Here is a 72,089-nt window from a genome sequence, read left to right on the forward strand (position 1 = left end):
AAGCGTTTCAAGAACCGCTATACTTCACCCCAAAACATTGAAGTAGACAGCGACAATGAATCCGACATCACCCCAGAGGAGGAACAAGAAGAGCCGGAACAAGAAGAGGTTACTGCTGCGGATGACCTGTCAATGCTTGACCGATTACGTCAAGGTGGCCTTGCACATGTTGATGCCAATGAACCCTATGAGCCCATCATTGATTATAGTGATGATGATGATTATGCATTTATTGATGATATACTGATCGAGATTATTAGTAGTGTCAGGTATTCAATTTTTTTATGTTGTACTTGATGATGATACACTTAAGTGATATACATATTATTATTCATGTTGTTACTTTTTTTATGTTGTACTAATTTCGTTTATTCTTTGTCATGGCAGGTGTTGAAAGATGGTGGGCGCTGGTCAGGAGCGCGCTGAGGCCCCTTCTTCGTCGGCGCGTGGTGCGAGGTCTTCCATTCCACACGCACCTCTCCGCCGAGCGTTGCTGGACAGTATGGCGACACCGCCGGGCCCTTCTTCGTTGACCGCGGTGCCCAGCAGGGGACGAGGTAAGAAGAAGAGAGGAGGTGGAGCACGTGGTCGCGGGAGAGGAGGTAGGGTGACTCTTACGGCGCCTTCCTCGCCACCACCCCCAGCTGTTTCACCTGAGCACGTGACTGCTAGGGTGGACTCGTCTGAGGAGGAGGCTGCACGGACTCCGGTCCACGAGCCTCCGGTCCACGAGTCTTCGGCCCACGAGCCTCGGGTCGACGGGCCTTCGGCCCACGAGACTTGGGCCCACGAGACCCCGGAGGAGCACACGTCTGGATGGGGTACCTGGTCGGGTCAACCTGAGGATGGCGGGGAGCCGAGTGGCCATGCTGATGATGGCGGGGAGCCGACTGATGAGGAGGGGGAGGAGGGGGGCAACGTCTACCAGCGTGGTGCTACACGGCTCCCGTCTGTGCCGGCAACCCGCGAGCAGAGGTGGTTGATTTTCCCTGATGGGGAGAGGTAAGTGCATTTAATCTTTTTGTACCTTCTGCATTCACGTTTCTTCAAATAACTGATGTGTTGGCCTTGTCATGCTGCAGGGGTTGGGACCACCATGAAAGTGTCCGCCGGCCCAACTCCGTCCTTGGAGTTCTGATTCGGCAAAACTTCCCGGGGTTTGTCACGTTGCCTGGTGAGGGTCGGCTTCCAGAGGTTGGATTGACTTGGGAGCACTACTTGGCTGCCCCGGCCACGCCGGGTCAGATTATCGATGGTGTCCTGTGCAAGACAAGGGCAGACGTCGTGATCAGAAAGTTCTGGGTAATTGCTCCTTTACACAATTAAAAATCTTCAACTAGCTAGTTATTAATTGTACTAATCAATATTGTCTCATTTGATTGCAGACATTCTACAGGTGTGAGGAGGGATACGAGGAGGAGGCGGATCATGTTATCCACAAGGAGTGCAAGCGCCTACTTCAGAACTTACGGCATGAGGTTCGGGTGCAGGCTGTTCGAGACTACTACGCCGGGCGTGGTATCAAGAAGCCCAAGAAGGAGTACCGCGATAAGTTCTTGAGTAAGGAGAAGTACATGAAGGTAATTCTTAAGGCCTTGTACTTACTTCCTTCATTTAGTAATTCATAGCCTTAGCGCTCAAGTTTCTATTTGCTAACTTAGGCCCCTCTGAGATGGTGTGCGGATCGGATGGATTGTTGGGAGGTGTTGTTCAATGCGTGGTGCTCAGAAGAATGGTTGGCCACCCACAAAGAGGCCAAGGACAAACGTGCCCAAATGGAAGGTGTGCCACACCACCAAGGCAGCTCCAACTTATTTCAGTACGGGCGGAACTGGGTATGTGGTTTGGTTCATGATTCATGCAATTCATTCATCATGCTAGATTTAGCCCTTTAATTACTAATTTACTTTGTTTCTCTCTTTCAGGCACGCTACAATAAGGCGGATAAGGTGCCAGAGGTGTACGACCTGTATGCCATGGCCCACACTGGCCCTTACAAGAAAGTCAAGGCATTCTCTGCGTCTGACCTCGATGATCCAAAGAACTTCACCAACATCTCCGCCCACGACAAGCTCGTGAAATATAGAGATCAGGGGAAGGCGAGGAAAGGGGAGGACTTTAACCCGAGCCAGGGTCCCATTGATACAGAGCTGCTGATGATATCTGGTGGCGGGAGGTCCCATGGCTCCATAGCCATGGGAGATGGACTTATCCGTTGTCCTAGCACTCTCCCGGAGATCAAGGCGCGCCAGTCGAGCTCCGCTCCTGAGATAAGGCCTCGTGAACGGCCAGTCCAACTCGCCTTCAAGGTTAGTTATACGTACTCAGCTATCTTTCTCCATTACATTGTGTGCGCTTCCATCAATGATTACAAATGGTCATGTGAGTGGTGTTGCAGGCTGCTATACAGAGTGAGAGAGATAGAACGGAGAAACTTCTGGCGGAGGCGGCGGAGAGGCAGCGGGAGTTGGAGGAGAAGACGACAAAGATGTTGGAGGAGGAGAGGGAACGGAATGACATGCAGGCAAGGGCCATGTACGAGCTCCTTGTGGTAAGTTTCTTCTGCAGATTACTTGCTAGTCTTAACATTTGAGTCTCATTACTAACTAGTATGACTCTGTTGTGAAAACCAAATGTGCAGTCTGTGTGCGAGAAGTCCGGTCAGACCGCTCCGCCGATGCCAGTGATTGCTCCTGGGAGCACGGTGAGTTTAATTTGAATGGACATTACTTGCTAGTCTTAACATTTGAGTGTCATAATGCTAACGAGACATTGGAAATGATCTTTGGTGCAGCTTAACTCCAGAAACGCATCACACGATCCTTCTTCAGCTACCGGCGCGAGCAAGCCCGCTCCTTCTCCAGCTACCGGCGCGAGCCAGCCCGCTCCTACACCTCCGTGATCACGGTAAGTTTCTCTAGTGTTTTGCTTAACAAATTCATAAAGACCTAGACTTAGCTTTATTTCCTCCAATATGCTTACCATAATGACCTAGAGTTAGCTTCTTTTCCTCCAAAATAACTTAATAAGCTTACTGACCTCATAAACCATCCATTCTACCTAAGTTAGCTTTAAAACGATATGTACTTAGCTTACTTATGTCAAAAATTGCATAATTAACTTAGTTAGCTCATAAACGATCCATTATACCTAAGTTAGCTCTAAAATGACTCATTTTACCTTAGTTAGCTTATAAGTGATCCAATTTATCCAAGTTAGCTCTAAAATGACCCATTTTACGTAGATTAGCTCCTAAATGATCCATTTTACCTACGTTAGCTTTAAAATGACCCATTTCACCTAGGTTAGCTCCAAAATGACCCATTTCACCTAGGTTAGCTCCAAAATGACCCATCTTACCTAGGTTAGCTTATAAATGATCCAGTTTATCCAAGTTAGCTCTAAAATGACCCAATTTACCTAGAGTAGCTCCTAAACGATCCATTTCACCTAAGTTAGCTAAAAACGATCCATTTCACCTAAATTAGCTCTTAAATGATCCATTTCACCTAAGTTTGCTCAAAAACGATCCATTTCACCTTAGTTAGCTCAAAAATGATCCATTTCACCTTAGTTAGTTCAAAAACGTGGCATTTCACCTTAGTTAGCTCATAAACGACCCATTTCAACTAAGTTAGCTCAAAAACGATCCATTTTACCTTAGTTAGCTCAAAAACGATCCATTTCACCTTAGTTAGCTCAAAAACGATCCATTTCACCATAGTTAGCTCAAAAATGATGCCCTTCACCTTAGTTAGCTCATAAACGACTCATTTCAACTAAGTTAGCTCATAAACAACCCATTTCAACTTAGTTAGCTCATAAATGATCCATTCCACCTAAGTTAGCTCATAAATGATCCATTCCACCTAAGTTAGGTCATAAATGACATATACTTCTTGTTATAGTCTTCTTCTTGTTCTATTCACCTATTTCTAACTTCATATTTACCATTTTGCAGATTTCACTCACTTCATGGAAGCTAGCTTGCTAGGATGGAGTGCTTGCTTTTTCTTTGCTAAAACTTTGCATTGTATCTAGCTTGCTATGATAGAACTTGCTATGTTGATGAAACTTTGCTATGTAATATGTATATGGAACAATGTGTATGGATCGAACTTGCTATATATGTTGATGAAACTTTGCTATGTCATATATATGTATATGGAATTATGTGCTGGATATGTGATATGTGTGCTGAATATGTTTGCTGTTAAATATGTGATATATTTGCTGTGAAAATTGTTGGATTAAGAAAAAACAGAAAAAAGAGACAATATACAGGCTCTTTGCCGTCAGCCACCGACGGCAAAGGGCTCTTTGCCATCAGCAGCGGACGGCAAAGAGGCCACGTGGCAGGCAGCTGTGCTTCCTGGGAGGCTGACCAATTTGGTCAGTTTGCCTACAGCGGCGGACGGCAAAGGCCTGCCATGCAGTGACGTCAGCTGACATCACACGGCGGACGGCAAAGGCCTTCCGAAGTTTGCCGTCAGCGGCGGATGGCAAAGGCCTGCCGTTAGCCACCTAATGGAGTAACAGCGCACTTATTGCCGTCTGCACTCTTTGCCGTCCGCTGCTGATGGCAAAGGCTTCTTTGCCGTCAGCCGCCCGAAGCAGACGGCAAAGTACCTCTTTGCCGAACCTTACTTTGCCGTCACCTTTTGCCGTCCGCGGCGGACGGCAAAGACCTTTGCCGTCAGCCATCCATGCCTTTGCCGTCCACCATGGCTGACGGCAAAGTAGCTGATTCCTGTAGTGAATTATGCTGACCAATGTGACATAGATTTTATTTATGTAGGAGGTAATTGAACCGGAAATTCCAACCGACCCTATTGTCGAGAGGTTAAATTTAGTTGAAGAAGAAAACAATTACTTGAAGGAAAAAATAAAAAAATTGAGGAGGAGAAGATGATATTGGAGTTGCATGTTGCGGATGTCGTCGATGATCACATGATCAAGATGGATGCAATGCGGTTGAAGATTAGAAAATATGCCATTCGTACTTAGGCTTGGTATCATTGTGCCGTTGGATCAATTTTTACCTTGGTTGTGATTATGATCGCATTTGTTGTTGCATTGAAAGGTTTTACATAGTTTTAATGTATGGTTTAACTAGACGCTCTGGAGAGCTATATGTTGTTCAATGAGAACTATGTATGTACTTTGTTTTTAATGTGATGATGAACTTCTAGTAATTTGGTCACTTATCTATTCATGAGAGCTATATGTACTAAATTGATGATGTGGCTTTGAATGGTGCATTTTGAACACAGAAAAACTATGAAGTTCAAACAAGTTAAAAAAATGAAATCCCTTTGTAACAGACGAGTTTCCGTATGAAACCCTCATACTTCGAAAGAGATTGTACGTTTTGTACACGAAGTGCATCCAGTTTTTGCCATAACCCTCTCTACTTTCTTGCACATGCTATGTGGGTGAAATGATGATACCATGCCAACTTTCAACCTTTTCAGAGTTCATTTGAAATGCTTTTCAATTTCAGGGTCTTATAGCTCAAAATAATTAGTAAATGCATGAAAAATAACAAATGAAGTCAGAAAGGATTGAAAATTGATGATGTGGCTTTGAATGGTGCATTTTGAACACAGAAAAAGTCTGGAGTTCAAATAAGTTCAAAAAAATGAAATCCCTTTGTAACGGACGAGTATCCGCATGAAACCCTCATACTTCGAAAGAGATTATCCGTTTTCTACACGAAGTGTATCTAGTTTTTGCCGTAACCCTCTCTACTTTCTTACACATGCTATGTGGGTGAAATGATGATACCATGCCAACTTTTAACCTTTTCAGAGTTCACTTGAAATGCTTTTCAATTTCAGGGTCATTTAGCTCACAAAAATCAGTAAATGCATGAAAAATAACAAATGAAGTCAGAAAGGGTTGAAAATTGATGATGTGGCTTTGAATGGTGCATTTTGAACACAGAAAAAGTCCAGAGTTCAAATAAGTTCAAAAAAAAATTGAAATCCCTTTGTAACAGACGAGTTTCCGTATGAAACCCTCATACTTCAAAAGAGATTGTCCATTTTGTACACGAAGTGCATCCAGTGTTGCCGCAGCCCTCCCTACTTTCTTGCACATGCTATGTGGATGAAATGATGATACCATGCCAACTTTCAACCTTTTCAGAGTTCATTTGAAATGCTTTTCAATTTCAGGGTCATTTAGCTCACAAAAATCAGTAGATGTATGAAAAATAACAAATGAAGTCAGAAAGGGTTGAAAATTGATGATGTGGCTTTGAATGGTGCATTTTGAACAGAGAAAAACTTTGGAGTTCAAATAAGTTCAAAATAATGACATCCCTTTGTAACAGACGAGTTTCCATATGAAACCCTGATACTTCGAAAGAGATTGTCCGTTTTGTATACGAAGTGCATCCAGTTTTTGTCGTAACCCTCTCTACTTTCTTGCACATGCTATGTGGATGAAATGATGATACCATGCAAAAAGAAAATTAACGAAAAACATTTATAAAACTCTAGTAGCAAAAGGAATGAACTAAAAAGCTTTCATAAACCTCTAGTATTTTTTGAACTAAAATTATTTTAAATTTATGCCACTGAAATTGTCAAAGTATTTTCTGTTCAAAACATGAAAAGCGGAAAGAAACAAAATAAAATTTAATAAATAAGTAGGAACAATATTAAATAAATTAAATTTAATAAAATAAATAAGTAGAAACAAAAGAAAAGAAAATAAACTTTAATAAAATGAATAAGTAGAAACAAAATAAATTAAATTAAAATTTAATAAAATAAATAAGTAGAAATAAAATAAAATAAACTTTTATAAAATAAAAAAGTAGAAACAAAATAAACTTTATAAAAGTAAAATAAATAAAAATAGGAATAGTAAGTTTTTTGTTGTAAGTAGAAACAAAATAAAATAAATAAAGCAACAAAAAAAAGAAAAAATGCCACCTACTGGGCCACCACGGCCTGAATACGACTAGAAACCCAACCATGGGCTAGGATTCAGGCCCGCAGGAGGCCCAGTAAGCCCACAAGCACATCGTGACAAATTAGGCCCGAAAGCCTGCAGTTGAGAGGAGTTCGAGTGGGTTGGCGCAACAACGCTTATAAGCCACTCTCGAGCTCTCTCAACTAGCGAAGTGGTACTAAAGTTTTGGCTGCGACGCGGGCAGCACAGGGCCTCTGGTCCCGGTTGGTGCAATAAATCGGGACAAAAGGGGTGCATTGGTACCGGTTCGTGACACCAACCCGGACCAATGCCCCCCCTTTAGTCCCGGTTGGTGCCACCTACTGGGACCAAAGGCCGCCGCTTCTCGTCCTTTGGGCTGCCGAAAACTGACCTTTGGTCACGGTTGGTGGCACCAACCGAGACTAAAGGTGGCATTGGTCCCGGTTGGTGCCACGAACCGGAACCAATGCTCTGTGTATATAAGCTGGACTTGTGAAAATTTCACAATTTCATCGTCAGTCCGTGCCCGACGCCCCAGTGCTACTCGTCGCTGTCGCCGTCATCACCCCTGCCTCCGACGCCATCGCCGCGCCGTGCGCCCCTGCCTCTGACGCTGTCACCGCGCCGCCCCTGCCCCTGACCACGCCGTCGCCGCGCCGGCCCCTGCTCCGCACTCTAGCCCCTTCGCGCGACCCGCCCCGCGCGCCGGCACCCTCGCCTCCCCCGCCGTCACCATCGCCAGACGCCCCGGCCCGCTGTGAGCCGCCGCGCCGGTCTGGCTCTGTTTTTTATTTTGTATTAGATTATTTTTTTGTTCACATATATATAATGTATATTTGTATGTATGTGGCTATGTGTAAGTTCAGAGCATGTTTTTTATTAGATTAATTTCTTATTAGATTTATTAGATTTTTTTTTGTTCAGAGCATGTTTTTGTTCATATATGTATTTTTTTGTTCATATGTGTATTAATGTTTTTGTTGCATATGTGTAATTTTTTTCAATGTATATATGTATGTGGTAGCTATATATGCATGATGAGGGGGTGGGGGTCGATATACCCCCTCCTCGATAATTTCAACATGAGGGGTGGTCAACCCCCTCCCAGATAACATTTTTTAGAAAAGTTTTATATATCTAGCTAGGAAGAAAGGAAGAAGGAAGAATAAGAAGAGGAAGAAGAAGAAAAAAAAAGAGGAGAAGAAGAAGGAATAGAGGAGAAGAAGAAAAAGTAGAGCCTATTTTTTCTTATTCTCCTCTCTATTCCCTCTTCTTCTCCTTTTTTTTTCTTTTTCTCCTCTTTTTTATCTTCTACTTCCTCTTCTTAATTTTTATCAGGAACTCCGTTCAAAAATAACTTCGACATGATGGGCGGTCGATATATATACCTCCTCTCGACCATGATAATTTATACCACGGGAGCACCCCCCGACCCTCTCGCTCGACCAAAACTCTCGAGGACACCCAAACCCTAGAAAAAAACGATGCCGGTCTCCTACCCCCTCCCGCCGTGCCCCTACCCGGCAAACTCTCTCGAGGCCACCCAAATTTACCAAGTTAAAAGAGCATTGTCATCAAGGCCACCCCATACCCTTGAAGCGTTGTCGAGGCCACCCTAAACCCTTGAAGCGTTGCCGAGGCCACCCCAAACCCTAGAGAAGCAGCGTCGAGGCCACTAATATGATTCCTTTATTGTGATTAGCTAGCTAGTTCTACGTTTTCCACTAATATATCCATCTGTCATGTTTGAATAATAATTTCCATGTTGTAAATATTTGCAGAAACTATGGAGCACCCCCGAGACGAAGCCACAAAAGCGGTGTTGGGGGACATAATCGCACAAGGAAGTGATGCCGTCATGTCGTTTGTCAACGAAACCGATGGTCTAGAAGGACAGGGTGAAGAAGCAGGATATGATTATGATGGCTCCGATGACCCAATGCCGGTGCAAGGAGACCGTGATGAGGGCTCCGGTGACCCAATGTCGGTGCAAGAAGGAGACCGTGGTGACGGCTCCGGTGACCGAACCGAGTTCGGCCAGGTATATATATTAGTTAAGCCTGTGCTGACTAGCTAATTGATGCATTCATTGTTTTGGTATATGTACACATATTAATTAACTCTCGTCTTTCTTCTTTTTTCTAGCCCTCCGGATCGAGCACAACTTCGGTAAAGAGACGAGGCCCGACGAAAAAGTTGTGCTCGGATGAAAGGTTTGAGATCACAGCGATCGCGCGCGATGGCATGCCGATTGAACCCATCCGGACAAAGGAAGCATTTGCTGCTCAGTGCGGGGTTCTTGTTAGGGACAAGATCCCGATCAGTATCCACCAATGGTTAAAGCCTAAGAATGAAGACCCTGAGGTGTCTTATGTCTCCGATATGCAGAAAGATGATCTTTGGACCGTGCTGAAGGCAAATTTCTCCCTACCAGCAGAGGAGGATCCGGAGAAGCTAGTTAAAGAGCAATTGATCAAGTCTCATGCTCTTAAGAAGATGGCAGAACTATTCAAGAGGTGGAAGAATGAGCTGAAAACATCGTTTGTCGACAAAGACAAGACACCATAATTCACCAGCCGGTATGAGAAGATCAGAGATCACTGGCCCGCATTTGTGGCCCACAAGACATCGGACAAGATGTGATGGCCTGGCTTATTAGGGATGATAGACTACTCATATCAATAAGGAATTCCTTCTTTTCCGGGAGCCCATTCGGACAGAACTCCAAAGTTAAGCGTGCTCAGCTTGGAGTAGTGTCAGGATGGGTGACCGACCGGGAAGTTGCTCTCGGGTGCGCACGAGTGAGGACAAAGTGCGCAGAAAAGACTAGTATTGCTCTGTGGGGCCAGTCTAGATCCCGTCAGGAGTAACGACCACCGGCGGGTGTGTCTGGGCATTACAAGTTGGTATCAGAGCCGACCCTCGCGGTTACATGGATGTTTGCGGACAGGTGCGCGATCATGTTGTTCATAACGTTTGTGACCCGTCGTGGCACACGGCATGGTACATGTACCAGACTGGATGCACATACGTATGTGCTAAGAGGGAACGTTCCTGTGGCCCGACGAGGACGTCGGTTCCTCTGAGAGGGGGTGTATGTGATGGCCTGGCTTATTAGGGATGATAAACTACTCATATCAATAAGGAATTCCTTCTTTTCCGGGAGCCCATTTGGACAGAACTCCAAAGTTAAGCGTGCTTAGCTTGGAGTAGTGTCAGGATGGGTGACCGACCGGGAAGTTGCTCTCGGGTGCGCAGGAGTGAGGACAAAGTGCGCAGAAAAGACTAGTATTGATCTATGGGGCCAGTCTAGATCCCGCCAGGAGTAACGACCACCGACGGGTGTGTCTGGGGCATTACACAAGAGTAAGAAGATGTCAGTGACAAACAAGAAAAATGCTGCGAAGAAGAAGCATCACCATCGCACGGGGTCAGGTGGCTATCTCAAAGCCCAGCCGTTGTGGGCCAAGGCTGAGAATGACCTGATTGATAAAGGGGTCGAACCAGAGACAGAACTGGCCAAACCGTTGCCGGACTTGGTTCTTCGGGGTTGGCGGATCCTTGGACCCTGTATCAGGGAAGTGTATTTGGACGGACGAGCAACTGAGTATACCCATCACGAGGCTTCAGGAGTATATCGAGGCAGCGCAGCAAGGGACGTTCGTTCCAGACAGAGAGAACGACGAGCTCACAATGGCCCTCGGGAATCCTGAGCACCCTGGACGAACACGAGGCACGCCAGGCTCCGTTCCGTGGAAGGCTGGGTTTCCAGACGCAGGCGGTTACAAATGCCAGGAGAGGAGAAAGAAAGTGGAGCAGATTGAAATTCAGGCGCTGCACGCAAGGGTACAAGCGATAGAGCAACAAGAAGAAGATCGCAACAAGCAACACGCCGAAGCTTCCCCCGAAGCTACCCCGCCATCTCAGCGGAGAAGCAGCGTGGCTTCCACCGAGCTGCAGCAGCTGGAGCCTGTATTCATGGCTCCTGTTAGCTACCCCGTGGACTTAATCGGATTCTCAAAATTGCCACCTTATGACGCAATGGAAGAAATTGAAAGTCAAGGCGGCTGTTGGCTCTGTTGCACCTCCTGAACTGAACCTGGCGCAACTTTTCACTGCCGGGCGATTCCAGAAGGATATGCTAGGGTGATGGTGGATGAAATAACAGACGGATTTGAGGACCTCGAGCTTGACCACCCTACCGGTGAAGGGGAGACTCGGCTGGGTTCTTCTCTGAAGACTCCATGCCTATGGCGGAAGGAACTCATCAACCTTCCGAACTGGACGCCTCCTCCTTCTTCTCCTCCGGCGAGTTAGGGCACTCCGCCTCCTCCTCCGGCAAGTGATCAGGGCACTCAGCCTCCTTCTCCGGCACGTGGCGGCACTCCGCCTCCTCCGCCTGCGCCAGCGCGCTCGAGCAGCCAGCCTCCTCCTTCTCTGCCTCGCCAGCAAGGGCGGAAGAGACCCGCCGCCGCTATGGCTGCTCGGGCGCGTCGTAGTCCTTCTCCTCCGCCTCGTAAGCAAGCACGAAAGAAGACAGTCGCAGCCGCTCCGTCTGCTCCGACGTCTAGCAGTACATGAAGGAAATATGCCCTAGAGGCAATAATAAAGTTATTATTTATTTCCTTATATCATGATAAATGTTTATTATTCATGCTAGAATTGTATTAACCGGAAACATAATACATGTGTGAATACATAGACAAACAGAGTGTCACTAGTATGCCTCTACTTGACTAGCTCGTTAATCAAAGATGGTTATGTTTCCTAACCATGGACAAAGAGTTGTTATTTGATTAACGGGATCACATCATTAGTTGAATGATCTGATTGACATGACCCATTCCATTAGCTTAGCACCCGATCGTTTAGTATGTTGCTATTGCTTTCTTCATGACTTATACATGTTCCTATGACTATGAGATTATGCAACTCCCGTTTGCCGGAGGAACACTTTGTGTGCTACCAAACGTCACAACGTAACTGGGTGATTATAAAGGTGCTCTACAGGTGTCTCCAAAGGTACATGTTGGGTTGACGTATTTCGAGATTAGGATTTGTCACTCCGATCGTCGGAGAGGTATCTCTGGGCCCTCTCGGTAATGCACATCACTTAAGCCTTGCAAGCATTGCAACTAATGAGTTAGTTGCGGGATGATGTATTACGGAACGAGTAAAGAGACTTGCCGGTAACGAGATTGAACTAGGTATTGGATACCGACGATCAAATCTCGGGCAAGTAACATACCGATGACAAAGGGAACAACGTATGTTGTTATGCGGTCTGACCGATAAAGATCTTCGTAGAATATGTAGGAGCCAATATGGGCATCTAGGTCCCGCTATTGGTTATTGACCGGAGACTTGTCTCGGTCATGTCTACATCGTTCTCGAACCCGTAGGGTCCGCACGCTTAAGGTTTCGATGATAGTTATATTATGAGTTTATGAGTTTTGATGTACCGAAGGAGTTTGGAGTCCCGGATGAGATCGGGGACATGACGAGGAGTCTCGAAATGGTCGAGACGTAAAGATCGATATATTCGACGACTATATTCGGACATCGGAAAGGTTCCGAGTGATTCGGGTATTTTTTGGAGTACCGGGTAGTAACGGGAGAAGCAATGGGCCTTGATGGGCTTTAGTGGGAAGAGGAGAAAGGGCCAAGGGGCTGCTGCGCCCCCCTCCCCTCTGGTCCGAATTGGACTAGGGAAAAGGGGGCCGGCCACCTTTCCTTCTCCTCCACTTCCTTCTCCCTTCCTCCCCTCTTGGTGGATTCCTACTAGGACTTGGAGTTCTAGTAGGACTCCACATCCTGGCCGCACCAATTGCCTTGGCCGGCCTCCTCCTCCTCCATCCTTTATATACTGAGGCAAGGGGCACCCCATGAACACAAGTTGATCCACGTGATCTTATTCTTAGCCGTGTGTGGCGCCCCCTGCCACCATAGTCCTCGATAATATTGTAGCGGTGCTTAGGCGAAGCCCTGCGACAGTAGTACATCAAGATCGTCACCACGCCGTCGTGCTGACGGAACTCTTCCCCGACACTTTGCTGGATCGGAGTCCGGGGATCGTCATCGAGCTAAACGTGTGCTAAAACTCGGAGGTGCCGTAGTTTCGGTGCTTGATCGGTCGGGCCGTGAAGACGTACGACTACATCAACCAAACGCTTCCGTTGTCGATCTACAAGGGTACGTAGATCACACTCTCCTCTCGTTGCTATGCATCACCATGATCTTGCGTGTGCGTAGGAAAATTTTGAAATTACTACGTTCCGCAACAGTGGCATCCGAGCCTAGGTTTTATGTGTTGATGTTATATGCACGAGTAGAACACAAGTGAGTTGCGGGCGATATAAGTCATACTGCTTACCAGCATGCCATACTTTGGTTCGGCGGTATAGTTGGACGAAGCGGCCCAGACCGACATTACGCGTACGCTTACGCGAGACCGGTTCTCCCGACGTGCTTTGCACAAAGGTGGCTAGCGGGTGACAGTTTCTCCAACTTTAGTTGAACCGAGTGTGGCTACGCCCGGTCCTTGCGAAGGTTAAAACAGCACCAACTTGACAAACTATCGTTGTGGTTTTGATGCGTAGGTAAGATTGGTTCTTGCTTAAGCCCGTAGCAGCCACGTAAAACTTGCAACAACAAAGTAGAGGACGTCTAACTTGTTTTTGCAGGGCATGTTGTGATGTGATATGGTCAAGACATGATGCTAAATTTTATTGTATGAGATGATCATGTTTTGTAACCGAGTTATCGGCAACTGGCAGGAGCCATATGGTTGTCGCTTTATTGTATGCAATGCAATCGCGCTGTAATGCTTTAATTTATCACTAAGCGGTAGTGATAGTCGTGGAAGCATAAGATTGGCGAGACAACAACGATGCTACGATGGAGATCAAGGTGTCGCGCCGGTGACGATGGTGATCATGACGGTGCTTCGGAGATGGAGATCACAAGCACAAGATGATGATGGCCATATCATATCACTTATATTGATTGCATGTGATGTTTATCTTTTATGCATCTTATCTTGCTTTGATTGACGGTAGCATTATAAGATGATCTCTCACTAAAATTATCAAGAAGTGTTCTCCCTGAGTATGCACCGTTGCGAAAGTTCTTCGTGCTGAGACACCACGTGATGATCGGGTGTGATAGGCTCTACGTTCAAATAGAACGGGTGCAAAACAGTTGCACACGCGGAATACTCAGGTTATACTTGACGAGCCAAGCATATACAGATATGGCCTCGAAACACGGAGACCGAAAGGTCGAGCGTGAATCATATAGTAGATATGATCAACATAGTGATGTTCACCAATGAAACTACTCCATCTCACGTGATGATCGGACATGGTATAGTTGATTTGGATCACGTGATCACTTAGAGGATTAGAGGGATGTCTATCTAAGTGGGAGTTCTTAAGTAATATGATTAATTGAACTTTAATTTATCATGAACTTAGTCCTGGTAGTATTTGCATATCTATGTTGTAGATCAATAGCTCGCGTTGTTGCTTTCATATGTTTATTTTGATATGTTCCTAGAGAAAAATTGTGTTGAAAGATGTTAGTAGCAATGATGCGGATTGGATCCGTGATCTGAGGTTTATCCTCATTGCTACACAGAAGAATTATGTCCTTGATGCACCGCTAGGTGACAGACCTATTGCAGGAGCAGATGCAGACGTTATGAATGTTTGGCTAGCTCAATATGATGACTACTTGATAGTTTAGTGCACCATGCTTAACGGCTTAGAATCGGGACTTCAAAGACGTTTTGAACGTCATGGACCATATGAGATGTTCTAGGAGTTGAAGTTAATATTTCAAGCAAATACCCGAGTTGAGAGATATGAAGTCTCCAACAAGTTCTATAGCTAAAAGATGGAGGAGAATCGCTCAACTAGTGAGCATGTGCTCAGATTGTCTGGGTACTACAATCGCTTGAATCAAGTGGAAGTTAATCTTCCAGATAAGATAGTGATTGACAGAATTCTCTAGTCACCATCACCAAGTTAGTAGAACTTTGTGATGAACTATAATATGCAAGGGATAACGGAAACAATTCCCAAGCTCTTCGTGATGCTGAAATCGACGAAGGTAGAAATCAAGAAAAACATCAAGTGTTGATGGTTAACAAGACCACTAGTTTCAAGAAAAGGGCAAAGGAAAGAAGGGGAACTTCAAGAAGAACAACAAGCAAGTTGCTGCTCAAGTGAAGAAGCCCAAGTCTGGTTCTAAGCCTAAGACTAAGTGCTTCTACTGCAAAGGGACTGGTCACTGGAAGCGGAACTACCCCAAGTGATTGGCGGATAAGAAGGATGGCAAAGTGAACATAAGTATATTTGATATACATGTTATTTATGTGTACTTTACTAGTGTTTATAGCAACCCCTAAGTATTTGATACTAGTTCAGTTGCTAAGATTAGTAACTCGAAACGGGAGTTGCAGAATAAACAGAGACTAGTTAAGGGTGAAGTGACGATGTGTGTTGGAAGTGGTTCCAAGATTGATATGATCATCATCGCACACTCCCTATAATTTCGGGATTAGTGTTGAACCTAAATAAGTGTTATTTGGTGTTTGCGTTGAGCATGAATATGATTTCATCATGTTTATTGCAATACGGTTATTCATTTAAGTTAGAGAACAATTGTTGTTCTGTTTACATGAATAAAACTTTCTATGGTCATACACACCAACAAAAATGGTTTGTTGGATCTCGATTATAGTGATACACATATTCATAATATTGAAGCCAAAAGATGCAAAGTTAATAATGATAGTGCAACTTATTTGTAGCACTGCCGTTTAGGTCATATTGGTGTAAAGCGCATGAAGAAACTCCATGCTGATGGGATTTTTGGAATCACTTGATTATGAATCACTGGATGCTTGCGAACCATGCCTCATGGGCAAGATGACTAAGACTCCGTTCTCCGGAGCGAGCAACTGACTTATTGGAAATAATACATACTGATGTATGTGGTCCGATGAGTGTTAAGGCTCACGGCAAGTATCGTTATTTTCTGAACTTCACAGATGATTTGAGCAGATATGGGTATATCTACTTGATGAAACATAAGTCTGAAACATTTGAAAAGTTCAAAGAATTTCAGAGTGAAGTGGAAAATCATCGTGACAAGAAAATAAAGTTTCTACGATCTGATCGCGGAGAAAAATATTTGAGTTACGAGTTTGGTCTTCAGTTAAAAACAATGTGAAATAGTTTCACTACTCACGCCACCTGGAACACCACAATGTAATGGTGTGTCCGAACGTCATAACCGTACTTTATTAGATATGGTGCGACCTATGATGTTTCTTACCGATTTACCACTATCGTTTTGGGGTTATGCATTAAAAGACAGCTGCATTCACGTTTAAAAGGGCACCATCTAAGTCCGTTGAGACGACACAATCTGAACTGTGGTTTGACAAGAAACCAAAGTTGTCGTTTCTTAAAGTTTGGGATTGTGATGCTTATATGAAAAGGTTTCATCCTGATAAGCTCAAAACCAAATCGGAGAAATATGTCTTCATAGGATACCCAAAGGAAACTGTTGGGTACACCTTCTATCACAGATCCGAAGGCAAATTCGTTGCCAAGAATGGATCCTTTCCAGAGAAGGAGTTTTTCTCGAAAGAAGTGAGTGTGAGGAAAGTAGAAAACTTGATAAGGTAATTGTACCTTCTCCCTTATTGGAAAGTAGTTCATCCGAAAATCTGTTCTTGTGACTACTACACCAATTAGTGAGGAAGCTAATGATGATGATCATGTAACTTCAGATCAAGTTACTACCGAATCTCGTAGGTAAACGAGAGTGAGATCCGCACCAGAGTGGTACAGTAATCCTGTTCTGGAGGTCATGTTACTTGACCATGATGAACCTACGAACTATGAGGAAGCGATGATGAGCCTAGATTCCGCGAAATGGTTTGAGGCCATGAAATCTGAGATATGATCCATGTATGAGAACAAAGTTTGGAATTTGGTTGACTTGCCCGATGATCGGCAAGCAATTGAGAATAAATGGATCTTCAAGAGGAAGACGGACGCTGATAGTAGTGTTACTATCTACAAAGCTAGAATTGTCGCAAAAGGTTTTTCAATAAGTTCAAGGTGCTGACTACGATGAGAGCTTCTCACTCTTATCTATGCTTGAGTCTGTCCGAATCATGTTAGTAATTGCCGCATTTTATGAAATCTGGCAAATGAATAAACAAAACTGCATTCCTTAATGGATTTATTAAAGAAGAGCTGTATATGATGCAACCAGAAGGTTTTGTCAATCCAAAAGGTGCTAACAAAATGTGCAAGCTCCAGCGATCCATCTGTGGACTGGTGCAAGCATCTCGGAGTTGGAATATATGCTTTGATGAGTTAATCAAAGCATATAGTTTTATACAGACTTGCGGTGAAGCCTGTATTTACAAGAAAGTGAGTGGGAGCACTACAGCATTTCTGATAAGTATATGTGAATGACATATTGTTGATCAGAAATAATGTAGAATTATTCTGTAAAGCATAAAGGAGTGTTTGAAAGGAGTTTTTCAAAGAAAGACTTTGGTGAAGCTGCTTACATATTGAGCTCCAAGATCTATAGAGATAGATCAAGACGCTTGATAAGTTCTTTCATTGAGTACATACCTTGACAAGATCTTTGAAGTAGTTCAAAATGGAGCAGTCAAAGAAAGAGTTCTTGCCTGTATTACAAGGTGTGAAGTTGAGTAAGACTCAAAGCCCGACCACGTCAGAAGATAGAAAGAGAATGAAAGTCATTCCCTGTGCCTTGGTCATAGGTTCTATAAAGTATGGCATGCTGTATACCAGATCTATTGTATACCCTGTACTGATTTGGCAAGGGAGTACAATAGTGATCTAGGAGTAGATCACTGGATAGCGGTCAGAATTATCCTTAGTGAAATAAGGATATGTTTCTCGATTATGGACGTGACAAAAAGGTTCGTCGTAAAGGGTTACGCCGATGCAAGTTTTGACACTAATCTAGATGACTCTAAGTCTCGGTCTAGATACATATTGAAAGTGGGCTAGAGTAGCTCCATGCAGAGCATTGTTGACATAGAAATTTGCAAAATACATGTGGATCTGAATGTGACAGACCCGTTGACTAAAATTATCTCACAAGCAAAACATGATCACACATTAGTACTCTTTGGGTGTTAATCACATAGTGATGTGAACTAGATTACTGACTCTAGTAAACCCTTTGGGTGTTGATCATATATTGATGTGAACTATGGGTGTTAATCACATAGTGATGTGAACTATTGCTGTTAAATCACATGGCGATGTGAACTAGATTATTGACTCTAGTGCAAGTGGGAGACTGAAGGAAATATGCCCTAGAGGCTGTTGGGGAACGTAGCAGAAATTCAAAATTTTCCTACGTGTCACCAAGATCTATCTATGGAGAAACTAGCAACGAGGGGAAGGAGAGTGCATCTACATACCCTTGTAGATCGCTAAGCGGAAGCGTTCATGAGAACGGGGTTGATGGAGTCGTACTCGTCGTGATTCAAATCACCGGAGATCCTAGTGCCGAACGGACGGCACCTCCGTGTTCAACACACGTACAGCCCGACGATGTCTCCCATGCCTTGATCCAGCAAGGAGAGAGGGAGAGGTTGAGGAAGACTCCATCCAGCAGCAGCACAACGGCGTGGTGGTGGTGGAGGAGCGTGGCACTCCAGCAGGGCTTCGCCAAGCACCGCGAGATATGAGGAGAAAGAGAGGGAGGGATGCACCAACGAGAGAGATCAAATCGCGTGTATTGGGCAGCCCCTAGGCCTCATATATATAGGGGAAGGGGAGGAGGGTGCGCCCCCTCTAGGGTTCCCACCCCTAGAGGGGCAGCAGCCCTAGATGGGTCTTGGGGTGGCGGCCAAGAGGGGGAGAGGGGGGCGCCCCCTAGGGTGGGCCTTAGGGCCCATCTAAGCCTAGGGTTTCCCCTTCTCCTCCTTTGCTGCGCCTTGGGCCTTGTGGGAGGCACACCAGCCCACTCAGGGGCTGGTCCCTCAACACTCTTGGCCCACGCAAGCCTCCGGGACTGGTGGCCCCACTTGGTGGACCCCCGGGACCCTCCTGGTGGTCCCGGTACGTTACCGATAAACCCCGAAACTTTTCCGGTGACCAAAACAGGACTTCCCATATATAGATCTTTACCTCCGGACCATTCCAGAACTCCTCGTGACGTCCGGAATCTCATCCGGGACTCCGAACAACATTCGGTAACCACATACAAACTTCCTTTATAACCCTAGCGTCATCGAACCTTAAGTGTGTAGACCCTACGGGTTCGGGAGACATGCAGACATGACCGAGACGTTCTCCGGTCAATAACCAACAGCGGGATCTGGATACCCATGTTGGCTCCCACATGTTCCACGATGATCTCATTGGATGAACCACGATGTCAAGGACTTAATCAATCCCGTATACAATTCCCTTTGTCTACCGGTACGATACTTGCCCGAGATTCGATCGTCGGTATCCCGATACCTTGTTCAATCTCGTTACCGGCAAGTCTCTTTACTCGTTCCGTAACACATCATCCCGTGATCAACTCCTTGATCACATTGTGCACATTATGATGATGTCCTACCGAGTGGGCCCAGAGATACCTCTCCGTCACACGGAGTGACAAATCCAGTCTCGATTCGTGCCAACCCAACAGACACTTTTGGAGATACCCGTAGTGCACCTTTATAGACACCCAGTTACGTTGTGACGTTTGGCACACCCAAAGTACTCCTACGGTATCCGGGAGTTGCACAATCTCATGGTCTAAGGAAATGATACTTGACATTAGAAAAGCTTTAGCATACGAACTACACGATCTTGTGCTATGCTTAGGATTGGGTCTTGTCCATCACATCATTCTCCTAATGATGTGATCCCGTTATCAACGACATCCAATGTCCATGGTCAGGAAAACGTAACCATCTATTGATCAACGAGCTAGTCAACTAGAGGCTTACTAGGGACATGGTGTTGTCTATGTATCCACACATGTATTTGAGTTTCCTATCAATACAATTCTAGCATGGATAATAAACGATTGTCATGAACAAAGAAATATAATAATAACTAATTTATTATTGCCTCTAGGGCATATTTCCAACAGTCTCCCACTTGCACTAGAGTCAATAATCCAGTTCACATCGATATGTGATTAACACTCAAGGTCACATCCCTATGTGACTAACACCCAAAGAGTTCTGGGTTTGATCATGTTATGCTTGTGAGAGAGGTTTTAGTCAACGGGTCTGCAACATTCAGATCCGTATGTACTTCGCAAATTTCTATGTCATCTTGTAGATGCAACTACTATGCTACATTTGGAGTTATTCCAAATAACTGTTCTACTATACGAATCCAGTTTACTACTCAGAATAATCTGGATTTAGTGTCAAAGTTTGCATCGGCGTAACCCTTTACGACGAACTCTTTTACCACCTCCATAATCGAGAAAATTCCTTAGTCCACTAGTTACTAAGGATAACTTTGACCGCTGTCCTGTGATCCATTCCTGGATCACTCTTGTACCCCTTGACTGACTCATGGCAAGGCACATTTCAGGTGCGGTACACAGCATAGCATACTGTAGAGCCTATGTCTTAAGCATAGGGGACGACCTTCGTCCTTTCTCTCTATTCTGCCATGGTCGAGCTTTAAGTCTTAACTTCATACCTTACAACTCAGGCAAGAACTCCTTCTTTGACTGATCCATCTTGAACACCTTCAAGATCATGTCAAGGCATGTGCTCATTTGAAAGTACTATTAAGCGTTTTGATCTATCCTTATAGATCTTGATGCTTAATGTTCAAGTAGCTTAATCCAGGCTTTCCATTGAAAAACACTTTCCAAATAACCCTATATGCTTTCCAGAAATTCTACGTCATTTCCGATCAACAATATGTTAACAACATATACTCATGAAATTCTATAGTGCTCCCACTCACTTCTTTGGAAATACAAGTTCCTCATAAACTTTGTATACATCCAAAATCTTTGATCATCTCATCAAAGCATACATTCCAACTCCGAGATGCTTACTCCAGTCCTTAGAAGGATTGCTAGAGCTTTGCATACTTGTTAGCATCTTTCAGGATTGACAAAACCTTCCGGTTGTATCACATACAACCTTTCCTCAAAAATCGTCGAGGAAATAATGTTTTGACATCCTATCTGCAAGATTTCATAAATAATGCAGTAATTGCTAACATAATTCCAACAGACTCTTAGCATCGCTACGAGTGAGAAAGTCTCATCGTAGTCAACTCCTTGAACTTGTCGGAAACTTCTTAACGACAAGTCGAGCTTTCTTAATGGTGATACTTACCATCATTGTCCGTCTTCCTTTTAAAATCCATATGTACCCAACAGCCTTACGACCATCAAGTAGTTCTTCCAAAGTCTACACTTTGTTTTCATACATGGATCCTCTCTCGGATTTTATGGCCTCGAGCCATTTATCGGAATCCGGGCCCACCATCGCTTTTCCATAGCTCGTAGGTTCATTGTTGTCTAGCAACATGACTTCCAAGACAGGATTACGTACCACTCTGAAGTAGTACGCATCCTTGTCATCCTACGAGGTTTGCTAGTGACTTGATCTGAAGTTTCATGATCACTATCATAAGCTTCCACTTCAATTGGTGTAGGTGCCACAGGAACAACTTCCTGTGCCCTGCCACACACTAGTTGAAGAGACGGTTCAATAACCTCATCAAGTCTCCACCATCCTCCCACTCAATTCTTTCGAGAGAAACTTTTCCTCGAGAAAGGACCCGATTCTAGAAACAATCCCTTATTGCTTTCAGATCTGACACAGGAGGTATACCCAACTATTTTGGGTGTCCTATGAAGATGCATTTATCCGCTTTGGGTTCGAGCTTATCAGCCTGAAACTTTTTCACATAAGCGTCACAGCCCAAAACTTTTAAGAAATGACAGCTTAGGTTTCTCTAAACCATAGTACATACGGTGTCATCTCATCGGAATTACGTGGTGCCCTATTTAAATTGAATGTGGTTGTCTCTAATGCCTAACCCATAAACTATTGTGGTAATTCGATAAGAGACATCATGGTATGCATCATATCCAATAGGGTGCAGTTATGATGTTCATACACACCATCACGCTATGGTGTTCCAGGCTGTATCAGTTGTGAAACAATTTCCACAATGTCTTAATTCTGTGCCAAACTCGTAATTCAGATATTCATCTCTATGATCATATCATAAATATTTTATCCTCTTGTCACGACGATCTTTCAACTTCACCCTGAAATTACTTGAACCTTTCAATAATTCAGACTCGTGATTCATCAAGTAAATATACTCAACATCTACTCAAATCATCTGTGAAGTAAGAACATAACGATATCCACTACACGCCTCAACACTCATTGGACTGCACACATCAAAATGTATTACTTCCAACAAGTTGCTTTCTAGTTCCATTTCACTGAAAACGAGGCTTTCAGTCATCTTGCCCATGTGGTATGATTTGCATGTCTCAAGTGATTCAAAATCAAGTGAGTCCAAACGGTCCATTTGCATGGAGTTTCTTCATGCATATACACCAATAGACATGGTTCGCATGTCTCAAACTTTTCAAAAACGAGTGAGCCCAAAGATCCATCAACATGGAGCTTCTTCATGCGTTTTATACCGATATGACTTACGTGGCAGTGCCACAAGTAGGTGGTACTATCATTACTATCTTTTATCTTTTGGCATGAACATGTGTATCACTACGATCGAGATTCAATAAACTATTCATTTTAGGTGCAAGACGATTGAAGGTATTATTCAAATAAACAGAGTAACCATTATTCTCCTTATATGAATAACCGTATTGCGATAGACATAATCCAATCATGTCTATGCTCAACGCAAACACCAATCTCGATGGTAGAGGGAGCGTGCGATGCTTGATCATATCAACCTTGGAAACACTTCCAACACATATCGTCAGCTCACCTTTAGCTAGTCTCCGTTTATTCCATAGCTTTTATTTCGAGTTACTAACACTTAGCAACCGAACCGGTATCTAATACCCTGGTGCTACTAGGAGTACTAGTAAAGTACACATCAACACAATGTATATCCAATAAAGTACACGTCAACTAGAGGCTTACTAGGGACATGGTGTTGTCTATGTATCCACACATGTATCTGAGTTTCCTATCAATACAATTCTAGCATGGATAATAACCGATTGTCATGAACAAGGAAATATAATAATAACTAATTTATTATTGCCTCTAGGGCATATTTCCAACAGAGGCAATAATAAAGTTATTATTTATTTCCTTATATCATGATAAATGTTTATTATTCATGCTAGAATTGTATTAACCGGAAACATAATACATGTGTGAATACATAGACAAACAGAGTGTCACTAGTATGCCTCTACTTGACTAGCTCGTTAGTCAAAGATGGTTATGTTTCCTAACCATGGACAAAGAGTTGTTATTTGATTAACGGGATCACATCATTAGTTGAATGATCTGATTGACATGACCCATTCCATTAGCTTAGCACCCGATCGTTTAGTATGTTGCTATTGCTTTCTTCATGACTTATACATGTTCCTATGACTATGAGATTATGCAACTCCCGTTTGCCAGAGGAACACTTTGTGTGCTACCAAACATCACAACGTAACTGGGTGATTATAAAGGTGCTCTACAGGTGTCTCCAAAGGTACATGTTGGGTTGACGTATTTCGAGATTAGGATTTGTCACTCCGATCGTCGGAGAGGTATCTCTGGGCCCTCTCGGTAATGCACATCACTTAAGCCTTGCAAGCATTGCAACTAATGAGTTAGTTGCGGGATGATGTATTACAGAACGAGTAAAGAGACTTGCCAGTAACGAGATTGAACTAGGTATTGGATACCGACGATCAAATCTCGGGCAAGTAACATACCGATGACAAAGGGAACAACGTATGTTGTTATGCGGTCTGACCGATAAAGATCTTCGTAGAATATGTAGGAGCCAATATGGGCATCCAGGTCCCGCTATTGGTTATTGACCGGAGACATGTCTCGGTCATGTCTACATCGTTCTCGAACCCGTAGGGTCCGCACGCTTAAGCTTTCGATGGCAGTTATATTATGAGTTTATGAGTTTTGATGTACCGAAGGAGTTCGGAGTCCCGGATGAGATCGGGGACATGACGAGGAGTCTCGAAATGGTCGAGACGTAAAGATCGATATATTCGACGACTATATTCGGACATCGGAAAGGTTCCGAGTGATTCGGGTATTTTTTGGAGTACCGGGTAGTAACGGGAGAAGCAATGGGCCTTGATGGGCTTTAGTGGGAAGAGGAGCAAGGGCCAAGGGGCTGCTGCGCCCCCCTCCCCTCTGGTCCGAATTGGACTAGGGAAAAGGGGGCCGACCACCTTTCCTTCTCCTCCACTTCCTTCTCCCTTCCTCCCCTCTTGGTGGACTCCTACTAGGACTTGGAGTCCTAGTAGGACTCCACATCCTGGCCGCACCAATTGCCTTGGCCGGCCTCCTCCTCCTCCATCCTTTATATACTGAGGCAAGGGGCACCCCATGAACACAAGTTGATCCACGTGATCTTATTCTTAGCCGTGTGTGGCGCCCCCTGCCACCATAGTCCTCGATAATATTGTAGCGGTGCTTAGGCGAAGCCCTGCGACAGTAGTACATCAAGATCGTCACCACGCCGTCGTGCTGACGGAACTCTTCCCCGACACTTTGCTGGATCGGAGTCCGGGGATCGTCATCGAGCTGAACGTGTGCTAAAACTCGGAGGTGCCGTAGTTTCGGTGCTTGATCGGTCGGGCCGTGAAGACGTACGACTACATCAACCAAACGCTTCCGTTGCCGATCTACAAGGGTACGTAGATCACACTCTCCTCTCGTTGCTATGCATCACCATGATCTTGCGTGTGCATAGGAAAATTTTGAAATTACTACGTTCCCCAACAGTACAGCCAGAGGCGGGAGGCAATACAGATTCGGTCCACCTCTAAAGCCTCTAGAGAAGTTATCATACGAGAGGACCTTGGAAGAAAACACGAAGATCGTGGAAAAAGAAGTGAAGGACTTCTTTGAAGGGGTGAAAGCAAAGAGACATCCACCTCCAGAGGAGAAGGTAGATCTGGTGAAAGCAAAGCGCAATATCAGTGCCCTGAGGAAACCACCAAAGTCTCCCCTGAAAAAAACCTATGAGCACATTACTGCAAAGGTATATATGAAAGTGGAGCGGTCGGGGAGTACTATCAGTGATCGAAGGTCAGCAGAACGACGAGTTGGGAAAAAATTGCCCAGCTCGGCGAACAAGCGGACCAATCGTGGCCCCCCGCTCAAGGTGTCTAGCGATATCGTCGCTAATGATCCGAGGATGGTGCTCGGTTATAGCAATCTTGGAGATTACCTGCCCGACGATGTACATTATGATTTGTTGGAGGTGGAAGAACACAAATACCATTACGGAAGCCTCTTGTCAAAGATGAAAAATCTCTAACAACGATGATGCAAAGATTCCATGATTGGTACATGAAAACCCGCAGAGAGTCTGGGGGGACGAATACTTTGTATCTGAGAGTTAAAGAGGAGCACGACCTCGTTGGAATTGATTTGTTGACTGTTCCATTTGAGGAGTTCTTCCAGTTTTTCAATCAAAAGGCCCTCGATAAATTAACGGTCACTTGCTACTGTCTGTAAGTACTACTTCTGTCATTAAGTCTCTCTATATAGCTCAGCTCTTTCATTGCATGTATTTATAATTATCCTCACTATATTATGCAGATTGAAGATCGTCGAGTGCAGAAAAGCAGAAATGTATGATATTGGGTTCATTGACCCAAATCTCATAGATGAATTTCAGGTTCAAAAGAGCGCCAAAGATGCCGAGGCCAACTTGCTCAAATCATTGATAATAAATCAAAACAAAGATAAAATACTCTTTCCTTACAACTTCAAGTGAGTGTTACTGTCTTGTGCATATTCGGTTTCCCTTATTACTCGAGCGAGGTAATAGTAATGTAATTGATGAGTTATGCATGCGTGCGCATCTTCCACTATATTCTCCTGGAGATTAAGCTGGAGCAGGGACTAGTAACCGTCTTAGACTCGAGACGAAAAGATCCCGAGACCTATGCGGACATGACTAAAATTCTCAACAAGTAAGTTCAATCGATCATTATCGCACCATAGCGGCAACTTTTTGTTCATTTCCTGATATCTCAAGTAATAATTATTTTCTTTGTCTTGCAGGGTTTGGGAAAAGTTCACCAAAGAAGCTCTGGGACTGCCGAAGGAGCTGCGATATACATACCCGAAAGTAAGTACTACTAGCTAGCTAGTTCCGCGCATCTCCCGTTGATTCTAGCTACTTTCATCAATGCCTTTTATAGTGCTTCATTATTAGTTTGATTGACCTCTATTTCTCGTAAAGTGCTTGTGGCAGGAATAAGGGAATGATTACTATGGATACTACGTGTGCGAGTTCATCTACAACGCGACTTGCAAAGATAAGCGGGGCTAGTCTAAAAGACAATTTGATGTGTGTAAGTAATAATATTCACAATTTCATTTTATTGCACCATCATTTTTGTTGAGTTTCATTCATATATATGTATTAACCCCCTTCTTCAAATTAGACGTGGCAGATGCGGAATGAACTCCTACCAGAAAATCACATGAAAGCAATTCAAGAGGAATTGGCGGGATTCTTTCTTGACCACGTCATCAATAAAGCCGAAGAATACCATATGGAACTTGAGTTCAGATGCTAGGGGATTGTAAGAGATCTTGCATATTGTATATGTATGTAGCCAGTAGCGTCGGATAGATAATACGAAAACTTGTTGTTCGACCAATCTCTCGGAGAAGGACAGGTCGATCACTTCTCTCGGTATGCATGAAGAACTTCTGTACTTAATGGTTTCCTTCATTTTCTTACTAGCTAGCGTGTCGAGGCCTCTCTATACGTATAGTACGTAGCGTCGACCAAGCACGGAGATAAAAGATGACACTTCTCTCTATTAATTAATTAGCTACCTAACACAATATATGAAACACCTTAATTAAACATACAAAACCCCCAAATCCCCCCCCCCCTTCAGAAAAAAACAAAAAACCTAGCCCCCGAACAGTTGACATGTGGATGCCTTTTGCTTCCGGTTGGTGCCACCAACCGGGACCAAAAGCCCTCCTGCCTGGACTCACAGCACCGGCCACGTGGAGGCCCATCGGTCCCGGTTTGTTTAAGAACCAGGACTAAAGGCTTTGGGCTTTAGTAATGACCCTTTAGTCCCGGTTCAAGAACCGGGACAAATGAGCCTTACGAACCGGGACAATAGGCCCTTTTTCTACTAGTGTAGAATAAGCTGGGTAGGGGACAGCTTAATCTAAAAACCACCAAAAGAATTGGCCCTTACCATTGGTTAGCTTCGGGTGGAGTTGGCGACGGTGGGTGATCTTCCTTTGATAGTTGCGTCCTCGACAAGCCGGGAAGAAAGGAATTGTGTGGTGACACACGCCGCGGCGATCTGCATGGCACGACCATGGGGGTAGAAAGGGTGGCGGTGAGGCATGGTGACAGCCGGAACAGAATTATGGCCTCTGTCACAGTTTAGAAGGCACAGTTAAATTTGCGTGCGTTTCCACAATAGACAAGGTTTAGGGTGCATTGGATTTATTTCTAGTAGCTAATTAGTACTCCGATATACTATTTCTATATGCATGCGTAGTGTGAATGCTATTTTTTAGCCCATCTCACAACCAATAGATAACCAACTAGGTCCTAGAGAATTTCCAAGCGCGCCTTCTAAACCGTGACGGAGGGAGTACCTTTTTTCATTTATAATATCAGTTTTTCTTAAAGACGGTCCGGATTTAGAGAATCCGCTAGAGTTGCACTAACTGTTTCTTTTTCGGCACTAAATCAAACACGGATTGTTGAGGCCTAATTTTTTTTCAAGGTAAATACATCGGTGGTGCTAGAACTTGTCACAGATGTTCACTTTAGTGTCTGAATTTGAAAAATACATTGAAGTGGTTTCATAACTTGGCATGGAAATGCATCTACGGTTCAAATCTCATTTTTATATGTATATTCGTATAATAAAAGTTGAAAACTATTTGTCTGGTGGGTGCTCGAACACGTGACCAGCTTTTAAGCATGCACGCATTGCTAGCCAGTCGACCAATTCAAACATGCTGCCATGAAGAGGATTCATACTATTTATATAAACCAGACAAAATAACATAAATTAAAGAAATTTAATCCAGCAAAAAATACAGCCGGGTCTATGATTCAAACATCCGACCAAAGATTATATAGCAGCCTCGGAGACCACTCCAACCAAAAAGGCCTCATATTTCTAAAGTATAATTAGTATGTATGACTGTATAAAAAAACATAGTTTCAAAATTTACATGCCTTTTAAAAAGAATTCAGGTGTTATTTTGAAACATATTCATGCAATTTAAAATATTTATTAATTATAAAAATGTTTATATGATAAATATTATTCATGTGAGGATCTGCAATCTGAGGGCGCACTAGGCTCATTTTTTTAAAACAAGCAAACTTTTTAAATACTATCTAAACTTTTGAAAACAACACAAAGAAATTCTAAGATCATGAACTCTTTTATGTACTACAAAAAAAACACAATATAACCCTAGGTGCCGTTTCGAATCACCATCCTGACACAACTTTTGCTGGAATAAATTTCTTCGTTTATGTCAATCAGCCTTTATAAACCATGTGAATATACACAGGGCAGCAAAAGTGATTTTGTCTACGGGCGAGCCACGCCCACATGCGAGTCACAGGTCGTGGATTCAAGGACCCACCTGACCAATTTTTTTATTTTTTACAGCTTTTGTTGTTTCTCTCCAAGGGTTTATTTGTAAGAAGAAAATAATATAGGGGGTTTTCCATGAAAAGCCAGGCCACACAGCGGGCCCATGCATGCTGGCGTGCCCTGTCAGCGCCGTGGACGTATACATATATGATTTGAAGCGTAGTTGCATGTCCATGCCAAGTTATGGAACCGGTTCAATGTATTTTTCAAGTTCGGGCACTAAAGTGAACATCCATGGTAACTTCAGCCACCAGTAGTGTAATTACCTTTTTTTTTTCTGACACAAAGCAGCTTCATCATTTGCGATTGCACCAGATATTTTATGGCCGTTTGAGCTCTGGTGGGTGCAAAAAGAGCAGCTGCAACACGCTGTGTAGGCTCATGCTTTAAAGTTCGTGGAGTCTGCGATGGACCTGGCATCAACGAGATCACAGTACGTAGAGCATGATTCCCCCCTGTTAAAATCGGGCGCTAGAGGGAAGTATGTACGTGCTTACGACCTTTGATCAGCTAATGATGCCCTCTTTGTACTTTCGATAATTATAATGGGTGCCCATTTCGTTGAGCTCAAATGTGTTTCCTTTTCCACTTTGTAAACGTGCAGCTGGAGTATGCTCCACGAGGGCGTGCACAATCATGTCTCCTTGTCTGTCTTTGGCCTAGGGCATGTCGCACGAGGTCGATTATGTAAGCCTGGCGGAAGATCGTGTCTTGTACTAGTAAGAATTATATTAAACCTAGTGGGATTCGATGCTAACTTTGCTCGATGTTTATTGTAAGTACTTTGCTTTCCTCTCAAAAAAGGCTAGTGCTTGCATGTATGAGGCCTCATTATATATGTCAAAAAAAGATGTGTGGCCTTGACTGCTAAATTTGCATTTTAAGTTTGCCAAAATAAAAAAGAGGCTGTTTGCATTGGTGATGAGCTACCAGCGCCGACGATGGCTGGCACGGCGAGGTACGGCGACTCACCTTCTCCAATAGGCAACCATGGCATGATTCACACGTTATATACGCTACTGGGTAAAGGAAGGATCGACATCTGTACGTATTACGTACATACGGCTCCTTCGTCCCAAATATTCTACAGCCTAGCCAGTAGCCAGTCAAGGTAAGCATCGACAAAGAGCAACTTTGTTAACCAGTTGGTAGATCGTTTAACCACCGGTGACTAGTTGATGTACAGATCTGGGCAACTAAACTTTAGAAAGCTGAAACTTGGAGCGCCTTGCGAGGAAAATCATGTGCGTGAGGACAATCAATCCCTCTTTTCCTGCACGCGTATGCACGTGTGTGTGCGCGCGCTCGCGCGCGTAATTATGATCGCCATGCTTCCTTGCTGTGCATGGTACAAAATGTATCCCAAATGTACGAGTATTGATTGTCTTGAGCTGGTCATGAGGTAATAATGGCACAAAATGTATCCCAAGTATATATGTGACTTCTTTTTTGAGTTGAACTGTATGTGACTTTTGATAGTGTGGAGTGCATGAGGTGGTAATTAGGAAAAAAAAACACTCAGGCCCGCATCGTCCTCCTTGGGTGACACGGGTGGCGCCTCGCAGCCATCGCCTGTTGCCGCCACTTTGACGGCCTTCCCCTCCCCGCCGTTGGTCGATGTCGCCGGGTAAAGCCCTTGCGGTAGGCAGCAGCGGTGGGGCTCCCCCTTTCTCCCTCTCCTTCTCTCAACCCTCTCGCTGATCCTACGCACCCCCTCCAGCGCTGGCTCCCATGGCACCACCCTGACCTCCCTCTACTTCCTGGGTTCTAGATTCGGCTGGGGACTGGCTGGATCTAGTTGTCCCGGTGGTGGTGCATGCCACACCGGCGACCCCATCCTCTTCATCCTCGTGGAGGCACTGATGGCCGTCGTAGAATCACTACCGGCTAGGGTTCCCTCGCGCCGATCATGAGGGTTATGGCCAAGGTAGGTGCGGACATCTCCAAGAGGGTTATGGCCAGCCATATCTGGTCCTTGTTGTGCCGTTGTGGTGGATCCTGGGCATGTAAGTGATACCCGGAGTAGTATTATGCATATGATACTACTGATGTATGATACTACATTCACAGTGCATAGTATTATAGTTTGGTATCATAGTGACCTCATTTATTATTATGCATGACACACACTAGTACATTATTTATTATGATACAGTATCATATCATGATACTCAATCATCTCTTTTCTCATTTAGTTTGGTGCCACCTCGGCAAAAATGCCTAGCTGGCATACATGATACTACCTATGATACTCCTATTGTGACTAGCCTTAGTATTTGGTGACTACGACTAGGTGGGATGGAATCATTGCACCATCCTGACCTCCCTCTACTTCCTGGGTTCTGGGTTCGGCTGGGGACTGGCTGGATCTAGTTGTCCCGGTGGTGGTGCATGCCACACCGGCGACCCCATCCTCTTCATCCTCGTGGAGGCACTGATGGCCGTCGTAGAATCACTACCGGCTAGGGTTCCCCCGCGCCGCTCGTGAGGGTTATGGCCAAGGTAGGTGCGGACATCTCCAAGAGGGTTATGGCCAGCCATATCTGGTCCTTGTTGTGCCGTTGTGGTGGATCCTGGGCATGTAAGTGATACCCGGAGTAGTATTATGCATATGATACTACTGATGTATGATACTACATTCACCGTGCATAGTATTATAGTTTGGTATCATAGTGACCTCATTTATTGTTATGCATGACACACACTAGTACATTATTTATTATGATACAGTATCATATCATGATACTCAATCATCTCTTTTATCATTTAGTTTGGTGCCACCTCGGCAGAAATGCCTAGCTGGCATGCATGATACTACCTATGATACTCCTATTATGACCAGCCTTAGTATTTGGTGACTACGACTAGGTGGGATGGAATCATTGCACATCCGCCTGTGTGTCACCGTTCGCCCGTTATGGCTCAAATTTGGACATTGTAGATGTGCAACAGATCCAGTTATTGACGCGATCTAGGGTTAGATGGTTTCTCTGCTGCTCCTTGGGTGGGTATTGTCTTTGTTTCGAGACGTTGGTTGGGTGTTGTAGATCCTTGGATGCCGGGGCGGCAACCCCAGATAGTGACCCTGAAATTAATATTAAGTTCAAACATACCAAATCCAGATACTGAGAATACCCACAACAAAACTAGTAAGAAAATTAAAAACAAAGGACATGACCCCGAAAACATGCCGGGGTAATCAACGACGCAACAGCATAACCGCGACATCAAACACAGTCATTTGGCAACGCCTGTGTGCCATCGGGCAAAATGACCCATATTTTTAGAAGTACAATACATGAAGACAAGCAGAAGGCATATTCGTATCTGACCTGTCAAAGTGCCACTGGTATCGCGAACATATGCCCGTTCAAAACTTCGGCCGCCGAGTTAATTTCAGTAGTCCAATGCGGCAACCACCATTGCACGCTACACGTTATCATGTGGTACTAAATCAGGAAAAATATACTCGTTACATGGATCGAGCCAGGCAGGGAACCCGTTTCCCACGTACATTATTAGCAAGGCATCTACTCACATGGACCTTGTGGGATCGAAAGACGACTCAACTTGGCCCCCAGTCAAGTCAAATTGCCCTTGTTCCGCGTCGGTGTAAGGGCCAGTTCTTTTGGTAGCTTTTTTAGACATTTAGAATAAACTGCCTCCTACCCAACTTATTCTAGAAGCCCAATCAAATCCTATTAATCAAGTCTTAATTAGTAGGCTTATTTCAGAAGCCAGCTTACTCCAACTTATTTCAGAAACCAAGTCACATATGTATCACTGCGGCTATCTAGCATTCTAGGCCTCCTATGGTTTGGAGAAATTTCATAGGAACTCGATACGATAGAATTTTTGTAGGAATTTTTCCTTCAGAGCCCTTTAGTTCATAGGAATGGATTCCTATTCCTGCATAGGATTGGTCCCTATCTTCCACACTTCAAAAGAAAATAAATATGAGCCTAGACTCAATTGAAACTTTTTTGTATGATGTGAACCAAATGACATATCTTTTCCTATTCCTACTTATAAGAATTGAGATACATATCATCATACAAGTTTCCTCTCCTATGATAATCCTATCTTATGAACCAAAGGAGGAAAAATAAAAGCATTGACCCAGATCTCATCTCTCTTCCCAGCGTGCTAAGGATCCATATACATCTTGTTATTTCAAATGTTCAAACATTTAGTACTAATGAAGAGTTTGTACATCGTTTGTTTCCTTCGCTACAATCTCCACCCATTCCCTCGCACGGCCTCGTCATCCGTCGATTTTGTTTTTCGGTCGCAACAGTTTTCTTACATATCTGCTTAAATCTCCCCAAAACGTTTTCCTCCAATCTCCCCAACTTTCCCTGTAGAGCCATGACGAGCGACGAAAGCTTGATTTAGGTCGCTGCCGCCCTGTGCTTCTGCCTTCATATTTAGTTACATTTGAAAAGGAGGGCAACCTCCAGCCTCTGCATCATGGCAATGGACACAACCGTTTTAACTAAATGACAAATAGCAAAGTTCAATACACACAAACCGCTGATAAAACAAAGAAGCCATAACCGGCAAAAATAACAATAGATGCCTACACATTTCTCTAAATTTTCTTTGCCTTCCCAAATAAAAGTTAAAATTAAGTTATCTCTCTATATATTTTAGTAGGTATGCATGAGAACACTTGATTATTTGTCCACTAGGTCTTAGCGCTGCTATTTCGAATTTCATTCCTGTTACCAGACAATGGTCGATGAGCGAGGCTTTGTCTCACCTCACCTGAGACCAAACAATCACTCGCCTCAAGAACCATTGAAGTGGGAAGGCCTAGTCGGAAGCTCTTTGTTCGTTTCTTTCGCTGGTTGGTTCTTACAAAATGTTTGTACCATTCAACAAAATATATGTCACATTAAAAAAATGTACACCCGTTTAAAAAAATGTTTGTGATATTTCAGAAAAATGTTTAAAACAAATGATTACGTAATTCGGAAATTGTTCTGTACCATCAAGAAAAACCCTCGTGACATTTATAAAAAGTCCACATGTTCTGAAAAAAATATGTTTATGATATTTTGAAAACATGTTTATCAACGCAAAAACTGTTTGAGGAAGTTTAAAGAAATATTTTGCACCATTCAAATATGCAAGTGACATTTCAAAAATATGTTCCTGAAAAATATTATAATGCAAAATAAATGCTCGCATAATAAAAACAATTGTGTCATTAAAAAATGTTAACATTTATTTGAATTGTTTTAACATTTATTCAAAAATAAATAATGTTCAAACATGTATGTGAGGAAATGTTCAACAGATACAAAAAATGTACAATGTGCATTAAAATAGTTGACATGTATTTGAAAATATAAAAAACAGTAAAAAATAATAATACAGAAAACATGTGAATACCGATAAAAACAGATAGAAACAAAATAAGAAAAAAAACGCATGGAAGGTTCTAGAAACGATGCATAGAACCCTTGCAAAATTGTTGCGGGGGCTAAGGGTTGGGCTAACCCATTCAAAGGAGTGACAAAGGTGAGGTGGGTGTGCATCTCGCAATAAGCAAGACATAGCCTCACGATGGTCGACTATGGATGTCCCAGCCACAAACCTAGATATGGACTGAATGGATTATGTCAAATCCCAGATGTAGAACTACTCTAAATCTGGCTTTTCCAGCCAAGATCTAGAATAGGCGCATATCCGTGACGTTGCCCTTGATATATGCTTTCATATCATACACGCATTAGCACATATCTCGGGTAAGACATCGTCAATATCATCATAGGACTCGAATTGTACTTATATAAGATACAACAGGGCTCACATGAGCTAGATATAATCATTACAGCAAGAGACCAACACAATCCAACATTATATCATACATGATGAAAGTATGAATGGGCTGACTATAGACAAAAGACAAATAGGCCTAAGAGGCCAGGAAGATGAACGATATATCCCACCGGGTGGTCATGCAAGATGACACGTGAAAACTTATATCTACTAGTGGCAAGCCAACTCCACGAAGAATGCATTATCGAAGTCGGAGAAGTTCTCTATGGCAGTGTTGTTGAAAAGCAGGGTGACTAGATGACGTACTCCACAAAACATAAATCAGATCTATCTAATTATCTATCATTCTCAAGGGGATATGATTCAGCGGCAGCAAGTACTAAGCATTTATAGAAACAGGTTACACCTTGCGTCTATTGAGAGATAAGGTAAGAGAGCACAAAACAAGATAAGATAGTCTATGTTGAACCAACTACTACATTCACCTAACTTGACTACAATCATAACATAACCTTGCATTCCGCTGCGCATCCCTACAAAGTAGAATCACCAAGGCACTCACAAGGTTGGTCAAGTTTGATTTATTAAAGGTTGAAGTTGTTCTATGGTCATGTATGTAATGTCCACATCATCCATAACCACTGACACGGCTAACCCTGCAAGGCTATACCATTGTTAAACAATAACATGACTATCAAAATGTCGTGTGTTGTAACACATGTTCCGCGGAAAATCACACCTCAGATTTGTATACCGGCAGATTGATAGCCCATGAACACTTTCCCAATGCTGCAAAAAACAAGTACATTTATTGACTGTATGTTCGAATGAAGTACAACATATTGTATATTTAAGTTGTACATCACTACCCATAGTACACCATATCATATATTTAAGTTGTACTCACTCTATAAAGAAATATAAGAGCGTTTAGATCACTTTTTAAAGTTGTACACACTCTGTAAAGAAATATTTAAGTTGTACTCCCTCTTATATTTCTTTACACAAGGAGTACATTCGCAACCCATATATATAGAGAGAAAAGCCTGGTAGTAAAAGGGATCTTTTTAGTGATCTAAACACTGTTATATTTCTTTATAGAGGGAGTACATTCGCAATCCATATAGAGAGAGAAGTCTGGTAAGGGGATCATCAGGTATAACTTTGAGCATGGCAGTGGTGGAGCTTCGTTGAAGTCGCAAATGCCATATCTCAACTGTAGCGAACGCTAGGAACAAGTTGCTTACAGTCGAGGCTCTATCAGGCCGGTGTACTAGAGTCGTTTTCCTTCTCAAAACCTCATCGAAATGAAATTTTAATTTTGTTCCACAATTTTTCTATTTTGTATTACTTTTGTTTCCCTTTTTCTTTGTTTTTTACTTTCTATTAATTTTCCAATTTTCCATTAAGCTTTCAACTTTCATTTCTTTTCCCATTTTCTCCATTGTTATTATTTTGTTTACTTCTTATAAGAAATGTAAGCATTTTTAAGAAAAAATATTTATTTAATAAATAAAAACTTTACAAGCGGATGTTTTAAAATACATGTTAACTAAAAAACACGATGAATAATTTTGAAAGTAATGCAGAACATGTTTTAATAAATTATTATTTTTGGAATACATGATGAATATTTTTTAATTACCTGAACTAATTCCCTTATATTTTTATTTCTAAAGAAAACACATAAACTTTCTTAGTACATTAACAAATTTGAAGTGTGTGGTCTATATTATTTCAAATTCCTATAACAACATTAAATACCTGATGAATTATTTCATGTATGTGATGAACAGTATATTTAATATAGATGAATATTCTTTTTAAATAGATGGTGAAATTTTTAAATATGCGATGGAAAATTATATATACGCAGAAAACTTTTCCAATATGCGATGAATATTTTCAAAAATACGTGATGACCAATTTCCCAATATGCAACGGATATTTTCAAATACCCGAGGAACATTTATTTTGAATAAGCTATGATTTTTAATACACGATGAACACGTTTTCAAAATGTTATGTAAAATTTTAAAATATGCAATGAATATTTATTTTCAAATACGCAATGGACAATTTTATATACATGGCATATATGCCACGAACATTTTCGAAAATATTCAATGAACATTTCATTCAAATACGCGACAACTATTTCATATTCTGGACGAACATTTGAACTATGTGATAACTGATATTCCGATGTTCGACAAACATTTTTCAAATATGCTATGGACGTTGTTGTAATACATCAATAACTTTTTTCAAATATGCGATAAAAACATTCTTATACGTGAAGATGATTTTAAGAATATGTTGTGTACATTTGGTTTTCGTATGCGCATTCATTTTTTCTAAATACACTGCAATCACTTTTCAAATACACGACAAACATATTTAAAAATGCAAGAACACTTTAAAATACAGGTATTTAAGAATAATAGTTGGAGTGTTTTTTTAGTAAACGAGCAGTTTAGAAAAACATTCATGAAAATATTAGGATATTTATATTTCAAATGAACTTATATTTAAACATAACACTGAATGAAAAGAAGAAGCTGCTGCTATTTTAGCATATTTCACCGGACAATTCCTATTCCGTGCATGGTTCGTTGGATAACACCCACGCGTGCACTCCTGCCACTTATATTGTCTGGCCCATTTGCCGTTTGTTGTGTTCAATTGCTTTGGAAAGGTTCCAGAACGTTCCCTGTCCTGTTCCTTCTTTTTCTTCTTTATTTTGATTTTCTTCTAGTTATATCTTTTCCTTTTTTATTTTTATTTTCTATTTAAATTTGTGAAATGGTTATTGAAGTCATGATTTTTTTAAATAAAATATTTTTTAAATTCGTGAACCATTTGGCATTTTTTGAATTCAAAATATTTTAAACTGGTTTTGGGAACCTTTCGGAAGGTTTTAGTTTGCTTCAGGTCTGTTTTTCTTTTCTATTTCCTTTTGGTTCTTTTACCTGTATTTTTAGAACTTTATAACATTTGTGTTTTCGAAAAATGTTTGGAATTTTAAAAAATGTTGCAGATCCAAAAATGTCTAGAATCTTAAAATTGTTAATTTTAAGAAATTGGTCCCAATTTCAAATAAATGTAGTTATTCAATAATTCTTTTAAAGACGACAAGGAAAGTGCGTCCTACAATTCTTCGAGCCGCTACCGTGTGTGCAGAAATGAAATCACGACTACGTGTGCGGTTGGGTGGAATCATTGGTTAAGGGGTACCCTTTGCAGCACGGTGAGGTGGGCGGTGGGGGAGGTAAGGCCTGTCCTAAAATGTTTGTGGCGCCAAAAAGTGTGTGGATAGACGGCATAAAAAAACTCCTCATTCCTCTAAATATAAAATAAAGGCTAGATACATGTTTATAAATTGCCCTACCACAGTTTTAGCCTTTTAGGTATGGTGGGGGTATAGAGAATGAGCTAGAGTTGGGTTTTACCTTGTTTCTTTATAATATCAGTTTTTATTTTGAAGACGATCGGGATTAAGAGAATCCGCTAGAGTTGCTCTAACGGTTTGTTTATCAGCACTAAATCAAACTCTGATTGTTGATTCCAGTATATTTTTTACACGAAAAGGCTTCATCATTTCGGATTGTTCCAGATATTTGATGGCCGTTGGAGCTGGTCCGTGCAAAAAGAGCAGCTACAACACGCTCATTTTAGAGCATCTCTAGTAGACCCCTTAAAATCGCAAACTGTAAAACTGGGATACAGGTCGGAAGAAAATGCATTTTAAGGGTTCATTTTAGCTACGGCCTTATATTTGGGCTGGATACGCGCGCGCGCGGGGGGGGGGGGGGGGGGGGGGCTATTTGAGGCGTCTGGCTGGGTCAAAAAAATGTGACCGGTCAGTGACCGGGTCGCCCGCCCGCGCGTATGAGGCAGGTTTGAGGTGCCAAACTATAGATGCTCTTAGTGGAGTATATAAACTTCACTAAAATTTTGCTGGACCTAGCCGATTCCTTAAAGTTAGTGGAGTAAAAGGAAATTTGCATAAATTCAATCAAATTTTAACTAAAATATGCATGCATGTAAACATAAGTTCAACATAGATCGTCCTCGCAACCGAACATTAAACATAAACTTAAAGAAACTAAAAACTTGAACTAAATTCGGTCATGGAGGTCAAGCCAGTCCTTCCTGGCAAGGCCACCCTCGGTGCGAGCTGGGCCCGGACCGGTGACGTCGTCGTCATCCTCGTTGGGGAAGACGCTCCGCTACTCCTCGACGTCGATCTCCTCCTCGTTGCCCTCGTCGTCAGAGATGGTGATAACTTCGCCGTCATTGACGACGAATATCGCCCGCTCCGCCTCCACGAGCTCCCGGTACTTCTAGCGGAGGTCATTCATGTAGGCCTCGTCAGCGGCCTCGGCCTCGAGGCGCACTCTCGCCTTATGGTCCTCCCGCGCCATCCAAGCGCTCACCACCCTCGGCTCCGGCGGGATGAGGTGGATCAGAGCCGTACAGAAGGGGAAATTAAGCCTCGACTCGCGGCCGTTGAACCGGACCTACCACCGGTCCTATTCCAAGGCCGCGAGCTCGACTGTGTGGAACGACCTGATCCGCCGCCGTTCGTGGGTCTCCTGGTCGGTGATTTCGGCCACCCACATAGTCATATGTGCTTATAATAAGTACTCATGCCATCTTTTGTCCTACCCTCCCGTGGCAGTGGGGGTCCATAAGGAAACTAAGGGATATTAAGGCCTCATTTTAAGAGAGAACCAGAACAAAGCATTAACACATGGTGAATACATGAACTCCTCGAATCATAGTCATACCCGGAGAGTATCCCAACTTTTGTCACTTCGGGGTCTACGGATCAGAACAATAACATAACTAGTAGATAGGATCAGGAACTCAAATATGTTCATGAAATCATAGAGGTTTCAGATTGAAATCATGGCACTTGGGTCCTACTGATAAGCATTAAGGATAGCAAAGTCATAGCATTATCAAACTCACAACATAGTGGGTACTAGAGATCAAGCCCTAACAAATTTACTCGATTACATGACAAATCTCATCCAAATCCATCACCGTCTAGCAGGCCTACGAAGGAATTACTCACTCCTGGTGGTGCGCGTCATGAATTGTTGATGGATAAGGGTTGGTGATGATGATGGCGACGAATCCCCCTCTACGGAGCCCCAAACGGACTCCAGATCAGCCCTCCCGATGAGGAACAAAAGGTGGTGGTGGCTCTGTGTCGTAAGACGCGATGAAACTGCTTCTGTTATTATTTTTCTCAAGAATACGGTATTTATGGTTGAGATTAGGATCAGCGAAGCCTCGTGGGCTCCACAAGGTAACAGGGCATGACCAGGCCATGCCCTGTTGCCTTGGGCAACAGGTGACCCCCCTCTGGTGGGTCTTTGCTATAGTATTTTTTCTTCTATTCCATAAAAAATCTCCAAAAAGTTTTCTCCAATTTCAAGAACTTTTATTTCTGCACAAAAAACAACAGCATGGTAGTTCTACTGAAATCAGCGTCACTCCGGGTTAGTTTCATTCACATCATGCAAATTAGAGTCCAAAACACGAGCAAACTTTAACTTACTTCTCTCTTGAACATAGCATACGGTGGGTAAACAAATTACGATTGGGCAATTGATAGAAAAACGCATAGTTATGACGATATTCAAGGCAATGATCATGTATATAGGCATCACGCCCGAGACAAGTAGACTGACTGGTGCCTGCATCTACTATTACTCCACACATCGACCGGTATCCAGCATGCATCTAGAGTATTAAGTTCATAAAGTACGGAGTAACGCCTTAAGCATGATTACATGATGTAGACAAAGTAAACCCAATCAATATGAATAAACCCCATCTTTTTATCCTTAATGGCAACGATACAAATATGTGTCATGTCCCTTTCTGTCACTAGGATTGAGCACCACAAGATCGAACCCATCACAAAGCACCTCTCCCATTGCAAGATAAACCAATCTAGTTGGCCAAACCAAACGGATAGATTGGAGAGAAATACAAAGCTATAACAATTATGCATGTAAGAATTTAGAAAAGACTCAAATAGTATTCATGAATAATTTGATCATAAACCCACAATTCATCGGATCCCAAGAAACACACCGCAAAAAAGGATTACATTGAATATATCTCTAAGAACATCGAGGAGAACATTGTATTGAAGATCAAAGATAGAGAAGAAGCCATCTAGGTACTAGCTATGGACCCGTAGGTCTGTGATAAACTACTAACACATCATCGGAAGGGTAGCAAGGTTGATGTACTTGCCCTCCATGATCGATTCCCCCTTTGGCAGAGTATTAGAAAAGGTTTCCAGATGGGATCTCTGAAGAACAGAAACTTGTGGCCGCGGAAAATGTATTTTGGGTGGCTCTCTGATGTATTGGGAATATTTGGGGAATTTATAGAGCTGGAATTAGGTCAAGAGATGTCACGAGGGACCCACAAGCCTGGGGGTGCCACCCTAGGGCGCGCTCCATGGGCTTGTCGCTCCCTCGTGGCTCCACATGTCTTCTCACAAAGCTTCTTGGGTCCCTTTTAGTCCATAAAAATCGTCAAAAAGTTTTGTAGCATTTTGACTCTGTTTGGTACTGATTTTCTGAAAAGCCAAAAACAAGCCAACAACAGCAACTAGGACTGCGCGCTAGGTTAATAGGGTAGTCCCAAAAATGATATATAATTGCATATAATTTCATAATAAACATCCAAGATTGATACTATAATAGCATGGAACAATAAAAAATTATAGATACGTTGGAGACATATCAAGCTCCACCACCACGTTGCTGTTTTCGGCGAGGTAAGCCTACGCCCGACGCTGCGATCATGTCCATCGTCTCCGCCGCACCCTTGCGCACCTCGCTGGCCCATTCGCTTGACTAGGAGGGCACCAAAGCGAGCAGTGCGTCCACACCTGAGAACCCCGCTGTTGCCGCCAATTTGGGCGAGCTCAACCTACGTATCCGTCGTCCCCGAAGCCAGCCTGGACCGCCTTTGACCTCCCCGTCATCTCCCGCATCCAGCCGTGCCCTCCATCATTGCCGGCGACCACTAGAGCACCGAATCCGACCACACCCGAGTCGTGCGCCGCCACTGTCGCGTCTTTCGGCAAGTTTTGCGACGACCTAGCTCTGATGCACTACGTCAACCAGTTGAGATCGAATCGAGACCATCCAATAGAAACACGCCACGTAGCCCTACCTTATCCAAATTATTATCTACAATATTTTTGTTAAATCAAATTGAAATGTCAATTGTGCAAAAAAACCCTGAAATTAAAACACTCACAACTTTTTATCTGTAAATCCAAATTGAGTGAAACATTTTACAGTATGATTACGAGATACAATCTCTCCTACGCACATAAAACTTGGAATTGGAATAGCTTAAAATTCAAATTCAAATAGAATGAATTCGAATTTATATAGGGCATAACTTGCATTTTAGAAGTCCCATTAAATTGATCCTTTTTGCAAAATAAACCTAGTGAATTATACTTTCAACTTAGATATTGTTGTCCAATTTTAAAATAATTTAGATTTAGAATTAAAATATAGTTTCACAGTAGCTATAGATCAAATAGTATTTAAAACTCGAATTTGGTTTAACCTTGAAATATAAGTGTTTATTAGAATAATTATTTTGCAACTAGGTTCAGAAACTTAAAGTGAACTTTAGTAAAAAACTTAGATTATTATTTGACTTTATGGAATTTTATTTGAATTAATTCAACTAGTTTGGTTATAACTTGGAAACCCTAGGTTTAATTTGAATAAAAATTTATGATATGACTTAATGAATTATATTAGACCTAGTAATTGTTTTGGAGTTATAGCTGACTTTAGGATATTAAACTCAAATTAAATTTAGTTCAAACTTAAGTAAAGTTTGGAAACTATTTATTGTATTTTTCTCCTGTCTATCTATCTATCTCTGTTGGCCAATTAGATTCATTCATCTTCAGTGGGAGAGGTGCTTGGTAGTAGGTTCAATATTGCGATGTCTTTACTCTATGACAGGAGGAGTGTAAGGCACATATTTGTATTGTTGCTACCAAGGGTAAAATGATGGGGCTCGAACATATTATTTGGTATTGTTTTGTCTGCATTATGTCATCATGGTTCAAGCATTACTCTGTTTGTTATGAACATAATACCTTAAGATGCATGTTGGATAGATGTCGAGGGGTGGAGTAATAGCAGTAGAACTAGTAAGATTACTGATCTACTTGTCACGGGCGTAATGTTTGTATATTGATCATGTCACGAATCATCATCATAAATATGTGTGATTCTATCAGTGAGAGAGATGCTTCTAGTGAATGCTATGGCCCCATGGACCAGTCACTTTATCTATACCTACTATTAAAGGGAGATGATATTCTTGGTTTCGTCCCGCTTCGTTTGATCCCACTTCAATTAATTTCACGTACGCTATTTGGTTTCGTTACTAGACACCCGTTTTGGCCCAACGGAGGAAGCCCATCTGGCGACACACTGTGGCCCAGGTCCGGAGAGCTGGCAAAAAATAAAATTGCCAATGGGAGGGTTCGATCTCATAACTTGCCAACCGACCACACACAGTTTATCCAACTGACCCAGCTAGAGATATGAGATGATTTTTTTGTCCCGTTGCAACGCAAGGGACTTTTTGCTAGTATTTACTAAAACCCTAAAAATAATTGCTGCAATTTATTTATTTTTTTCTTTTTATTTTATATATCTAGCACTATCAAATTTAATCCTTCCAATTAACGAGTACTAGTGGATTGACAACCATCTTGCCCGCCTTCGGTGCTAGTATTTGCTTTGTTGTGTGTGTGTGTGCATATACTACTTACAGTGTTCGTGTGGTGTCTCCTACTGGTTCGATAAACCTTGGTTCTTAACTGAGGGAAATACTATCTTCTACTATACTACATCACCCATCTTCTTCAGGGAAATCCCAATGCCTATCACATGTAGCAAACCTGGATAGGTGTGTTGCATATCTTGCAATTTAGGTATCCGTGGGATGTTCACTTGTGATGGGACACGAGATGTTCCACCTCTATGAATAACATATTTTAAATATCACACAACATATTTTCGAAATGCCAAATATTTTTAAATACCACAAACATATTTTTGGAATGCCAAAATATTTTGTAAAGATAAGGTACATTTTTCTGAAAAGTTTCACATACATTTTTTACATGTGAACATTTTGGAAATGTGACATACACTTATGTTTAATGCTACAATCATTTCCTAAAAGTTTAAATTAGTGATGAACACTTCATAAAATTAAGTAGATTATTTTTCACAATACATTTATTTAGTTTTCATGAAATATAAAAAAAGTGAAAAAAAACAAATTTCGTAAATGGCGCCAGCATAGCCAAAGCACATGCCTATGGAGTTTTCCCACTACTGGCTCCCTGTTTTTTTACTTTGCAAGGTTATCTCAGGAAAAGAGGTGCATCGCATTGATAACATAGAGAAGAAAACTGATTATATTTAAGATAACATAATAGAACATCATTTATGATATGAAAATACAATAACAACATAAAAGCTAAAGCCCATGTAAAAGACATTCCCCAACACGACTGTGTTTGTAACTAGACTAAAGTAAGTCACACAGTTTCACAGTATAATGTTTAAGAACAAAGGAATGATTAGTCAACAAGTCACCAACACACATGTTGAAAATATCACATGTGTAGTTTGGCCTAACGGACATAACTATCATTCTCCACCCATGACAACATCCTCCATAGTGAAATAGTACAGAGAAAAAAAGATATAAATACAAACATCCAATAAATAATTCACATGCAAAGCCCAGGAAAAGGCCAATGAATGAAGTCCTTACTTCATTCTCCACCCATGAGAAGTCATTGATGTCATTCATGTGATCATTAAGTGCATGCTGATCAACAATACCTTCTTTTGCATGGTCAATACCAGTTGTGTCCCTGCCATCAAGGTTGTGTGTCACCGCGACAATATTGTCTCTTTGTAGGTTAGGAAGTGTATAACTAGTTCTTCCAATATTAACCATATGAGCTTGTGTCATTGAAATTCTACCATTACCATGCGTGGAGTTGCCTTTCAACATCATTCTGACTTAGCTTGTGTTTCTTGCTATGTTGAATGGCGTCATGGGTGGAGAATGGTGACAGCTGAAGCTTTCCACTGATATACTAACGCTCCCACCCTTAATTATCTCAGATGGTGACATTGGAGCACTGCCACGGGCATTCAATATCCCAACAAAGATTTTGGTTGCTAGGAGCGTTCAATAGAACCATCTGGTCACAGAAGCCCGCCATTGATGTGGTGTTTCTTAGGAATGGTGCCACTTCAAATTGCAGAGGAACTTGGATAGATGGTGTTGCATGTCTTGTAATTTGGGTATCCTCGGGATGTTCAAATGTGATGGGACATGAGATGATCCACCTCTATGAATAATATATTTTTAAATAACACTAACATATTTTTGAAATGCCAGAATATTTTTCAAAGATAAGGTACATTCACAATGGTATGATTTCTTTTACACTGTATATATTTTTGCAGAAGTGTCACGTTCATTTTGTTTTAACATGTGAACATTTTGGAAATCTGACATACACTTTTTCTAATACTACAAATATTTTCTAAAAGTTGAGCGCACTTTTTTACGCCCCATGACCATTGTTTAAGTTAGTGATGAACACTTCATAAAATTAACAAGATTATATATTCACAATACATGTATTCAGTTTTTTAAATATAAAATAAAGTAAAAACAAATTGTAAGAGACGTCAGCATAGCGAAAGCACATACCTATGGGGTTTCCCCACTATCGACTCCCTGCCTTTTACTTTGCATGGTTATCTCGGGAAAAGAGGTGCATCGCATTGATAACATAGAGAATAAAACTGATTACATTTGAGATAACATAACATAACATCATTTATGATCTAAAAATACAACAACAACCTAAAAGATAAAGCCCATGTAAAAAGATATTCCCTGAAACGACCGTGCTACTAACTAGACTACAATAATTCACACAATTTCACGGTATAATGTGCAAGAACAAAGGAATGATTGGTCAACAAGTCACCAACACACATGCTGGTAACATTACATGTGTAGTTTGGGCTAAGAGACATATCTATTATTCTCCACCCATGGCAAAATCCGCCATAGTGAAATGCTACAGTGAGAAAAAAAATTATATCTAAATGCAATAGTCCAATCATTTCACTACTAGGGAAAAGGCTAGCAGCAGCGCGGGTTTTAGGTGTATCAGTAGCGTGGGGACTGGCGCTACTAATAAGGCGCTACAGCTAACACGTAGCAGTAGCGCGTGCTCACCAGCGCTACTGCTACACAAGTGTAGCAGCAGCGCGCTTAGTGGAAGCTCGCTACTGCTAGTAGCTATAGCGCGCTTTGCCTGGACGCGCTACTGCTATCGTGGCGCTGCTACTAACTTTTATCCACTCGCTACTGCTAATTTTAGTAGTTTTTTGTTTTTTTTCGGCATATTTGTTTTGTATTTGAATAGGCTTTATAGAAGAATCTTTAGCACATACAAATGTCATCATGATACACATACAAATGCCTGCGAGACCACAAATGTAATTATAGCATATACATACAAATAGTCTCATCATAATCATCATCCAACACAAAGTGGTATCTTGTCATCATCTCGAAAATAGCGATACATGCAAGTCTCGAATACTTGCAACTACAACGTCATCCATCTAAACAAAGGTATACGCGAGAAGAGCTATCACTATGAGTGAGAGCGAAACTATGCAGTACATGAGGTGGCGGTTACGAGTCCTCTCTCGCGCTAGCGTGAACCTCAAGTAACTAGCTTCTCCTTCTTGTCTGCTTTTGAAGCCTTTATGGCTGGTGCCCGAGAACCCATTCACTTGCGCCTGACACTCATGCGACTCGTTGTACACCCCCGGAACCTTCCCTTTGTAGACGACATAGCACTTCCATCTCGCCATCAAGAAACTAGGTACATGTTAGAGATGCATGTTCATGAAGAGGATGTACAATCATATATATGCAAAAAAATATACTAGAGCAACATCGAAAAAGAAAGGATTAGCAACTAGATGCAACATACAGTACGCAAACTAATTAACTAGAGGATGCAGGTCATCGTACGCAAACTAACAAAGTAGCATTACGCAAGTTCGGCAGGGACCGTGGACATCACAAAGTTTCATCGCTACAAAAAGTATACAAGTTCAACCGACACATATCATCATCGGCATCATAAATCACTAGAAGTTCCATCCTTCCATATCATCGAGGATGGACCCTAGCTTCTTGAACGGCGTGAGGTCTAGACGTTGCATGCCTATGCGTGTTCGGACGTCAGCTCGCGATATAGGGCCGTGGTGGAACATCCCCTTCTCATCGACAAGTTCTTTCATGATGATCGTCGCAATGTCCCTTTGGATGCGAAATAAGTCATCTCTAAGTTTATAATCCTCTTCTCCATAAGATTCTAGCCACTTGTGGATATGATCATCATTTCTGCTTCTCATGCGAAGCTTTTGGTGATCCGTGTTGAACTGAATCATGAGATGGACGATGTAGAATCCATCCTTCTTGTTGGTTTTGGGACATGGATGTAGGAGAAGTTAGTTTTATGCGCGAAACCCATCTTCTTGTTCCTTTGTTTCCTGATCTACATGTGGCCACCTCTAATGCTGAAGCCTTGGAGAGCATCATCTAGAATATTCATTATGTGGGTCTAGTCTTTTTTCTCGTAGTCTTTGGAAGGGTCAAAATACACGGCGTGGGAGACTTGCAGGTAAAGAACGATAAGGACGGCGCGCCCGTTGCTGCGGGGAAAATACACCTCAAATTATTCCCCATAGAGAGAGAAGGAATGATTGAAATGTACGAAAGGGTTGTCCGGAACTGACTTACTTTGGATGATAAGGCACGAGGACAATTTCTCGGTCCTTATTCTGTACCATGAAGTTTTGGAGGTACTCCCTAGCAGTTTCACGCTCAAAGTTGCCGAGACTCAAGAAAGACTCGTGCATGTAGTGGATCTGCCACACAGATTTGCGAGACTTCTTCACTCTTCATGAAGGAGCTCATATGTAGTGCAAAAAGGCGGACGATTGTAAAATCGAGCCGCCTTGTCAGAAACATCTCAAAGATATGGTCAAACCGCAGGAAGAACACCTCCGCGGGCTGTGTCTCGACGTAGCACTTCCCCTCAGGCACACGAGCCGCGTATATCGGATATCCTGGATCCTTTGAGGCTAGTAGGCTTTTCTCAGTCAACAGCACATGGTCGTGCAGTCTCCTGAGATCCCCTGATAGTGCCTCCAGCGGTTTCGGCGGTAGCATCGGCTCGCCCGAGAGATGGAATATGGCCGCACCTTTCACGGGTACACGCTCTTCAGAATGCATCGTCTGGCTGCTATGTGCTCTGGCTTGTTTGGAGGCAGCTATCTTCCCCGATCTCTTCCTCTCATTTTTCTTGGGCACACCTTCGAGACCCTTCCTTAACCCCTGCCCCAGTGTTCCCGGGCTAAGTACTGTACGACCCTCGCGCCCGGCTAGTTGAGCCTGTGTTGAGGCGACATCTTCAGGCGTGTCCTGTGAGGATTTCATGAAGAGAGTTTTTTTGCAATCCCTGCTACGACCTTCCTGCCCAGGCATATCATCCATATCCTCATTAGCAAGATGATAGCCCGATTCGTCATAAGGTTGACTCATCATATCTTTGTCACAGTCATACGCGTTTGTATTGAGGAAATCCATAGGGTCGACCTCTGTCTCATCATCCATTCTCTGTTCTACACGACAAATTACATCAGCCAGTACTATTGCACCCCCTTCATCATGTCGTCCGCCGCTCTCACCCGGCACTACACGAGCTGGTAATTGCGTAGGCGGGGTGGTGGTCTCCGCACATGCTTGTTGATGTGTGGTTATTGGTGTGCTCTTGGCCGGCTCCAGACGAATAAGATTCTTCGGCCATAGCAGCACCCAACCCTTGCAGCTTCCAATCCGCGGTGGGGTCTCATCGTCCGCTCCCACATGTTGTACTGGAGGAGGCAAATCCTCGTGCCCCGATTTCACACTGGAGAAGCTAACCCTGAAGTGCCCAGCGGGATCGGCTGGTTGTGGAACGTGGGTTGCAAGGGGTCCATTATCATCCCCTTTCCCACGTCCACCTTCTGGCCTTTGATCAAGTAGAGTATGGTGCACGGGGTTTCTTTCGCTTGCAAACACATATGTCTGTGGCGTAAAACATCTGAAAGGCTACAAACATGGAATATTATATATATACACACATATATATATATATGTTGGTGCGACATGTAATTACCGTGATGGCGTCGAGCTCAGCCAAAGACGAAGGCCCACTTAGCGCGCCAGAGACTGAGGACGGGCTGCTATGAGCGGGAGCGGCTGCGAGAGGAGGCCCGGTTGCATGAGCAAGTGATGGTGCGATGGTGTTGTTGTTCATGGAGTTGCTCCCGACGAAACTGGGCAACGGGAAATCATGTACCGTCTTGTCTGGATTTTCCTTCATCCAGTTGATGATAACTGGAACCAAGTTAGTAGCGAAATCATTTCTGCAGGCAGTTATAGCTGCATTGACTGCCTGCTGTAGCAACTCATATTTGTCCTCGGCTGCTTTTTTCGCGTCCTTAGCTGCTTTTTTCTCGACCGCAAGCTTCACCTTCGCGTCGATGTCCGCCTGACTAAACTTCTTTTTCTACTTCTTGGCCTCCGGGCCCTCGTTGTAAAACACCTTCCACGTGGCGCCGTCTCCAGCGCCGTGCACACGACCATATTGCGGCCGCTAGCCCAAAGGGAGTCCCTTAAGTTCATTCAAGGCCCGGTTGAGAGGGATGTCCCACTTGGGCCTCATCGAAGAAGTAGGGCTTTCGGCTGCAAGCTGGTGTTGCTTCTCCAGTAGTCTAATCAATTTCCTCGTGATCTGGTCCGTGTAAAAAACCTTTTCTCCTTGTCCCACTTGTAGCGGGCCCTGATGAAGTCACGCTCCAAGGGGTTGGTGAACTTCGCGAAGGGGTCTGGGAGACCCGCGGCTTCACGTTCTGCGTCCTCCTTATCCCATATGGGCCTTTTACCGAGGTAGCCATGGCTTCTGAGGCGATGCTTCCCTGTGTTCTTTTGCTGAAGGCTCTTGAATTTCGCAGGCTTAGCCTTGGCTGCCTCGGTAGCGCAAGTGTCCTTGAACTTTTCGAACTCCTCTTCCATAAGTGTCGGATTTTCCTCCAGAATCTTGGACAGGGGTTCCTTAGCCTCAATAGCTCGTTTCACCCTCCCTTTCCAGGAGGCCAAATCATTGCTGAACATGCCCATGGCATGATTGTTAATCTTTTTCATCTTCGGATCATCACACGGTTGTTCTATGTTATCATCCCAGTTGGGGAACTTGAATCTCTTGCGCAACTTCGTTAGGAGCAACTACGTCAAATGTTCTTTACTCCTTAAGTCATCATCGTTGATGCTCGCGCATTCCCGTTGGATGCATCCTACTTGGTTCCCATAGCACTTGCGAGGTTCTTCCGGCTCTAACGTCTCAAACTTGCCAGGTGCCATCTTTGTGATCACATGTCGTCCAATCCCTAGTTTGTTAGGTTTTCGTATCCTCTGCTTCTTATGCTTCCTATTTTCGGTAGCGGCATCGGCACCGGTACCTTCCCCGCCAGTATCATCCCCGCCGGTACCTTCCCCACCGGTCTCGGCGCCGCCATCGGTGCCGGCGCCGTCGGTGTCCATGTCGGCGTCAGTACCATCATCGAGGCCGACCTGCAAACCTTGCTTAGCAGTCAAATAGTCGAGGTACTCTTGTTCACCCTCATAATCCATCTCGTCTGCATCTTGGTCAGAAGGCCCAGTTTCTTCGTTGTTCGACATGTTTCCTATGATTAAGTGTCCTCATTTATTTCTAAAAGTATGAATAAATGAGAAATGACATAAAAGAGAAATCTATGTGCCAGCACTCTATATGCCAACTATGTAGCACAAATCATGCCTTTATTCACGGCAAATTTCGGCATGACCTTTGTTAAAAAATGGACATATCGAGCGCCTGAAATTCACCGAAACGGAAATGAATCAACATTCCGGCGTAACATAGGCCACTCGGATCATTTACCAAAATTGAACCAAAACATCACATGTCCAAATGACATGTTCAAATTCCAAACATGACATGTCCAAAACATGACATATCCACATATCACATGTCCAGTTCAAATTTGCATATAAATTCAGCCTACCTAAATTTGCTTTAACAAGGGATGTTGATTTGGACAATTGCTTAAATGCTGCCTTTTCTTTTAACTACAATTGCTTAGCCCTAAATTTCTGTCCTATTTTGAAACCTAGCTAAATTCATAACTAAATAGACAACCTAATTAACATACTGCCCTAACTAAAACCTAAGTAAATTAACCGAAGAACCCTAGCTAGCAGAGAGAGAGGGGGGGCGGGGGTTTACAGAGGGTGCAGGGGCGAGGAGGCAGGCCCGATGACGGCCGAGGTTGGGAGGGGAGGAAGCAGAGGAGGGAGGTGAGGCCACGGGTCGGGGGCGAGCGCCGGGGTCGGGGGCGAGCGCCGACGCCGGGGTCGGGGGCGAGGGCCGGGGTCGGGGGCGAGCGCCGGGGCCAGGTCAGGCGCGGCGGTGCGACGGGGGAAGAGAGAGTGGGGATTTGGGGGGGGAGGGAAAGAGGCGGGATGAAGCAGGGAGAGTGAGAATTTTGGGTTAAGTGGACGTAGCAGTAGCGTGTTTAGACAAAACGCGCTGCTACTACCTTCAGTAGCTGTAGCGGTTTAGACCAAACGCGCTGCTACTACCTTCGCTACTGCCAGTTTTCCTATTTCTTTTCCTTTATTTTCTCCCACTTTATTTCCCGAGAGCAGTGAACGAAGGGAAGGCGATATATATTGCATCATTTGATGGTTAAATATGTATGCAAAATAGGAACATATATATTACATCATTGGACCCATGCATAATAATGGCTAAGTGTGTATACAAAATAGGAACATATATATATATATATTACATCATTTGACCGATAACATACTGTTCCTCAGCGCTGACGTTTTCGTTTTTGAGTCAGCTTCTTTCCCTTCTTGTTCGTCAAAGAATAATTGTGCCCCTCATTGTGACTTTGCCTTTTCCATGGAGTACGATTTTTCTTAGGTAATGTAGTATTGATTCTTCTTTTGACGTATACTTCATCATCATCGTCATCTTCCCTCATTGGGTTGCTGTACTGATCATAGTCTTCCTCGTTGGCGACTCCATCCATTCCAATGATGTTCCTTTTGCCTCTCCTCACGACAACACGACTGGGATTGCATGGGTCGGTTATGAAGAAGCATTGTGTCACGTGCTTAGCGTGTACCCATGGCTTGTTTTTTGCGATAGCGTTCACGGTAGCGCTCTTGGCGCCAGGTATAGTCATGGTAGTGAAAATCCGGTTTTCTCTTTCGACATTCTTAGCCCATCTGACACGGAACATCGTCGTGTTGTGCAGTCCAGAGTAGTCAAGCTCCCAGATCTCCTCGACCCTTCCATAAAATCGTTCAGTTGCACCGTTGTCGCTGCCGGTCATGCATTCCATCGTCACCCCTGAGTTCTGATCATCACTGTCCATATCTTTGGCCTCCGTGTAGAACGTGTATCTGTTGATATCATATGCCTGATAGGTTACGAGGTTGGGCGAGGGGCCATGTGCTAAGGCGTATATGAGCAATCCATCCTTAGAGCCCTCCTCCGGGGATTAGCAATAATATGCTCTTTGAACCAATGCATGAAAGTGGAGTTGTGCTCTCTAGTAACTTCGGCGTCCATCTTGCATACCCCCCGGTCACGATACTTCTTTGCGATAATTTCTTTGTGCAGTGCCACGAAAGGATCTACCTCGTCTAGATGTTGTAGAACTACCAAGTTTGCTCTGTCAAAGTCGCTGCGTCGATCTGAGTATGCCACGTGCAGTTCCCTGCGACCGTTGCAGTGACCTTCTGATTCGAGCCTCCCATCGTGCTTGTTAACGGGCAAACCAACACTAACACCAGGCGGCTAGTCTGCGCCATATAGAAAATTCTCACAGAAAGAGATGCACTCTTGTGTCAAATAGCCCTGGACGATGCTTCCATCCGGACGGGAGATGTTACGAACGAATCCTTTGATGATCCCATTCATCCTCTCAAACGGCATCATGTTGTGCAGGAATGACGGCCCTAGGTCTATTATGTCATCCACAATATGGACACACAGATGCACCATCACGTCAAAGAACGCGGGCGGGAAGTACATCTCAAGCTCATTCAGTATCACAACAATCTCTTCCTGTAGCCTTCGGAGCTGCTTCACACTGATCGACTTTTGAGAGATGACGTCGAAAAAGTTGCAGAGACCAATAAGTGTGTCACGGACGTGCTTGTCCATTCTCCCTCTAAGGGCAACAGGTAGTATCTGCGTCATCATCACATGACAGTCATGGGACTTCATCCTGCTGAACCTTTTCTTGTCCGTGTCTAGATATCTGCTTATCTTGCCACAGTAACCGGAACTAACTTTGACTCCGGTAAGGCACTTAAAGAATTGATCGATCTCAGCCTGACTTAAGGTGAAGCAAGAAGGGGGGCAATAATCCTCTTTCTTTATTTTCTTGCCCTTCTTCTCCCGTGCCTCTGTCTCCATCTCTGTCTCGTCTGACATTTTACGGGGCGGCATGTGCAGATCTTCCCTGATTTTCAAATCTTGCAAGTCTTTTCTTGCCTTCGGCCCATCCTTGGTCTTATCCGGCATGTTCATCAGTGTTGCGAGCAAGTTCTCAAGGATATTCTTACAGATATGCATTTGATCAAAGCAATGAGGTGTATCGAGTTTGTGCCAGTACTCCAAGTCCCAGAACACAGACCTCGTCTTCCATACCTTCAGCAGCAGCTCCGGTGCCTTTCTCATCGTCCTTCCCGGCGCGGGGCACTCCTTCGAGTTTTTCAACAGCTCATCAATTTCGGCACCGCTCCGCTTATGTGGAGGTCCTCGATGCTCAGCGTGACCATTGAATAGATCTCCACGGTTTCTCCACGGGTTGTCCTGTTCGAGCCACTTTCGATGCCCCATGTACACGATTTTCCCAGACCCGCCATCTTTCCTTGGCGTTAGCTGCTGAGACGTCGTATCATCCATGCACCACATGCATCCGCAATATCCATGGCACACCTAGCCTGCCACATATCCGTAACCGAGATAGTCGTGCACTGTCGTGATCAGCGCGACTCTCATGTTGAAATACTCGCCTTTGCTGGTGTCCCATGTCTTGGCCGGTGTTTTCCATAACGTGTCTAACTCCTCTTGAAGTAGCCCTAGATACAAATTAATATTATGTCCTGGTTGTTTCGGCCCTTGAATAAGCATGCTCATGTGAATGTACTTTGATTTCATGCACAACCAAGGGGGAGGTTGTACATCCATACAAACACGGGCCATGTGCTATGGTTGGTGTTCTAGTTGCCAAACGGATTCAAGCCATCGGTAGACGCGACGATCACGATGTTCCTTACATCACATTCAAAATACCGATAGAAGGTGTTCAACGCTCTCCACTGGCTCCCATCCTTCACGTGTCTCAGCTTCGGATCATCTCCATCGTCGGGCTTCTTCCTCTCCGCGTGCCAGCGCATTAGCTTTGCTTCCTTGGGATCTACAAAATACCTCTGGAGACGGGGAGTGATCGGTAAGTACCATACAACTTTCTGGGGACATTTCTTCCCGGCCTTCTTGTATCGAGAAGCATTGCACACCGAACAGCTTGTTTTTTCCGCGTGCTCCTTCCGATAAATTATGCAATCGTTGATGCATGCATGGTATCTAACGTGTGGCAGATCAAGAGGGCACACGATCTTCTTGGCCTCATAAACACTAGTAGGACATAGATTACCCGCGGGAAGAACATCCTTTAGGTACTTGAGATGCTCATCGAGGCTAGTGTCGGTCCATTTGTTTTTAGCCTTCGTCTTCAGGAGTTGGAGCGTGAAACTCAAGCGGGTCACCTCAGGATTGCAACCATCATACAATGGAGTGTTCGAGTCTACCACCAGTTGCTCTAGCTTAGCCTCCTCTCTAGAAGCAGCTCTCTCATTACTCGTCTCCTTGCGAAGCAATGCTTGAACATGAGGGTCCCGCACGATTGAACTTAGTACCGACGAACTCTGCTGCGTGGAGTCCATGTCGTTCTCTCCGCCGCCATGTCCGGCCCCTTCTCCTCCGCCATGTCCAGCCCCTTCTCCGCCGCCATGTCCGGCCTCTTCCCCGTCGCCATTATCGATCATCTCTTCGTCTTGCCCCGTGTCATCATTGCCTGCCCCGTCGGCATCCTCAACATCGTCATCCTCATCTTCAATTATCCACCGAGTATAGCCATCCATGAAACCAGTCATGAGCAGGTGCGCTTCGACACGACCATCGTCATGGGGGTCGAGCCAAACTATTCCTTTGCATTTTCGACATGGACATAAAACCTCTGTCCGGTTATTTTCCTTCATGTCCTGCACCGCCGACCGCAACCACCTCTCCACCATCGTTCCACTGACCATCGTCAACTCTGCACGCTAATAATAAACAAGTTGATTATAAAAATGCGTGCATGCATCAAAGTCATACAAAAATTCGGCATGACCTTCCTTAAAAATATGACATATATAGATCTAGAGTTTGCCCGAAATTCGCCGAAACGGAAATAAATCAACATTTCGGCAAAACATGGGCAACTCAAAAGCACAATTTGGCGTCAACTCATGCCACACACAATTTCCATAAACATATCACACACACATAAACATATTTCCATTTTGCAAAAGCATGCAATTTTAATCACCTCTATCTCGAGATCGAGCACACGGTGGAGATGATGTTGTAGGGAGATCAAAAGTGCACAAAGCTCTTCTTGACAAAGATAGATCTAGTTAGGGGGAAAATAGGTCACTTAACTAAATGCTACATCTACCTAGCTACCTAATTTGGGAGGAGACAACTTCCACTAGTGGAGGGGGAAGGAAAAAGAGAAAGGAGATGCATTAATGGAGGTGGTGTAGTTAGGTAGGAGTAATGAAGAGAGAGAAAGGTAGATAGAAGAGGGAGAGTAATGGGGGAGAAGTATTGAGGAAGAAGAAGAGTGAGAGTGGGAGCATGTGGGATGTAGGGGAAAGGGAAGAGAGGAGGGGGAGGGGGAGGGACGGGTGGGGAAAAGGTGGTGGGTTGGTGCGGATTAGCAGTAGCGCGGGACGTAAAACGCGCTGCTGCTAAGGAAGTAGTAGCAGTGCGCTTTCGGCAAGGGCGCTACTGCTAACCGGGACCAAAAGTGTGCCAATTTGAAATTTAGCAGCAGCGACCTCAGAAAAAGCGCGCTACTACTACATCCATAGCAGTAGCGCGGCTCGCGGCACCGCGCTGCTGCTAAATGGAGTTTGGTGGACACTGCCGGTCGATATTTGTAGCAGCGCAGTTTACACCGAGCGCACTACTGCTAAAAACTTGTCAGTAGCGAGTTTCTCACACCCGCGCTACTACTAATTAGCAGCAGCGCTCCTTTTTGAGCCGAGCTGCTGCTAAGATTCTGTGTATAAGGTAGTAGTGTTTACTCACATGCCAGGTAGAGATAAAGGCCAATGAGAGATGTCCTTACATCGTTTGGTGTGTTGAAAAATGTATCATCCCATTAGAGGTCACTGAGGTCATTCATGCTATCATTAAGCGCATGCTGATCAACAATACCGTCTTGTGCATGGTCAATACCAGCTGTGTCCCCGCCATCAAAGTTGCGTGTCAAGGTGATGATATTATCTATTGGTAGGTTGGAAAGTCTGTACCTAGTTCTTCCACTGTGAACAATATATGAGTTTGTGTCATTGAAATGCTACAATTACCATGTGCAGAGTTTCCACTTAGCTTGTGTTTTTTCTAGGTTGAATGGCATCATCTGCTCATTGAAGTTTTCCCCTGATGTACTAATGCTCCCGCCCATAAACATCTCAGAAGGTAACACTGGATCACTGCCAAGGTATTCAATATCCCAACAAAGATTTGGTTGCTAGGTGCGTTGAATAGAACCATCTTGTAAGCTGGGTATCCTTGGGATGTTCACATGTGATGGGACACGAGATGTTCTACTTCTATGAATAATATATTTTTAAATCTCACAGCATATTTTTGAAATGCCTGAATATTTTTTACAGATAAGGTACATTTTAATGGTATGATTTATTTTATATTTTGTAAGTTGTTGCAAAAGTTTCAAATACATTCTTTTGAAAGCATGTGAATATTTGGAAATGTGACATACGCTTCTGTTTAATGCTACATATATTTTCTAAAACTTGAGCGCACTTCTTTTATGCGGCAGGAACATTGTTTAAATTTGTGACGAAGACTTCATAAAATTAAGTAGATTATTTTACCAGCATATATGTATTTAGTATTTTCAAAATATAAAAAAGTAAAAAAAATATGTGATGCCAACGTAGAGAAACCACGTGCTTATGGGGTTTGCCCACTACTGGCTTCCTTTTTTTGCAAGGTTATCTCGGGAAAGGGGGTGCATCGCATTGCTAACATAGAGAATGAAACCAACTACAGTTGACATAACAATATAACATTATTTATGATCTGAAAATACAACAATAACTTAGAAGCTAACTCTCATGTAAAAGACATTCCCGGAGACAACCGTGCTTCTAACTACAATACAATAATTCACACAATATCAGAGTATAATGTGCAAGAAAAAAGGAATGATAAGTCAAAAAGTCACCAACAAACATGCTGAAAATATCACATGTGTAGTTTGGGCGAACAGACATAGCTATCATTCTCCACCCATGACAACAACCTCCATAGTGAAATACGTGTGAAAACAAGATTGATTTAAACAATCGTCCAATCAAATATTCATATGCAAAGCCTATGTAAAGGCCAACGAGAGAAGTTCTTACTTCATTCGGCGGGTTGTAAAATATTTCATCCTATGAGAAGTCATTGATGTGATTCATACGATCATTAAGCGCATGTTGATCAACAATACCTTCTTGCGCATAGTGAATACCATATGTGTCCCCGCTATCAAGCTTGTGTGTCACCATGATGACATTTTCTCTCTGTCGGTTGAATGTGTGTAACTAGTTCTTCCACTGTTTACCATATGAGTTTGTGTCATTGAAATTCTACCATTGCCATGTGCAGATTTGCCAATTAACATCATTTCGGCTGAGCTCGTGTTTCTTGCTATGTTGAATGGTGTCATCTGCTCACTATAGATTGCCACTGTTGTACTAATGCTCCCGCCCATAACCATCTTAGACGGTGACATTGGGCAAGACCATGGGCGTTCAACATCCCAACAGAGCTTTGGTTGCGAGGTGCGTTGAAGGGAACCATCTGGCCACAGAGGCGTGCCGCTGATGTGGTGTTGCATACGAATGGTGTCATTTCTAATTGTAGAGGCACCTGGATAGATGGTGTTGCATATCTTTCAAGTTGGGGTCCTTGTGATGTTCATATGTGATGGGACACGAGATGTTCCACCTCTATGAAGAATACTAGTCAACTATGTCTCCGTTGCATAATTGTAAGAAGGACCTAGAAACTTGCTTCTGATTACCTCCACCAGCTTTGCCATGCATGTGGTCATCATAGGAATGACTGGAACTGTATGATGGAAATTCATATAATGTTTTTTCATTGGGTATATTGTTGAATACGCTCGCGAGAGGGTCGCTAGAACTGGCGAATCTTCTCACATCAAATGCTTGTGGCACATCATAACTAGGCATTCTACCACCATGGATTAATGACCCCATGCACAAGTTTCTTTGTATGTTCGTCGGTTAAGCTAAGTGGCTCATTGCACCAAAATGGTTCAGACTCAAAGAGGCAATGCCGTCGAAGGACATACACCATCTTTCATGTTCATTGTTATGCATTAAGCTCCTCTGGTTGTTCAAGTTGTTTCTGGACGAGTTACATCTTTCACATAAATCACCAAATTTGAGTTGACTCTTTTTAAGTGCAAGCTACACTTCCAAAATAAAAATATAGACAAAAAATTAAGTATGATATGTATGCTCGTGAAAAATCGGTAGACATGTGGGAACAAAAAGAAATGGCAGTGTCGCATGTATTCAAAAACACTTGAAAGTCTACAGCATGCAATGTACACAAAGACTCACATTACAGTGATAGAAATGAATTGAAATTACACACATCTTGATGACAGACGCATTACTTCAAATAATAGGACACACACATAGAAATTAAGCATAAAATATATATTTAGATGACTCACGATACTCTGCCTAGTGAGGTAATCCACATTCATTAGCTTCAATATTTTTTTTTGAACAACCAGTACCAAAATGTAATACAAATAACTAATTAAAAATGTAGAACCTCAAGAATTGTATTGATGAATGTGGCTCAAAATGTGAGGTCTAACTATCAAGGCCGATCTGGTTGATAGCTTCTAGAAACTTATTATGAAGATCACTTGTCCATGCCACCCTTGGCTTCTTATAGGTGGTGGATACCAGTGTGCTCTACTTGTTCTCGTTAGAATCATCCCCATCATTGCTCTCATTCTCTGAGTCCTTATTCTTGCCAGCAGTCCTTGGCTGCACTCTATCATCAATATCATCATCATCGTTGTTGTTGATATGGCTTGTTGCCTCAGGATTTCTCCTCTTTCCAATATATTGTGTTTTTTAGCTTGTTGGTACGGACATGCTTCACCAAATAGCAGCATGTCCCATTAGCGGAGATACGATCTCACATAATGCAAGACATAGCCCCGTCCCTATTTGAAGGAGTCTTGGTTGTGGCGAGACAGAAGGACCTCTTGCCTGAGGGGTTATTGTAGTGGGTTGGCCCAGTTTGCTTCTTTGTTGATTCATTCAATTTTTCTGACATTTGTTCTTTTACTTTTATTTCTTTTGTTTATATTTTGAAATTATATATATATATATATATATATATAGTTGGAAGTTACATGATAGTCATTAGGAATAAATAAAAAGAACTATTTGTAATCATGAGCGGATGCACATCAATATTTTGATTGAATTACCGACACGAACACATGCGTATCTTGAGTACGTGTACATTTTCATTAGTTACAATACCCCGAGTATGTGTATATTTTTGAAATGCCTTAATATTTTTTGAAAGATAATGTTTTCACGGTATAATTATTTTACATTGTATATGTTTTTTTGCAAAAGTGTCATGTACATTTTTTTAAACATGTGAACATTTTGGAGATGTGACATACACATTTGTTTAATGCAACAAAGTTTTTCTAAAACTTCAGTGCACTTTCTATATGCCGCATGACCATTGTTTAAATTTGTGATGAACACTTCATAACTTAAAAGCTAAAGCTCATGTAAAACAGATTCCCCAACACGACTGTGCTTCTAACTAGACTACAATAATTCATACAATTTCGCTGTATAAGGTGCAAGAACAAAGGAATGATTAGTCAACGAGTCACCAACACACATGCTGAAAACATCACATATGTAGTTTGGGTTAACGAACATTACTATCATTCTCCACCCATGACAAGATCCTCCATAATGAAATACTACAGTGAGAAAAATTCTATTTAAATTTAGTCGTCCAATCAATTACTCGCATGCAAAGCAATGAGAATGGCCAATGAGATAAGTCTTACTTCATTCGGCGGGTTATAAAATTCATCATCCCATGAGAAGCCACCGATGTAATTCATGCGATCTTAAGCGCATGCTGATAAAAAATGCCTTCTAGTGCATGGTCAATACCAGTTGTGTCCCCGCCATCAAGCTTGCATGTCACCACGACGATATTACCTCTTCGTAGGTTGGGAAGTGTCTGACTAGTTCTTCCTAGGTGCCATTCAAGATCATTTCGACTCATCTTGTGTTTCTTGCTATGTTGAATGGCATCATCTGCTCATGGAAGCTAGCCATTAATGTACTAATGCTCCTGCCCTTGACCATCTCAGATGGTGACATTGGAGCATTGCCACAGGCATTCAATATCCCAATAAGGCTTTGGTTGCTAGGTGCATTGAATAGAACCATCTGGCCACAGAAGCCAGCCACTGATGTGGTGTTGCTTATGAATGCTGCAACTTCAAATTACAGAGGAAGCTGGATAGATGGTGTTGCATAGCTTGCAAGTTGGGTATCCTTGGGATGTTCACATGTGATGGGACACGAGATGTTCCACCTCTATGAATTTTTTTTAAGTATCACAAACATATTTTTTGAAATGGTAGAATATTTTTTAAGTAAGGTAAAATTTTCAATCTTATGATTTCTTTTACATTATATAAGTTTTTCCAAAAGTGTCACATACATTTTTTTGAAACATGCGAACATTTTGGAAATGTGACATGCACTTTTGTTCAATGCTATATTTTCTAAAAGTTGAGCGCACTTCCTTTTACGCCGAATGACCATTGATTAAATTCGTGATGAACAATTTATAAAAACTTGATTTTTTTTCACAATACATGTATTTAGTAGTTTTCAAAATATAAAATGTAAAAAAAATAGTAAGTGATGTCAGCGTAGCGAAATGACATGCCTATGGGGTTTGCCGGCTACCGGCTCCCTGTTTTTTACTTTACAAGGTTATCTCGGGAAAAGAGGTGCATCGCATTGATATTGATTCTCTAAAAAAACAATGTGTATTTGAGACGAGGAATGACTGCAGTGCTGAGAAGGGCTGGAGGATACAGGGGGCTATTTATAGGAGGAGAGTGGTGTGGAAGTCTTGCGGTCCAGAGGTTGAAGGCGCTCTGCATGCAGTACTTTCTATTCCGTAATTTCTGCAGATACAGTATTTAAGTTGCAGTGTGTCTGTTTGTGCCGTCGGCCCATGGTTCCTTCCATGAGAGGAGAGCAAACCACGGGTCTGTTCCTGCTTTATATCCTTTCTTTTGTTGTTTTCCCATGGCGCTTGCAGTGTTTGGTTGCATGGAGAGAGTGTCTTTTGACGTCCTTTGACCGGGCAACGTGAAAAATGTGGAAGCCTAAACTCATTTACTTGTGCATACGTTACATCTCTTGGTTACGAAGAAGAGAGAGAAATATATATCTTACAGGAGATATATGTCTGTTATTTAGTGCCTTTTTTGTTTCCATTCCCCTCCATGAAGCTTCCTATTTTTGTTTCCATTCGATTTGTCAAATGTCAACATATCTCTTGATGGCATGGCACCTGACCCAGTCTACTTTCTTGGTTTTTGGTTTGTTGTTTTCTCTACAGATGTTCCAGCTATAGATGATATCATCTGTATTTCAAAAGATGGTCTTTGGAGATGATATCTCGAATTAATACCCTCGTCTCAATTCTCACCAAATTGTTTTGGTGCATTGAAAGAGTATGATCAGTATATATCAAATCGATCATACATTTTCAGTTATCGAATTACTGCACTATGTGATAAACATAAACTAAGAGATGATCCATTGAACGAGCGAGGTGATTTAGAGTCCACAGGCCTAATGAGCTCAGATTTTTCTTTAAAAGAAATCCTATTTTAAAAAATTATAAAATCTGAAAATAATTCCATATGTATGTTTGATGTATTTTACATGTGTAAAATTTTATTAAAACATACTTGGCCATGTGGATTCATGCGTGCATGTACTGTTTGTTATTTCTAAATCCATGTAGTGCCTCTTTTGTGTATGTATGTTTGTACAAAAACATAAATTACATGGAAATTTATAGGTGCAAAGATCATATCTATACGTGAATGTCCAAAAAAAGTCATACTTTATTTATACCTCAAATATTTATTTCAGAATTTTCAAAAACCAAGACTTATCGGAGTCTGGGATCCAAAATAAAACTTTGTCGTGAATCCTTTTTGAAGCAAGCACAAAAGGAAATTTGACAATGCATACTCACACTACTGGAAAAGTGCTTATAGGTGAACCCAAATGAGTGGCGGGTGAGGCGGGGCACCCGCTACAGCTGTTTTTAAAAACAAGCAGTGGCGGGTAGCAAAAATTAGCCGCCACAGCTAAGAACGTAACTGTGGCGGGTAGCAAAAATTGGCCGCCACAGCTAAGAGCGTAACTGTGGCGGGCCGAAGTTATAATCTCCCAGGCGGGACTTGTTCGTAACTCAGCGGTGACAGGCTCTACCTATTCACTCGCCGCAGGTAGATGACCAAGCAGTGGCGAGCGGTGCCTAGCACCCGCCACTAGTTATCCTTGCCAAATGTTGAGTTTTGGCATAACATAGCTGTGTTGTTGCTTGTTACCGCCCATCACATGCACCACGAACACATTTTATCAACCCACGCGCACCTGGTCCTCCCCCACACTTCACTCACTCATTCACCCTAACTCTCCTCCATGGATCTCGCTCTCGGCGCCGCCGTCGCCTCTGCCTCGCCATCCTCTTTAGTGGCTCGGAAGGCCTCGCCGTCCTCTTCGCGGCCCCCATCGGCCCCGCTGTCGTTGTCGCCATGGGATCCGGTACGATCTCGTCTTCCCCCACTAGTAAAAAAGGGCCATTTGTCTCGGTTCATAAGGCCCATCTGTCCCGGTTGGGGAACCGGGACTAAAGGGTCGTTACTAATGCCTAAGCCTTTAGTCCCGGTTCTTATACTAACCGGGACAGATGGGCCTCCACGTGGCCGGTGCTGCGAGCTCAGGCAGCAGGCCCTTTAGTCCCGGTTGGTGGCACCAACCGGGACCAATAGGCATCCACGCGTCAGCTGTTCAGGGGTTAGAGTTTTTGTTTTTTTTGAAAGAGGGGTGGATCTGGGGTTTTGTATGGTTAATTAAGGTGTTTCATATATTGTGTTTGGTAGCTAATTAATTAATAGAGAGAAGTGTCCTCTCTTATCTCCGTGCCTGGTCGACGCTACGTACTATACATAGAGAGGCCCTCGACACGCTAGCTAGTAAGAAAATGAAGGAAACCATTAAGTACAGAAGTTCGTCATACATACCGAGAGAAGTGATCGACCTCTCCTTCTCCGAGAGATTGGTCGAACAACAAGTTTTCGTATTATCTATCCGACGCTATTGGCTACATCTCTACCTAATATTAAAGGGAGGAAGGTTTCATAGTTCTTTATACGTCATGCTTTTATATCCGTTGATTTTATGTTACTTATAAAAATAGATGGCTAAGATTTAATTGAGCGATCCTCCTCCTCCTTACGTCCTCCTGTCCCGATAGAAAAAATAAACAGACCAAGGAGAGCACGGGCACGTCTCCTTCATCTGTCCCGATAGAGAAAAAAACAGACCGGGAAGAGCACGGGCACGTCTCCTTCATCTGTACTGATAGAAAAAACAATATACGAGTTAATGGAAACATAACGCGGACGATCCTTTTATCCTCCGGACGCACGAAGACGCCACGCCGTCGCTGCTACTCCTCACCTCGCCCTAGATCGGACTCGAAGTCGTTGCTGAGGGATGGACGCCATGGGAAACGCTGGTGGAGATGCGCCGTGACCTAGGCGAACGAGCCACCAGGAGCGGATCCGTGCCTGGTGGCAGCGGACGCGCCTCTCCCCCGATCCCCTTACCTCTCGATGGCGGCACTGGTTAGTGGCCTCTCAAGCTCTCTCTTTCTTCCCACTCATCCACTTCGCACCGCCCAAACAATGCGGCCTCACCTTCCATTGGTCTCCTCGACCTTGGGCAAACGAGACGGGCAGGTCGCCGCGACCCCCTCCCACCGCGAGGAAGACGACGCCAGAGCAAGGCGGCGGCGCTCGGCTGTACCCCGAGCCTCCCTCAGCTGCCTCCGTCTTCCGTACGGACGCTTCGTCCTCTGTTTCGATCGGCCCTGCTCCAACTTTGACTGACGACCACCTCGACCTGCTCTGCCTTGCTCTAGACATCGGGTAGCAGCGGGCTCAGGCCGGGGTCGAAGTCCAGCGACACTGGAGGTGGAAGGTGGCCCTATCAAGAAAAGGAGGCTCTCCGGTTGGGGTAGCAGCTGGAGGAGGAGACAATGAGGGCCTTCACATGCAGCATCTGACGGCCGGCCATATTTAAAGTGTTTTCAGTTTCAGGCACACTCCCAGTAGGCCTCCCCTCTCAAAAATAGATCTCTGAACTAAGGTGGGACGTCTGCTAGACAGAAGAAAATACCTTATCTACTGGCCCAATCGGCAAGACAGTACGCCACATGAACAGATGGACAAAGAGGAGAAAGGAAGAACCTGCTAATGAAAGCAGGATGCAACTGCGAGCACACATGTAACAAATAATGCAGAATAAGATGTCACATGCAACCCTGTGACAAATATGTTTGATATAACCACAATCATAGGAAGCTTCAAATTGTAGGAAAGGTCATTTAAACTGCTGAAAATCTTTCAAATGAATAATTCTAAACTTATCGTCAGCTTGATCAAGCAGCTTGAATTTGACGTCTCGCCTTTTAGATGTGCAGAATCAGCTGACAGTTGGCTGCAACCTTCATCTCTAAAATTAAATAATAATACAACACTTTGGTTATTCAGTCCCCTTAGGAATTCAGAACAGAACCAGACTACTAAGTTGGAACTTATGGTATGCCACTGCAAATGGTGGTCCCTATTTGATTAATTCTGCTACCACTGCATTATCAATTAGCTTTGATTGTCTCAGTGCCAGTTCATTTTAGCAAATTATTGATTTGTACGGTTTTGGAAATTGATGAGATATTGGATTTACTGATGTGGGAATTGTCTATTTGAATTTTCTATGTTAGTAGATTACCAGCGACAGCAAGGCACGGCGGTGGCCGGGGGTGGAGGAGAGATTCAGCCTTTTCATCTATGCAGTCGACCACCGAGTATTGACTGTTATAAATTCAGGTTACTTAGATAAACTGATTTCTGCACAATGGTACTGATTGTGCAGTGTGCTCGACCTAGAGTGGTGTTTTCCATGTTGCTGGCTTAGGAGTGCTATCAATGTGAGCTTTAGTTACAATGGCAACATATGGTCGAATGTCCATGTATCAAAATGTATGTTATAGCTGATATTTAGAGTCACTGTCCAATATTTTTTGCTGTATATTCTGGTCTATGATTAATATTTATGTTGCGGGCAACAACACAACAATGCTAATGGTGATATTATTGTGGAGTTGTACTGCCTGTCGCTGGTGCAGGCACTTGAACCTGAAACGGTTAACAAATCCAGGTTGTTCTCCATTACTTGTGACATCAAGGAGGCTTTGAAGCACTTCAAATCCCACCAGATTAATTGGGTCCGTAGGGACCAAAACAAGTTTGCTCACTGTCTTGCCGATTGGGCCAGTAGATAAGGTGTTTTCTTCTGTTTAGCAGACGTCCCACCATAGTTCAGAGAGCTTTTACAAGCTGAATGTAATCCGGGTGTATAGTCCTTTTAAAAGATCATTGTTCTGAATAATTATTTTGTGTTGTGGGTGTTGGAACCGCCAACTCCTCGCCTCACTCCTCCTAGCTCTCTCTGTCGCCGTAGCTCTCACCGAGGAAGAAGAAGATCAGAGGAAGAAGAACGAGTCGGGGACACGGTGGATTTTCCCGGCGCACGAACGCCAACACCCACGAGCTCATACTCTTCACCACCGCACCGTTACAACGATCACCGTCGCGGCTTTATACCCGGAGCCAGCGACCGGGCACGCACCCATGCTCCCTCCCCCCTCGCGCTCGCGATCTGCCCGCCATGCTCGCGCCCACAACGCGCTCTCCGCATACGGGCCACTACATGACTCCAACATAACACACGCGATCACCCCACGCGGCTCGCCAACGGCCTGCGGCCACACCCGCGCACACTGCGCACACTCGCACGGACACGCCCGTGCTACACACACACACATGCACACACGCGCTACTCGTCGCGGACCCGGTGCGCCCGACCCGGCCAGCCCGCGCCCATACACGCGTTGGTCGTGTCCGGTGCATCGCTGCGGCTTATTTGCCCTAACATTCGCGCCTTGAGCCGCGGCTCAGAGCAGCCCGGCGTCCTCGACGTCGCCGTCGTCCACCAGCAAGGCCCGCTCCGCCGCCGGCGCCTTCTTCCACTGCGGGCACTCGCGCTTGAAATGCCCACGTTCAACGCACTTGTAGCAGCGGCCGCGCTGGTTCCCGCTGAAGCCCGACGCCTCGCTGCGCGCCCCGTCGTCGTCGTCCCGAGCTCCGCCGCGCTGTCGCTCCCGCGCCCGCCACTGTGCCGCCGTGAACATGAGAGCGCCGTCCGCTCGCTCGCCGTCTGCCTGTCCACGCCATCGGAGCCGTTCGTCGAACGCCTTCAGCCGCCCGAGTGCTTCCTCGAACGGCATCGTCGAAACGTCGCAAAACTGCTCGATCCCGGCCACCGCCGCGTACAAGCGGTCCGGCACGAAGTCGAGCAGCTTCTTCACCAACGCGGCGTCCTCCAGCGTCGAACCGAGCGCCGCGTAGCGAGCCGCCATGCCACCGAGCTTGCCGGTGAACTCGTCCAGCGTGTCGCCGCTCGCCATGCGCAGGAGCTCGAACTCCCCGCGCAAGGTGCCCAGCCGCGCCGCCCGCACGCGGTCCGCGCCAACGAATCGTGCCTTCAGAGCAGCCCACACCTCCGCGGCAGTCTTCTTCGCCGCCACCTGCAGCAGGTCCTCTGCGAGCGCTCCGAGCAAGTAGGCGCGCGCGGGCTTGTCCTTCTTCGCGATTAGGGCGGCCGCCGCGTCCTCCGGCACCACCACCGCCTCCCACAGCCCGGCCGCATCAAGGTTCGCCTCCACCTTGATCGACCACGCCGTGTAGTTGTCGCCGGTGAGCAGTGGCACCGCCTGCGGCATCGACCCGCCCGCTCCGCCGGCGTACGGGACGATTGACATCGCCGGCGCGCCCTGAGCTGAACGTGGCTCTGATACCAACTGTTGGAACCGCCAACTCCTCGCCTCACTCCTCCTAGCTCTCTCTGTCGCCGTAGCTCTCACCGAGGAAGAAGAAGATCAGAGGAAGAAGAACGAGTCAGGGACACGGTGGATTTTCCCGGCGCACGAACGCCAACACCCACGAGCTCGTACTCGTCACCACCGCACTGTTACAACGATCACCGTCGCGGCTTTATACCCGGAGTCAGCGACCGGGCACGCACCCACACTCCCTCCCCCCTCGCGCCCGCGATCTGCCCGCCATGCTCGCGCCCACGACGCGCTCTCCGCTTACGGGCCACGGCATGACTCCAACAGAACACACATGATCACCCCGCGCGGCTCGCCACTGTGCCACCGTGAACATGAGAGCGCCGTCCGCTCGCTCGCCGTCTGCATGTCCACGCCGTCGGAGCCGTTCGTCGAACGCCTTCAGCCGCCCGAGTGCTTCCTCGAACGGCATCATCGAAACGTCGCAAAACTGCTCGATCCCGGCCACCGCCGCGTACAAGCGGTCCGGCACGGAGTCGAGCAGCTTCTTCACCAACGCGGCATCCTCCAGCGTCGAACCGAGCGCCGCATAGCGAGCCGCCATGCCACCGAGCTTGCCGGCGAACTCGTCCAACGTGTCGCCGCTCGCCATGCGCAGGAGCTCGAACTCCCCGCGCAAGGTGCCCAGCCGTGCTGCCCGCACACGGTCCGCGCCAACGAATCGTGCCTTCAGAGCAGCCCACACCTCCGCGGCAGTCTTCTTCGCCGCCACCTGCAGCTGCAGGTCCTCTGCGAGCGCACCGAGCAAGTAGGCGCGCGCGTGCTTGTCCTTCTTCGCGATGAGGGTGGCCGCCGCGTCCTCCGGCACCACCACCGCCTCCCACAGCCCGGCCGCATCAAGGTTCGCCTCCACCTTGATCGACCACGCCATGTAGTTGTCGCCGGTGAGCAGTGGCACCGCCTGCGGCTTCGACTCGCCCGCTCCGCCGGCGTACGGGACGATTGACATCGCCGGAGCGCCCTGAGCTGAACGTGGCTCTGATACCAACTATTGGAACCTCCAACTCCTCGCCTCACTCCTCCTAGCTCTCTTTGTCGCCGTAGCTCTCACCGAGGAAGAAGAACGAGTCGGGGACATGGTGGATTTTCCCGGTGCACGAACACCAACACCCACGAGCTCGTACTCCTCACCACCGCACCGTTACAACGATCACCGTCGCGGCTTTATACCCGGAGCCAGCGACCGGGCACGCACCCACGCTCCCTCCCCCCTCGCGCCCGCGATCTGCCCGCCATGCTCGCGCCCACGACGCGCTCTCCGCGTACGGGCCACGGCATGACTCCAACAGAACACATGCGATCACCCCGCGCGGCTCGCCAACGGCCTGCGGTCACACCCGCGCACACTGCGCACACTCGCACGGACACGCCCGTGCTACACACACACACGCACACTGGCTGTACTGCCTCCCGCCTCTGGCTGTACTGCTAGACGCCGGAGCAGATGGAGCGGCTGTGGCTGTCTTCTTCGTGATTGCTTACGAGGCAGAGGAGAAGGACTACGACGCGCCGGAGCATCCGGGGCGGCGGCGGGTCTCTTCCGCCCTTGCTGGCGAGGCGGAGAAGGAGGAGGCTGGTGGCTGCTCGGGCGCGCCGGCGCAGGCGGAGAAGGAGGCGGAGTGCCGCCACGCACCGGAGAAGGAGGCTGAGTGCCCTGATCGTAACTCGCCGGAGGAGGAGGCGGTGGAGGAGGCGGAGTGCCCTGATTTGCCAGAGGAGGAGGAGAAGGCGGAGGCATCCAGTTCGTAAGGTTGATGAGCTCCTTCCGCCATAGGCATGGAGTCTTCATACAAGAACCCAGCCGAGTCTCCCCTTCACCCGTAGGGTGGTCAAGCTGGAGGTCCTCAAATCCTTCTGTGATTTCATCCACCATCACCCTAGCATATCCTTATGGAATCGACCGGCAGTGAAAAGTTGCGCCAGGTTCAGGAGGTGCAACAGAGCCAACAGTCGCCTTGACTTTCAATTCCATCCACTGCGTCATAAGGTGGCAATGCTGAGACTCCGTGATAGCATCTACGGGGTAGCTAGCAGGAGCCGTGAAGACACACTCCTGAAGCAGCTCCGTGGAAGCCACGCTGCTTCTCCGCTTAGATGGCGGGGTAGCTTCAGGTGTAGGTTCGGCAGGTCGCGTGCTGTGAACTGCCTCTCGTTCCTCTAGTGCTTGTACCCTTGCGTGCAGCGCCTGTAGTTGGGTCAACTCCTTTTTCTTCTTCCTCTCCCAGCATTTGTACCCGCCTGCGTCAGGAAATCTAGCCGTCCACGAAAGGGAGCCTGGCGTGTCTCGTGTCCATCCGGGGTGCTCAGGATTCCCGAGGGCCTCTGTGAGCTCGTCGTTCTCTCTGTCCGGAACGAACGTCCCTTGCTGCGCCTTTTTGATATAGTCCTGAAGCTTCACGATGGGTGTGTTCAGCTGCTCGTCGGTCCAAACGCACTTCCCTGTTACAGGGTCCAATTTTCCCCCAACCCTGAAGAACCAGGTCCTGCAACGGTCTGGCCAGCGTCGCGTCTCTGGTTCGATCCCTTTATCAATGAGGTCATTCTCAGCCTTGTCCCACAACGGCCGGGCTTTCAGGTAGCCACCTGAACCCATGCGATGGTGATGCTTCTTCTTTGCAGCATTTTTCTTGTTTGTCGCTAACATCTTCGCTGCTCTCTCAGATTTCTTTTTGGTGATAAATTTGGGCCACTGATCTTTGATCTTCTCAAATCGGCCGATGAATTCAGGAGTCTTGTCTTGGTCGACAAACGATGATTTCAGCTCATTCCTCCACCTCCTGAATAGCTCAGCCATCTTCTTAAGAGCATAAGCCTTGATCATTGGCTTTTTAACTGGATTCTCCGGATCCTCCTCTGGCGGGAAGGTGAAATTTTCCTGTAGCGCGGTCCAAAGATCAGCTTTCTGCCTATCACTGACATAAGACACCTGAGAGTCTTTGTCCTTAGGCTTCAACCATTGCTCGATGCTGATCAGGATCATGTCCCTCACTAGAACCCCGCACTGAGCATTAAATTTTTGCTTGGTCCGGAGGGGTTCAATCGGTTGGCCAGCACGATCAATTTCGATGATCGTGTACCTTTCATCCGTGCGCAACTTTCTCTTCGGGCCTCGTCTCGTTACCGAAGTGCTGCTCGATCCAGAGGGCTAGAAAAGAAGAAAACGAAGAGAGTTAATATGTGTACATACCAAAAACAATTAATGCACATCAATTAGCTATATAGTCAGCACATGCTTAATTAATTAATATATATAGCTGGCCGGACTCCGTTCGGTCACTCGAGCCGTCATCACGGTGTCCTTCCCCCTCCATTCGGTCACCGGAGCCGTCATCACGGTGTCCTTCCCCCTCCATTCGGTCACCGGAGCCGTCATCACGGTGTCCTTCCTCCTCCATTGTTTGATCATCGTCGTAGCCTGCTTCTTCATCCAGCTGTCTTTCCAGACCATCGATGCATGTGTCGTTGAGAAACGACAAGACAGCGTCACTTCCGTGTGCGATTATCTCCCCCAACACCGCTTCTTTTTCTTCGTCTCGAGGGTGCGAATCCATAGTTTCTGCAAATACTTACAACATGGCAATTATTATTCAAACATGACAGATGGATATATTAGTGGCAAACATAGAACTAGCCAGGAGCACGATAAGGAATCATATTAGTGGCCTGGCATCGACGCTTCTCTAGGGTTTGGGGTGGCCTCGACAACGCTTCAAGGCCTCGACAACGCTTCAAGGGTTTGGGGTGGCCTCGACGACAATGCTCTTTTAACTTGGTAAATTTCGGTGGCCTCGAGAGAGTTTGTCGGATAGGGGCGCGGCAGGAGGGGGTAGGAGACCGACATCGTTTTTTTCTAGGGTTTGGGTGTCCTCGAGAGTTTTAGTCAAGCGAGAGGGCTGGGGGTGCTCCCGTGGTATAAGTTATCATGGTCGAGAGGGGGTTATATTGACAACGACATACCCGATAAAAAATAAGAAAATGAAGAAGAAGACGAAAAGAAGAAAAAAAGAGGAGAAGAAGGAAGGAATAGACCTCTATTCCTTTCTTCCTCTCCTCTTTTTTTTCCTTTTTTCCTCTTCTTATTTATTTCTCCTCTTCTTCATCTTTTTATTTTGCTTCTTCCTAAACTAAACATAAACTAAAATAATCCTAAAACTAAACGAAACTCTCCTCCTCCCTTTATATTTCTTCGTCTTATTTTTTTCATCCTAAAACTTTATGAACAAAATTACAACAGAAAAAACAATAAAAATTCTATGAAAAAATAAAAATTCTATGAACAAAATTACCTAACAAAAAAAATCCTATGAACAAAATTACAATAAAAAATCCTATGAACAAAATTACAATAAAAATTCTATGAACAAAAAAAACAATAAAAATTCTATGAACAAAATAAAAAATTCTTTGCATATGAACATATATACAAACATTTCCATATTCTACAATATCATCATCATAT

General features: G+C 44.3%; 2 protein-coding genes across 2 annotated transcripts; one reads left to right on the top strand and one right to left on the bottom strand.

Annotated features, from left to right (window-relative positions):
* The first annotated feature begins 397 nt into the window (after positions 1-397).
* On the top strand, positions 398-31,339 carry LOC147962298 (uncharacterized). Its single transcript, XM_087534136.1, has 9 exons — positions 398-646; positions 1,386-1,580; positions 1,662-1,835; positions 1,926-2,309; positions 2,399-2,551; positions 2,642-2,704; positions 2,795-2,872; positions 7,465-7,728; positions 31,145-31,339. Exons 1-9 carry the CDS (start codon positions 398-400, stop codon positions 31,337-31,339), a joined length of 1,755 nt encoding a protein of 584 aa, XP_087390262.1.
* A 35,334-nt stretch (positions 31,340-66,673) lies between these two features.
* On the bottom strand, positions 66,674-67,540 carry LOC125525509 (uncharacterized). The gene has a single exon (XM_048690519.2). The coding sequence runs from the start codon at positions 67,538-67,540 to the stop codon at positions 66,674-66,676; it is 867 nt and encodes a 288-aa protein (XP_048546476.2).
* Positions 67,541-72,089: the final 4,549 nt, after the last annotated feature.

Source organism: Triticum urartu, chromosome 7A (genome assembly GCF_056163025.1).
Source record: "Triticum urartu cultivar PI428250 chromosome 7A, HENAU_Tu73, whole genome shotgun sequence".
NCBI classification, from domain to species: Eukaryota; Viridiplantae; Streptophyta; class Magnoliopsida; order Poales; family Poaceae; genus Triticum; species Triticum urartu.

Excerpts from the sequence above, each read along its gene's own strand:
- LOC147962298 (XM_087534136.1), top strand. The coding sequence starts at position 398 with ATGGTGGGCGCTGGTCAGGAGCGCGCTGAGGCCCCTTCTTCGTCGGCG. Across the intron at positions 647-1,385 it reads CCTCGCCACCACCCCCAGCT|ACATTCTACAGGTGTGAGGA; the intron begins GTTTCACCTGAG and ends ATTTGATTGCAG. Across the intron at positions 2,552-2,641 it reads CCATGTACGAGCTCCTTGTG|TCTGTGTGCGAGAAGTCCGG; the intron begins GTAAGTTTCTTC and ends CCAAATGTGCAG.
- LOC125525509 (XM_048690519.2), bottom strand. The coding sequence starts at position 67,540 with ATGTCAATCGTCCCGTACGCCGGCGGAGCGGGCGGGTCGATGCCGCAG.